General features: G+C 48.2%; 1 protein-coding gene across 9 annotated transcripts; it reads left to right on the top strand.

The window, feature by feature from the left end:
* Positions 1 to 16,284: 16,284 nt before the first annotated feature.
* Positions 16,285 to 56,846, top strand: FAM167A (family with sequence similarity 167 member A). 9 transcript variants are annotated; one of them, XM_029938642.1, is made up of 4 exons: positions 16,285 to 16,606; positions 22,548 to 22,639; positions 34,967 to 35,748; positions 53,621 to 54,861. In XM_029938642.1, exons 3-4 carry the CDS (start codon positions 35,383 to 35,385, stop codon positions 53,882 to 53,884), a joined length of 630 nt encoding a protein of 209 aa, XP_029794502.1. In that variant the 5' UTR covers positions 16,285 to 16,606; positions 22,548 to 22,639; positions 34,967 to 35,382; the 3' UTR covers positions 53,885 to 54,861. The 9 variants fall into 9 exon arrangements, with proteins under 9 accessions (XP_029794502.1, XP_029794499.1, XP_029794506.1 ...); XM_029938646.1 differs by lacking the exons at positions 16,285 to 16,606; positions 22,548 to 22,639 and adding exons at positions 30,220 to 30,349; positions 56,588 to 56,846 and having other exon boundaries at positions 53,621 to 53,930; XM_029938645.1 differs by lacking the exons at positions 16,285 to 16,606; positions 22,548 to 22,639 and adding exons at positions 30,220 to 30,349; positions 56,550 to 56,846 and having other exon boundaries at positions 53,621 to 53,930.
* The last annotated feature ends 14,415 nt before the right edge of the window (positions 56,847 to 71,261 follow it).

Below are 71,261 nucleotides of genomic sequence, written 5' to 3'. Positions count from 1 at the left end.
ACTCCTGGCTTTCAGTAACTGGTCCTCTAAGACCTCTGGTGACTTGTGTTTCTTGTTTCAGAAGTCATCGTGTCTCAGAAAATGCACAAAGACAAAGAGAACATTTAATCCACAACAGGAGTAAATCCTGTCAGTATTTCTGTACAGACTCATCCAGTGTTTTATACGCATAGTTTTACATTTTTTTTTTTATCAGCAGTGAAGCCCTCCTCTACCCCAGCTTGTAACCGGCTTGTTTCATAACATGTGATTTTCCTGGGTCATTAAACAATTCCATCAGTTTTGTATTCCCTTTAAAAAAAAAATTTCCCATCCTACTTCTGGTAGGAGACATGCTCCCTAGTCACAAGGGAGGGCAATAACCCAGGGCCTGACCAGCCATAATACCTTACCTCTCTGACAACACACATTGGTTTTAGACCCCAGCATGGCCAACAAGAGCCCCTTGATTACTGTATAGATGACTATAATGACAGCTGACTTTGATTGCACCTTACTATGTCCACCTTTTTTATGCCTTTTAGTTTTCAAATAATTCTAAAAGATGGTTTCTTTTACTATTCCCTGAGAGAGTAAGTGACTTACCCAAAGTCACCAGGTTAGTAAGAGGCTGAGCTGAATAAATACTCAGAGAGTCTGTCTCTAGTACTCATCTCTCTGCTGAGGACACTAAGCCAGAGCTACTGGGTGGGTGTTTTCCCCACCAGGCAGAAAACAAAGAAGCTAGGTCATTCAGAGTGATAGTGCCCAAAGGATGAGGTGGCAGATGCACCATATTTGAAAAACACCTTCCATGGAATAACACTGACATCCTCTACTCTCCATTGGCCTCCTTTGGCAGCCCTGAAAAGGGGCTGCCCCTGAGTCCCATCTAGGTCCCTGAGCATGAACTATTCTCTGTTGGACCGTTGGGTAAGTCAGAGCTCACCTGTCCTCTTGCCAAGATCCCAGACCTTGTCCTAGGGATGAGGGAAAGATCCCAACTTGGCTGACAGTCCAAGGTCCCTCCTTAATCAACCATCCTGACCCTCAATTGCAAATGGAGATGCCAGTATCTATTGGATAGATTGATTGTGGAGTTTAAAAAGAACTAACAGGGGAAAAAAATCTCATACTGGGCAAGAAACAGATGCTCATTAGGGATCCCAGCACTTTAGTATCAACCTGGGGACAACAGAGCTTATCTGTACAGTTTCTAAGATGTTTTTTTATCCCAGAGTTCACTGACCTTAGCTGTGTCACCAGAACCCAAACCTATAATTTCTATGCCTGATGCAAGGATGAGAGCTGCCACGTGGGATCTTTGGGGCACCCTTTTACCAGAAGCCAGCATCCTCTTTGTCTACTAAAATTCCCTCAGGATCAAAGGCTTTCCTGTGCCCAAGAAAGCTCCTCACATTGAGATCCTAAGGCCTCAGAGGGTTCTGAACTGCTCAAAGCCATGCCCCAACCTAACACACCCCAATAACTTCATCAATAATAATACCTTTGGATTGGGACATTGGTCCTTTGCCCCAACATGAGCCCTCCTCCTACCCCCCAAAAAGAGAAGAAAAAAATACCCTACCAGAGAAAAAGAGGACCAGTGTCACTGATACCTCAGTGAAAGGTAGTCTGTGGCTGCTTTCCTACTTGTCAGATAACTGGGAACTGTGCCCAGGGGCCCAAAATGTAATGGGTGTGGATTTTGTGCTGAGAAGTGCAAACTGTCCCAGAGCCACCCACAGAGGAAGTTTGGAGCCAGCATTGGGATGCTTGAGGCACTGGGAGAGGGGGCCAGTGAGAGGACATTTGAAAGGCGATGGAATGGTTGGAACATGTGTAAAGAGTCCTGGAAAGCTGCAACCACACTTCTGCTAGCTCTTCATGTGTGAGCCCTTCAAGTCTGCTCTACAGTTTTAGATCACATTTCGAAACAGGGTGCCCAACTGTCTTCATCTTATCCCCACTTAGGTGTCAACCTAGAATCTCAAACTTGACATGTCCATGACCAATCTCTTAATTTACCCTCCTGACTTACTTCTTCCCTGATTTAATGAATCAACACCACCATTGATTCTGACTCAGTCTAAAATGCCCACTAGTCATCCTCTTGATCCAAATCAGCAAATATTTTGGACTCTATTCCAATGTGATCTAGAATCACATTTATCTCCACCTCCATGGCTGTCACTTCAATACAAGACATCTGTGGCCTTCTCTGGCACTCTTAACTCCCCTCTCCCCACTATTTTCCTTTGAGTCCCCATTTTATTTTGTTTTCTTTATGGTATTTATCAAAAGCTCAGGTTACCTTGTTCATTGGTTTGCTACTGCTGGTCTTTCCCCACACTAGAGTACAGTGTTTCGAATTGTGGCCTAAAACTGTAGAGCAGACTTGAAGGGCTCACACATGAAGAGCTAGCAGAAGTGTGGATGCAGCTTTCCAGGACTCTTTACACATGTTCCAACCATTCCATCGCCTTTCAAATGTCCTCTCACTGGCCCCCTCTCCCAGTGCCTCAAGCATCCCAATGCTGGCTCCAAACTTCCTCTGTGGGTGGCTCTGGTCATTAGGTTGCTACTGCTGGTCTTTGCCCACACTAGAGTACAGATAAGCCTTGCAAGAAGGGAGCTTACCTTTCCATCCATCACTGTATCCACAGCCCCATGAACAGTCTTTAGCAGATTGAAGGTGCTACATCATTTTTACTGAATAATTGAAGGAATCCTCATCTGGGTCTTATCCCCATTTTGTAGGGTTCAGAGAAGGAAAGAGATCTGCTCAAGGCTTCAGGCTGGCAAAAAGCAACACCAGAACTGGATTCCAGGTCTCCTGACCCACAGTCCAGTCCTCTTTTCTCTCCAATACTTCACTGCTTAGAAAACACTTCCCAGATTTCCATTCCACAATCCCACTAATGACTGGTTTCAGTTGAGAGCAGATGTTCCAGGAGCTTCAAGCCCTGAAGGCTGAGCTACCACAAATCAGACTTTCTCAATAGTTTAGAGAGGGGTCAGCAATGTCTCCAGCTTGGCAACTCTAGACCTTCTCCAGACCACCCCTCAGAGGCTCCTAGTCCTGCCGGGGACCCATTGCTAGTGAGTCATGGCTGAGTCAGTGGAAGTTCTTTCAGGGCTGAGTGCCCAGAAGGTCTTGGTCTCTCGCAGGGCAGTAGCAGAAGCCGAGACTGAGACAGGCAACTCAGTGGAACACAGACCAAGCCCCAGCAGCATGGAGAAACAGTGGGGAGACACAGTGGCTGTGCGGGATGGAATATGGGGTATTCTTCCCACTGAGGTGGGAGAGGCCCCCACACAACTTTGGAACCTTCTAACTCACTGGGATCAGGCTACAAATAGATCCCACCACTATCTGAAATACTTTAACTTTTCATTTATACCACCTTACCAAAAAAAAAAAAAAAAAAAGGTCTGAAGTCTAACTAAAAAGATATTCATCAACAATACACTAAAATAAAACACTTAAAAAGTAGATGAGGAAAGAATGAGTCAAAGGAGAGAATGAGTAGGAAAGTAAGACAGAGCCAAGAATGAGGACAGTAGGCCCAAAGCCTGCTATCCAGTCCTTGCTACTCTTAGAGAGGGCTCTTTAGAGAGGGCCACACACTTGGCTCTGAGTTTTCTAGAACCCAGAGTGAAGAGTACCCAGAGTAAAGATTACCACGGCTCAAGAATCAAAATGTCCAAAAGAGAAAACCAAACCAGTTGCTCAACGCAGCTCAGTTCTTCTGAGGCTGAGGTCACAAATAGTTCATTCAGTGCTCCAGAGTTATCTGGTGGGTCCTCTTGCAAGGGACACTATGTCATGTAAGACATAACTCCTCAGTGCTCCTCACAAAAGCTCAGGGATGAGGCTATTTTTTGTAGTGCACCATGCACAGTTCAGGTCAGATCAAAGAGTGGCAAGGCTGAGGAAAACCAAACAAGCAGAGGAATCAACAGAAGGCCATTTAAAGCCCATCTCGGCCCTGGGTACTGGGTGAGAAAGGCCATGGACAAATCATTTTAACTTTTTGGGCTTCAATTTCCTCATCTTTAAAAAGGAAATAGTAATTACCCTTACAGAATTTCTATTAAGATTAGCAAACTAATATTGGCCCTAAAATAGACTAAATGTTTGTGTCCCCCCACCCCAAATTCATATGTTGAAATCCTAACCTCCAAAGAGATGGTTTTAGGAGATGGAACCTTTGGGAGATGATTAGTCATGAGGGTGGAGCTCTCATGAATGGGATTAGTGTTCTTATAATAAGAAACGTGAAAGAGATCATTTCCCTCTCCACCAAATGAGGACACAAGAAGAAGGTGGTCACCTGCAAACCAGGAAGGTGGCTCTCAATAGACACAAGATCTACCCCACTTTGTCCTTGGACTTCCCAGTATCTAGAACTATGAGAAGTAAATGTTTGTTGTCAAGCCATCAAATCTAAGATACTCTGTTATAGCAGTCCAGAATGACCGAGAGAGATACTGATATATAATAAAATCTATAATAATTGAAACACTGTGGCATTGACTGATTCAGGAACAGACAACTTGATGATTAGAACTGAGTAGAAGATCTGTGTATATGTGAACATGAAATATATTAAAATGTAGGCATTTTAAACCAGTAGGAAGAGGATAAATGGTTCAGTAAATGATGGAGTGTTTGGGCATCCATATAGGGAAAATATACTCAACCCAGAGGTAACCAGAGAAACAAAAAGTAAAAGCAAGATACCATTTTTCTACATCATATGTGAAAACATCAGACAATATCAGGATTTGGGTTGGTTAATGGGTAAATGGGTCCTACCAGTTAGGATGGAAAAGACTATATCTCTATATGGACGGGAATCTGTTAGTGTCTAACAAAAAGGAAAAAGGCTTCGTCTCCCACAATTTTACCCACAGGAACCTACATTGGAGAAGCACAGGCAGATGAAGATGACACCGCCCTCCTGTGACTGGGAACGATGGAAGTATCCATCAGAAGGGAGCGGATCCAAATGGCTCAAATCTATGTGTATTAACATCAAACCCTATTAGGGAGGTAAAAGGCAAATTGCCAAGCATTACATACAGGGATATGTCATTGGGGAAAAAATACAAACAAATGAAACTGTGTTTGTGGGGTTTGTATACTTATGTATATAAAAGGAAAACCATGAATAAAGAAAATATACCTCAAAATTCATAGCAGTGATTATTTCTGGGAGGAGAGGAGTTGGTACAGGGGAGGGGCAAGTGACAGATGCTGGTCAAAAGAGACTTAGCCTGGGGGCACCTGGGGGGCTCTGGCAGTTGGTGGTTAAGCCTCTGACTCTTGGTTTCAGCTCAACTCATGATCCATTGGTTTGTGAGACTGAGCCCTGCATCGGAATCAGTGCTGACAGCACTGAGCCTGCTTGGGATTCTTTCTCTCCCTTTCTCTCTGTCCCTTCCCCCACTCAGGTGGACACACACACACACTTTCTTTCTTTCAAAATAAATAAATAAACATTAAAAAAAAAAAAAAAAAAAGAACAGGGGCACCTAGGTGGCCCAGTCGGTTAAGTGTATCAGGTCATGATCTCATGATTCATGAGTCCCAGTCCCACATCCGGCTCTGCACTGACAGCCTGCTCGGAATTCTCTCTCTCTTTCCCCCTCTCTCCCTGCCCCTCCTTCACTTGCACATTCTCTCTCTCTCAAAATAAAGAAATAAACTTTAAAAAATTAAAAACAAATTTTTGAAGGCAAAAGAGATTTAGCCTTACCTATAATGTCCTAATTTTTTTTCTTTTTTGAGAAATAGAGGGATAGCACGAGCAGGTGTGGGGCAGAGAGAGAGAGGGAGAAAGAGAGAATCTCAAGCAGGCTCTGCACTTTTAGCGCAGAACCCAATGTGGGGCTCAAACTCACAAAACTGTGAGATCATGAACTGAGCCAAAATCAAGAGTCAGACAAGTTTAACCAACTAACTGAGCCACTCAGGCTCCGCTATACTCTTCTAATTGTTTAAAAAAGCATCAAACTACTTACAACCAGTATGCATGTTAATATATACTGAGGAAAAATATAGAGCAAAGATGCTGTAATATGAATAATAATCACCAGTGGTGAAACTATGTATGATTGTTTCTTTCTTTTTGAGCCTTTGATTTCCTTATTTCTAAAATTTTCCACATCTGCAAAAGAAAAGAGGCCCAAACCAAAACCAAAGGCCCCAAAACTTCTGTTCACGGATTCACCCAGGAACCGGCCTCTGTGGCAAGCAGCAAGCCGGGGTCTGGGCAGGCTGGGCCCAGAGTCAGCAGAGAGAAGACCCAGGCTGCCTGACCCCTGGCCTCACTTCTCCCCTCTGGCCTCTCAAGAGGTGAGTCCCCACTGTTTTGCCTTCACTGCGTCCTCCGACCTAGCCTGTTTCTTTCCCACTGACTCCGGCCTTGCCTCAGCCCTGGCCCCCACACTCAAGCCCAAAACAGCGTCCCAAACACACAGGAGCATTTCCAGCCTACAAAGGGCCGAGAGCCTGAGGGGCCCCAATCCCCAGTCCCTGGCCCAAGCCATCAGGAGGGACAGCCACCGCAGCAGTAAATTCGAGGCCTGGAACACGCTGGGGACACCTTCGCTGCAGGCTGCGAAGGCACTTTGGGAAGTGACCTCTCTAGCCTCAGCCTCTCCATTTGCAGAAAAGACACAGCAGAGCTCGCCTCTTGCTGATTTCCTGGAAAAAGAAAGGAAATAATATACTACCCGTCTTAGCTCCATAGGAAAGAGAAGCAACCACACTTAAGGTAGGTCACACAAGTATAAATAGCCCAGAACCCTGTATTTTGCAGGTACAGGATATATTTGCCTACGCATGTTTGTATGCGAGTGGGTTTTTAAAATCTAATGGTTCTGGGGCACCTAGGTGGCTCAGTTGGTTGAGTATTCGACGTCTGTTAGGTCACAATCTCACAGTTGGTGGGTTCAAGCCCCACATTGGGCTCACTGCTGTCAGTGTATCAACGCAGAGCCTGGGGTCTGCTTCGGATTCTGTGTCTCCCTCTTACACTCTGCCCCTCCCCTACTTGCACTCTGTCTCTCAAAAATAAATAAACATTAAAAAAAATAAAAACTCTAATCTTGCCATATTCTTCTCATGGCAAGAAGTCTTTTGTAAAGACATAGTTCAGAGCGACTATGATGTTTAAAATTTGGATCTTATTTTAAACTTGGCATCTGATTAATTCCTCCTGGGCGCCATCAGGTTGCTTTCAGGCTCTGAGACTGCACAGGCCTGAGTCCTTTGCACAGCTGAACTTCAGCGTAAGAAAGGCCGGTGGGGGGTGGGATGGGGTTGAGAGGATTCTGTACAGTCACTCCAAGCTGTTCTTCTCTCCCTACTGCCAAACAGGTCATTTTCCCCACTTGGTAATATTCAAAGAGAATCCAACTCTTCAGCACCATAAGCCCTGACTTGCAAGGATGCAGAAATGCCCATGTGGGGAGCTGACTCTGGAAATGGAGGTCAAGTTCAAGGGGAACAGAGTGAGTCCTATAGAGAGAAGGTATGGTGAGGCTGTCTTGAGGTGGGGGTACACCCTGGGTAAAGCTTAGCTGCACAACTCTTAGCCCCAGGCTGACCTGGCCCTTCCTACAACAGTTAGACTCCCTGGGCCTGCATGGACCACTACCTTCATCAGAGGGGCAGGGGGAAGAATCAAAAGAAAGGCTCAGGTTATTCATTCCGGCTGTGTCGTCTTCACTTACGGAGGCTCTTGACTCCAGGAGACCAGGCCACTGATGAAGAATGTGTCCCACTGTTTTAACCTTTTGGGTTGCTCTAACAAAGTACCAGACTGGGTGGCTAATAAACAACAGAAATTTATTTCTCACAGTTCTGGAGGCTGGAAGTCCAAGATCAAGGCAGTAGCAGATTGGGTATCTGATGAGAGCCCACTTCCTCGCTCATAGTTGGCCATCTTCTCACTCTGACTCTACATGGCAGGTGCAAAGAGAGGGCTCTCTGAGGTCTCTTTATAAGGACACAAATCCCATTCATGAGGGCCCCACCCTCATGACCTAATTACCTTCCAAGGCTCCTAGTACCATCACAGCTTTAACCTGATGAATTTTGGGGAGACACATGCAGACCATAACACTATTCTGAACATCTTCCTTTACTTTTCCTCCTCTCTCTTCTCCTTCTCTCCCTCCCCCTCCCTTTCTCTCTCATCCCCCTCCCTCTCTCCCTCTCCTTCCCTGCATTCTCCCTCCTCCTATTTCTCTGTCTCTCTATTATTCCCTCTTTCCTTCTTACAACTTATGACATCATCACAACCAACCATACTCAAGGAGGGCTGATTCTGTTTGCTAAACATTTTGAGCCAATCATCAAACATTCACCTGAAAGTGACTTATCAGGGGATCCTGCAGAAGTGATTTCTCTGTGTTCATCATCTGTCAGTTGTACCTTGGTCCTCTCCCATCCCTGAGTGCAACATAAGCCCATCTCTGCGTGCCTGCATCTATCCTCTCTCTGCTGCCAGTTCTCTCTGTGAACCAGAAACCGTTCTAGTCATGAGATGTTAGTCAGCAGAATGGCAGCCGACCATGCCGAGCTGGCTTGCTATGTTCCCTACCAGAATGTGCTCTGAGTCTGTGCCTAAAACCTGTGGCTCACCCAACCACGGGGCATGTTTGTCTGCCCCATGTTCTGTCCTATTTTCCTGGTGTCAGATTCCAAACAGAGCTACCTCATGTGCAAAGAAGACAAACAAGACAGCTAAGATATTCGGGAGTACTGCCAGCCTGATTGTTTAACATTCGCTCACGCCATGTGTTAGACTAGAAAGAGCAACAGGCACACCTTATTTCAGATGGTACACAATCGAAGATTCAGTTGACGCACAGACAACAGAAGAAACATTATTTATTGGGTGCCTACTCTGTGCCAAATGTTATGTCAGGCATTTTATAGGCATTAATTCTAATCTTCACAATTACCCACTGTGGAAGATACTGTTACCCCCATTGTGTAAAGGAGAAACTGAGGCTCAGAAGCCCAACAGCAAAGGACAAAGTCAGAACTGGACCCGAGGTCCCTGAAGCCTGAACTGTGCACTACAATGTACTTCCTGCCAACCTCACTGATCAGGATGGTGTGTGAGAGAAAGTGTGTATCCCACTTGCCTTAGCATCTATGGGGACAGTCGGTTTGAGCTGATGTTGGGAAAGCAGTTAAGTATAAGGAAGATTCTGTCCCCAGGTAGGGAGTTCTGTCCTCCAGCTAGGATTCCTGGAAAAGGGGCTGAATATGAAGATCCATGGACAGGCTTCCCCCAAGATCCCTCCCCAGTGCTTTGTGACCAATGACCAGGACTCTGTTATCTTTTGTGAGCTGGTGTTGGTCTGCCTGTAAAGCCCATGTATATGGTCTAGGTTTTCTTAGTGAAAGAATGATTAAGTTGGACTTCATGCCTGTGTGTGACAACGTCTCCTCCTGACACCACCCCTGGCTCCTGGTATCATCAGATGTTGGCTGGTGGAAACAAAAAGAATAAACTCATTAGCAGTAGCTGTTGTCTTGGCCTCTAGGAAGGAGCACTGTTCAGTTTGTAAAGCAACTGAGCATCTCTGTGCTCTCTCAGGCCCTTAGGGGCAGAGTTCCCTGGCAGGCTCTAGGGCTTCCTCATCCTGCCCGTGGCTCTGTAACTACCTCATTACCCAACCCACCCCCAACCGGATTGAAGCAGGCTCTCCTCCAGGATATGGGGGGACGGCTGTTCCTGACCGTCTCACCTGCTAGCTCTCATCCCAGCCTCTGTCTAGCTGGCTTTGACCTCTTACTGGCCCAGTATCTGCCAGATCCTCCCATTTTGCAGTTTCTGGTCCTGCCCCTTGCCAATGCCCAGCAGTACAGATGGGTAGGAAATATCATGGAATCATGGGCCAGAAGATGCCAGAGCGTGAACCCCTCATTTTGGTGAGAAGGAAACCATCCGAGGGGAGAAAGTGATTTGACACAGGTCTAACTTGTCAGAGCCAGGATTAGAATCTGGATCTCCTGATTCTTTTCCAGGGCTCTTTCAATCATTCAAAGGAATCAGGCTCCTCGGGTGAGGTAATTCTTCGAAGAATCTAGAAAGCTCTCCCCCGCCCCACAGGGCTGCTTCACTGCCATCATTAGTGGAATGATTTCTGGTTTCCATCAAATGCTGCCCTTGCCCAGGGAGGCCTCCTTCTAGTTGTCACTAGAATGTGCTGGTTCTGGGCCTGGAAATACTCTCTGCAGCATCTTCGAGATGATGATTCTTACAAGTGTCCACAGGATAAAAGGGACAAACTCTGCAGGAGATACTATGAATCCACGATGGGGGAGAGAGTGCTCCAGAAAGCAGTAGCTCCTATTTGAGTGCAGGATGCAGTGTGCTTTGCTTCTTAAACAAACAATCAAGGCAGGCCTGTAATCAAGCCCACCACTAACATCTGAGAGGTCCAAAGCAAATGTATAAATGGAGGCCCACATGCCATGTGTCTAAATATTTGAGAGTTATAAACCAGACTAATTAAACTGTTGGACAATATTTGTTCGTTCCTCTTGCCTTGAAAAATATATCTTTATAACAACCTCAAAAACAGGTTCTAATTCTACACCCTTGGATTCCGAGAACAAGGTGGGACAGGGCCTGGGCAGTGAGGCCTCAGCCCTACCCCAGGCTCTCCCTCTTTCTTTTCCTACATGAGGGCCCTTATGCTTAAGCAGGTGACACCCCAACCCTCTCCCACATTCCATAGACCAGGAAAGAGGCCTGGACAGGCCCAAATTTGGGCAGGAAATTCCTGGGTCCGGGATAGAGCTCTGAGTAGAAGGGAAGGTGTGGACCTTAAGAGGGCATGTCCCCAGCCCCATGGCCACCATACTTGGAGGAGGCCCAGAGCAGGGTTCTCTAAAGCACAGGATCCAAAGCAGGCCCTTTTGCCCATTATAAGGACAGTACTATTAAAATTATTTTCATTTTAGGGGCACCTGGGTGGCTCAGTCAGTGAAGTGTCCGACTCTTGGTTTCGACTCAGGTCATGATCTCGTGGTTCATGAGCTCGAGCCCCGCATCAGGCTCTGTACTGACAACACAGGGCCTGCTTGGACTTCTCTGTCTCCTTCTTTCTGTCCTTCCCCTGTTCACACTCTCTCTGTCTCTAAAAAATAAATAAATAAACATTAAAACAATTATTTCCATTTTGTAGAGGAAGTACATGTAGCTCAGAAAACTTGAGTGACTTTTTTACAGGCACACATCAGCAACCAGAATATCCAGGACTTGAACCTGACTCTGCCTGCATCCAGACATCTGCTGTTCCCCTTCACCATGTTCCTTTCCCATCACCCATCCCCACCTGGGAAAGGCAGTGAGCCACTCCCTGCCCTGGGTCTAGACTTTTATGGCCTCTCACCACCAGTAAAATGGAAACAATCTCTTTATTAGTCTCCTTGCCCCCTGTCTTGTGCCCACATCCATCCAGCCTCTCTGAGATACAGAAGCTACCATATGCTCCCTTCTTCACCTTTGCCTTCAGGATCATATCCAAAGGTCTTATCTCACCCATCATGCCCCTTTGTAGTCTGCTCAGGTGCATTTCTGTCCGGTACATGCTATTCTCTTTCCTGCCACACTCCACCTCAGGCCTCCCCCAAACCTCTCCTACCCGCTCCCACTCGTCTTCCTCATCACCTCCCTGACTCCAGTTCTCAGGTGGATGCCTTGCTAATTATCGGCCTACACGAATATGCTGCAGGTGCTGTGCCCCAGTGCCTAGCACAAGGTGACACAGCGAGCTGTCCACAAATGCTCATTGAACTAATGAGTTCCCTACATGAGTGGAAGCTGGCCTCCATCTCCCTTCAGTGCTTCAGCCTGAACTAATCCCTTCCGAGAGATAAGGGCAGGAAGGAGCCATTACTGTTGCTAGCATCAATGCCAAATGACCAGTAATTCCTGGATCCTCTTGCAACAATGGGCCCTGGGTGGAAAAGTCTCTCCTAAATGCCAATGATGGAGGCTAGTGGACTCTGGCCCACCACCATGAGTCCTGATTGCTCCCTGGAGCCAGAGAGGGTATCACCCACCTCCATGTCCTCCACACAACACGGCCAAACGAATTTCTTCCTTCCTTCTCTCATTCAATGAATGGGGACCAAATTTCAATCACCAAGAGGGATACACAGAAGGTTAGACAATGGAGTTTGCCCTTGAGTAGCTTAGAAACTCCAGTGGGAACCAGTGAGACTAATGTAGATAAAGCTTTGTGATGTGGGCGGGCCGAGAAGGCAGAGACCAAGTTCCACCATGCAATCTGTGCAGTCCCTCGGGGGGAAAGGCGAGGCCTTGCAATGGTCTGCTAGGTCCATAGGATCCACCCCAGTGCCTCCACCCTGTCACCTCCCTGGTGTCATCTCCCTCTGCCAGTTCCCCAGATAACTCATGACCAACTCCCTATTCTCCTTCAAATCTTTGTTCTAAAGTTACCTTATTGGGGTGCCTGGGTGGCTAGGTCAGTTAAGCGTCCAACTCTTGATTTCAGCTCAGGTCATGATCTTGTGAGTTCCTGAGTTCAGGCCCCGCATTGGGCTCTGCGCTGGTAGTGTGGAGCCTGCTTGAGATTCTCTCTCTCCTTTGCCCTCTATGCCCCTCCCCAGTTTGTGCTTTCTCTTTCTCAAAACAAATGAGTAAACATTAAAAAAAATAAAGTTATCATATTAATGAGGTCGTCCCTGCACACTGTGCCTGGACTGAGCAGGCTGTGGTCCTTGAGGCTGCCTCCCGGTTTCATGCAGGGACTGGAGGGTCAGCGTGCAGTGACAGGAAGTGCCCTAGGCATGGGTCAGACTGCTCTGGGAGCCCTACCACTACCAGCTGTGTGACTTTGAGTAAGTCTCTGAACCTTTCCAAGTTTGGTGTCCTCGCAGGTAAGAGGGAGACTATTTCTTGACTCCCTTATTTCACAGGTTTTCTGTAAAAGCAAGAGAGACATTGTCTCACCCATCCTGGAACAGCTGGAAGGGAAACTGCCCCATAACCTGTAAAGTGCTGTGCTAATGTCAGCATGGTTGCTGTTGGCCAACGTACACACTACAGCAGTGCAGACACCTGGGCCAGCCACCTCACACATCATTACGCCTTGCTCCTTGAATGTCAAACTGGATAACCGACCGGATTGACCCACAAGGCAGCCCTAGAACCAGCGTGCTGTCTCAGAGTCCTGCTTGTTCTCCCAGGCTTGGCCCAGTGTTCCCTGGTCTGCATGGTCAGCTGGAGGGGAAGAGCCCCCAGATGACCTTGCTGCTCTGGGCCATGGGGATCCCCTGCCCATCACTGGGCTCCAGACCAGCCTCACAAGTCCCCACATAAAAGGCATGAAAGGCCATGCAGAGCAGGAGACGTCAGGTATCCCAAACATAGGGCCATTTTTAATTTGTAGTAGTATTTCCTGATGTGGCCAATCACAAAAACTATGCATTGCAGGAAGCACTGAAAATTAATGCAAGTCTATAGAAGACTTTTGAAAGCCTGTTTCTCTACCACCCAGAGATAACCACAGCCAGTATATGCATATACACTCCCAGTCCTTTTTTTCTATACATATAAAAAAATTAGACATTAGATATTAGTATTAAAGCTTTCATAATGTCTCATTTACTCTTAAAAATTTTTTTTAATGTTTATTTATTTTTGAGACAGAGAGAGACAGAGCATGAGTGGGGGAGGGGCAGAGAGAGAGAGGGAGACACAGAATCCGAAGCAGGCCCCAGGCTCTGAGCTGTCAGCACAGAGCCCGATGCGGGGCTCAAACCCACAAAACATGAGATCATGACCTGAGCCGAAGTTGGAAGCTCAACCAACAGAGCCACCTAGGCACCCCATAACATCTCATTTATTTAGACATTTGGTATTCCTGTTTTGTTTACTTAGCATGAAATCAGTAGCATTTTCCTACATCATCACACATTTTTTGAAAATATTTGTATGCCTACTTACTATCCTATGCTAGAGCTCTACACATAACCCATCTGACCACTGCATATGGTTAGACATTAGAGTTAAGGCTGTTCCAAGAGCAACCTGGTTCCTTTTCCTTCTCCTCCTCTACCCACTCACTGACTGTCCTGGTCTTCATCACTGACTGACCACCCTCCTGCCCAGGCATCTGCCAGGCAGAGTGGGAGGCACAGGGTAAGACTCCATCCCTGCCCTGGACAGGCTGCCTGTCTATGTGAAGACAGAAGACAGTGCACTCCCAAGAGAGAAGAACAGGAACCTCAGGCCAAATGAGGGGTTAGGAGGGTCCAGATGGGATGAGACAGTTCCACCAAGAAGACACTGGAGCACTTTCCGCACGCTGGGGCCAGAATACACTGGAGGGCAGTAGGGAAAATGCTCAGTATTCAGCACAGGGCTGTGTGGCCAGGTACGGCCAGCCCAAGAGAATGTGGAGTCTGGACCACACTGACTCCCTGCAAACATGGTTCCTGCCCCTTAGAGCCTAGAGCCTCAGAAAGAGAGAAATATTAATCAAATAACTTCACAAATAAAGATAAAATCACACCTAGTCCACGAAGGAGAGGTAGTAGGTAAGCCTATGAGGACCTGTAACATGGGGCTCCCTCAGGAGGCAGAAGTGTGGCCAGCCCCACGTGGAAAGAGCAGGTGTGGAGAGAGACCCAGGAGCTTGTCCGTCTGGAGAGCAGAGCAGCAATGCAAGATGGACCCCAAGAGGGAGCAGAGCCAGAACACGCAAGCTGGGTGGGCCCTGCTGGGCTTTAACCTTGGGAGGAATGGGGGCTGTTGGAGGGCTTTAAGCAAGGAAGGGCCAGGTTTGGATTTCCCTTTTGAAGAGTTTCATCTGGCTGTGGATGTGTGACTGGCTCAGGGGTGGGGGCAGAGTGGACACAGCACAGCCAGTAAGAGGCTGCTGCTGGAGCTGGGGCAAGCTGATGGTGCCCTGGGCCAGGGTAATGGCCAAGTAGATGGGAAGAAGTGAACGGATTGATATTTCTAGAATCAAGAGGTTGGGTTGATGAAGCGACTGTCCAAAAAAAGTCCCCACTCAAGTATACTTGCTAGCTTAGAAGCATTAACCTGTTAGCATGAAGGGGTGCTCCCATTAGTAGTTTGTCTCTGTAGACAAAGTCTGTCAGCAGAGGTCCTAGAAAAGGCAGAAAAGAAGCGGGATGGAGCCTAGATGGGGAACTGCAGTGAAGGACTGGGCACCAGGAGGCAGCATGAGGGGCTCGGCGGCATCTGCGGGGACTGAGTTGTCCCAACCAGCCAGCCCATGGGACCTGGAGCAAGTCACTGTGCAGCCCCACACCTGCACATCTGTCCATGGAGAAAACAGCCCCTGCCCTGCACTCCCAGTGTGGGTGTGAGGATGGCAGATTAGATCATGCTGAAGGATCCTGCCAACCTCAAGTGTCTTAGGAAAGGGACTTGGCCATGTCCCAGGCTGCCCCAAGATGAAGCCAACTTCCAGTAATCAGCCCTGAGGTCAGGAGTTCTAGGAGGAAGTGAAGCCCTTAGGCTCTAGACTGGAGCCCTGTGTCTCCAGTAAGGATTAACCCCAAAGGCCAGGATGGGGCAGCCAAGCAGCTGTCCTGTATGCAGTTGTAGGTGTCTGGACCTGTAGCCTCTGGTGGAGCATGGACTGGCTCTTAGACTCTAACTAACTCCAGTGGTTGACAGGGCACATAGTAGTAGTGTCATAAGGCACCCTGTGGTTTGTGGGGAAAACACGTGCTCTGGGGCAGGTCTGGGAGACAGACGTGGAAAACATCTGTTTCTACTTAACCCCTGCTGTGTACTTAGCCTCTCTGAGCCTCAGTTTCCTCGTCCGTAAGCTGGAAATGCCCACATCTGCCTTGCAGAGTCGCTGTGATGGTGTGGCATATGTTAGGTCCTCAATAACGGGATTTGCTGCTGGTAGTCTGAACTCAAGCCTCCTGTGGATGGAATGAAGGCTCTAGGCTTGCTTGCTCACACCCGCTGGAAGGTCTTTCTCTTGCCCCCTCCACGCAGGCAAACTGCTGACAGTGGCAAATCCACGTTGCCATGATTAGGGGAAAAACTGCTTTGGTTTCGGGTTTAATAATAATTTAAAAAATGGATATTTGGGTTTGGTTTCGTCTAGGCTTTGGCAAACGCTTGTGGTTTGCTCCCACTTGCGGCTGGGCGGCGGCTTTGGTTCAGGTCCCGGCGGGGAACTGGCAACTAGAAGGGCTTTAGGACCCGGCTGCGCGTCTGCCGGGACCCCGCGCATCCCGGGTCCCGGGAGCTGCGCGCGGAGAGGCTTGAATGAGAGGCTGGAGGGGACCGGACTGAAACCGCTCGCGGTGGAATAGCTCCGCCGTCGCCAGGCAACCGCCCTGACGCAACGCAAAAAAAAAAAAAAAAAAAAAAAAAAAAAAAAAAAAAAAAAAAAAAGTCCCTCAAAAAAAGAATAGTGCTGAGAATTCAAGAGAGCAGAGAGAAAGGGAGGCAGAAGCCGGCTCAGCCCCGGAGGCTGGAGCCGGAGGCTGGGGCGCGTGTAGCCCGCGTCTGGAGGAGGCGGAGATCTCGGTTACACCCTTGGAAAGGGCCTCGGAGAGCCTAGCAAGGTAGGTTCGCGTCAGGGGCGGGAATGTTCCCAGGGCAAGGGTCTGGGCTGGGGTTGGGGCTGCGCGTCGGACTGGGGATGGTGTGGCTGTGACCGGGCGCTCGGAGCGCAGGTCCCTAGAGTAGGCATTGGCAGAGAGCAGCCTGGCCCGGCCCTGGACCGATCCTACCCGCCCCTGGGACCTCACTCAGTTCCCTCATAGGGAGTGGGATAGCTGTCGGATTCCATCTCCCATCTCCTTGCTGGCCCGGTGCACGGTTAAGATCTAGATGGAGATTTGGGGTACAGGGTCTGAGAGGGAGGAGCCCCACTCAGTCTTTCCAGGTCTACTCCCAGATAGCTCCCAGATGTCGTCTCTGAGCCCACCCAGTCCCCTCTGTCCTACTTCAGGCTCAGTGACCGTGAAGTTCCTGCCCTCCCTAACTCAGAAGAAGTGATCCAGGGCACTTGGGTCCTGGGTGTTCTGGAGGGCTGAGGCCAGTGTGATCAGAGGGGACTGCACAGCCCAAAGGGCCCCAGGGGAATGAGCAGCTCAGCCTTGAGACTGCAGCACCACCCCACCGATTCCCCCTCTCCCCCCGCCCCCACACCGAGAGAAGGCAAGAAGGTCTTTGGTCCTTGGCTAGTAGACAGGTGTCTCCTTCCACCAAGTCAGGTTGGATGTTCTGCTTTTAAAATAACCCCTTATTACCTGTATCTGGTCTTCATTCTCTGTGGTGTATGGTTCCTCCTGAGAGGGTCTGGAAGGCAGGTTGGTTCTAGGTTGGTGGACCATGACCTCATCTTAAACCCGTAGGCATGCTCTCCCAGATTAAGTTTCCATCCACTCCCAGCCATTCCTGGTGAATCCCAGGTGGGGTGAGCCCAGGTCCCCGTCAACAGGGAAATCCCCAAAGTGCCCAAGGGAGACATGGCTCAAAAGCAGCTTCCCTTCTGATGCCCCAGAGATGGTCCTGCCACCACCAGGCAAGGGATGGAGAGTGCTGGGCAAAGTCCTGGGAGAGCAGAGGTGACCGTGGCGCCTCTAGCCTGACCACGTCCGCTAGTTTCTGCTAGCATGTTTTTAAGAGGTTTGGCAAAGCAGCCATGAGCTGTACTTAGAGTGGATAAAGATGACAGCTCTTTCCTGAGTGCATTTACCAATCAGGCACTGCTTGAGAACGCTTCACTTCCATTGGGCATTCTATCCTCAGAATCACCCTTGGAGAGAACATCATATCCCCATTTTGCTGATGGGACCCCAAGAGATTCAGGAACTCTATGGAGCTCACGTGCCTAGTGAAAGAGTAGGGAGGGTCAGCCTCACGTGCCTGACTCCAGCTGCACCCAGAGAAATGAGAACTGGTTGGCGGGGCACATCCTGTGTCCTGGGAATGTCCCTTGCCATCCTGTGGGGCCAGGAAACCCATTTCTTGCATCAGGAGCCTGAAAGTCTCTGCAATGAGGCTGGCTCGCTTCAATCCCACTTGCCTTGAGTGGAGAGAAGGGACCTCCCTCACCCCCTTTGCCCAACGGAAGCCCTCCAACTTTTCATGCACTTGTTCCTCTCTCGTCCTCCCAAGTACATGCATGGATTTCCACAAAATTAGCAGTCACGCCTCTGTGTCTACCAGCTTGGCCTTCCTCCAAAAAGGGACTCTGGTGGGGAAGTAAATTACGGCAGTGCCTATCTGTTTGCTGAGAGAGACCCACAGAGCCTCAGGCCGAAGCGGGAAAAACTGTCAGGCTCCTCACACACTCGGGTGGTTTTCTCTAGGTAAATTTTGCTAGTGGAAAACTCCCGTGGCCCCACAAGAGCATCTGGAATTTTCGGACTCCTCCGGGAGCTGTGCTTTAACTGGCAATGGCTCTTTGCTTGTCTGGGATGTTGAGCGACTCGTAAAGCTGAAAGATGAATGATAATCTGAATGAACGCTTTGCTCCCCGGTTTACAGAGTAGGAGTGAGGGAGTTCTTCCTGATTGGAAAAAGCTGAGGACTAACCAGGATGGCTCTCAATACGCAAATGTACTCTGGGATTTGTATTGGGCGGAGAAGAGAGGAAGGCTTCAAAGGCAAATTCTGAAGCAGTCCTCAGACACACCTGGAAGGTGTGGGGAGGGGCTAAGGAGAAGGGTGTGAGCAGGGAGTGCGAGCCGAGCCTTGGGGTGGGAAAGGGCATTAGCAAGCACTTGGCAATCAGCCTGTGGAGTTTGGGTCGCCGTAGAGGGTCCAGTTGCCAACAGGAGTTTGGAAGGCTGCAAATGTCAGCTTTTCCATGGTTAGGACAGTTGCCCTGGTGCCTGAAAGCCCAGAGCTTTCCTCCCCCTCCCCCCATGTCTATCCAGAGAAGCAAGGGAGAGAAATGAAAGAAAAGGAGAAAGAAGGTGGGCAACAGGAGAAGGTAGAGGCTTGCACTCCCCACACTATCTGCTTCCCTCCTGAATGCTACCCAACCCCTACTCTGACCCTGCAACAGTGCTTACCCAAGAAAACCCCTCTCTTAAAGAAGAGATTGCACGTGGCAGCAGCCTGGCTCCCTGTGGGCACTGCCCTTCAAGGAAAGGCTGTCATCCCTAGGGGTAGAGGAGTAGTGAGCACTCCAGCATCAGGGGCCTCCTCACCCCAGGGCCCCTATCCAGCAGCCTTTGCAGAGCCCCAGGAAGGGGAAGGGGTCCGGCTTATCCAGAGGTATAGACTGAGCCTCATTTCTTCAAGCAATCTCTCCAGTATGGCCAGAAATCCCCCTCCCCAGTAACTGATCCAACTATGGGACCTGGTAGTGGGTCCCAAAGATTTCCTCATAGGGCTTGTCCCGTGAGTCCTCCAAGGGATGACCCAGCTCAAAGCTGGTTTTCCGGGTTCATAAGTGGCCTAGACAGGGACCTCCATTGTGGCCACAGTTTCAGGGCTTGTTGAAGGCTGAGCAGCATTTCCTCATTCCAAGAGGCCAACAGAGCCTCTGCGTATGAGCTGGGCACTTCAGCCCCAGAAGGCCTGCTGAAGAACTCTCAGGGCGATAAGGACCCAGGAAGTTGCTAGATTAGGATCCTTGACTGGGAGGCCACTTGTAGCCCTCACTTTCCCCCTACCCTCACTGGCCCCCCTCATAGTGACAGTACCGCCTTAGTCCTGTGAGCATTTACATGTGCTGTGCCTCGGGGACACTGAGTTACTATGAACTGACTTAAGCCCTTTTGGTCATAACTCTCAGGTTTTGCTCTATGGTATGTTTACATGTTTGACAGAAGCCACTAAAAACTTTGAAGAAGGTGAAGGCAAACCTCATGAACAGGTTGGATGAAAGCAAGCCTCAGGCCAAACTCTGCCATACATGTAGACATCTTTTGAACAACTATTTATTTGCAGACAAGTCCAACAGAATTCATAAAGCTTGTTCTGTGGACTCAGGGAGCTCACAGCCATCTGTCTCACTAGGTGCCCTGACCACACCTTCCCTGAGAGCTCATGAGATTCTTTCACCCTGCCTTTCAAGGTCAAGAGTGCCTCAAATAATTTTGACCAGCCCACATATCTTGAATACCTCTGTTTTCACCAAGGAGAATGCATTTCTAACATTTCCTGTTAATTATCAAATGCCCAGTGTTGAGCAGAGCGAAAGAAAGACAGCCAAAGCGCCTTTCCCTGTGGGGTGTCCATCCTGCGCTTGGGGCTGCTGGCCGGGAGTGGGGAGTCCTGATTTGAAGGCACCCTTGTTAAATGCACCTTTGTTGCAGCTAGCCTCATGAAACCACACAGAACGTCTCATTCCATCTACGGAGGGTTTTAAGATCAATAATAGACATTGGATCACAGATAAGACAATGATCTTGCCCTCGAGGAGTGTGGCTTCTGATCAGGGCTGCAGGTTAGAAAAGACGCTTTGTGCAGCCTCAAGTACTGAGCTGACAGTAAAGTGATGTTCTGAACATTCTGGAGCACACAGGTGTACATGAGCTAACGTTAATGGTTTGGTAGCCATTTGTTGCTCTGATGGGCCAAGGAGAGGCCCAGGCAAGTGTTGTCATGGACAGGAGGGGACAATCCGAATAGACAGAGGCATAACTAAGAATTCACATATACCCTATCTCGTGGATCCTTCCAAAGCTTTGAGGTAGGTTCCATTAGGAGTCCCATCTCATGGATGAGGAACTTGAGGCCTAGAGGGCTACCCAAGGTCATAGAATTAGTGAGTGTGAGGGCTGGGCTATCAACCCCTGTCCATCCACACCCAGACCTGCCCCATCCCTAACCTGCTTTATCTCTTTCTCTAGCTACCAAGTCCTACCTTCTGTGAGGTATGAACTCAGGCAGCTCCGCAGCCCGGCTACGCTTAGCTCAATCTGACCCAAGTGGGGAGCAAAGTCACACCTCCCACTTCCTGTTCTGCCTGTGTGCTGCCTGAGCCAAGTGTTCCCTACAAATCCTGGTGTGGGTGCAGTGCTGCACCCTGAGTTAACCATGGACGGTGTGGATGTCCCTCTCAGGCAAGCTGAGTCCATGCTGGACATGCCCCTGCCCCACCCCCAACCCCCAGCCCCTTAGGACAGGCCCTGCCCAAACACAGGGAAACTCCAAGGACCCTCGATCCCTGGAGAGGTAAGCATGCCCAGACAGAGCATGAAAGTGAAGCGACTTGCATAAATGCAGAGCATACCATGACATTTCTTAGGAAGTCCTTGCTAATCATTAGGCTTTGGAACTTGTAACGCAGAGTGAAATAGAAAGCCCATCATCCAAACAAATTCCCATTCGAGCTGGAGTTTGTTGATTCTACTTATTTGAAGTTGAAGCCAATTGTCCTGTGGATTTGGAGAATCCTAAATCTGCCTTGTTTAGAGGCTGAGACAAATGCCAGTTGGGGGACACTTTGGTGGGCCACACCCCATGTGGGGACGGCGCACACCCCAGGGCCCTTAGCTGTGAAATGGCACCCTGAGTTTCAGTCGGCTGTGAAATGTTCCCTACTTTTATAGCCAGAACACCCGCTTGAACTGTGTTCTTTGATCTCTGCAAATTGCTTTAAAGGCCACTCTTTGTCTGCTTTCTGCCCCCTAATCCCCAATGCCATGGCCTTTGGCCAGCAAAGTGCTGTGGTCACATGTGGCCATCCGGCGGGGGCCACAACACGCTGCCTTGGCCCCCTCCTGGGCATATCTGCCTTGTCAGGCGTTTTCATGGAGGAGGACCTTTGCTTCAGACTCCCGAGTTTCCCATGGCTAATTCTGTCCCCCTCTTTCCTGCTCTGCCCCCTTCCCCCACCTCCCCATGGGATGTGAAGATTCTCAGGCACCTTTCTCCCTGCCTGTCAGAGCAGAGCAGCCCTTTCCCAGGGCCCCACAGCCTTGGAAAGGACACTGTGGCGTCAACTCTGGGTGGCCCGGCAGCCCCCTCCCTGCAGCAGCCCTCTGCTTTCAGTGAGGCAATAAATTAGATCTGCAGGTCCCAGGAGCCAGGGCCTCTCCCCACAGCAACAGGAAAGCAAAACTCTTTCTTGGTGATTTTCTCGGCAACTTCTTTCACCAGGCAGAATGATAGGCAAGGGTTCCATGTTCCAACCTTATGTGCAGCAGGAGGCCTGTGCGTCTGCTCTGAGCAGCCAGGAGCAGAGCCCATCAATTATTCAGCATGGGCTGAGCACTTCGAATGTGCAAAGGTCTTAACAAGAGTTTTTTTTATAGCTTCTTGCCTCACAATATCCCAACAAGATGAAACAAGGTTTCTCCGTCTTCTAGAGAATAGCAGCTTAACTTGGAGTCAGAGGAGGAATCCAAGCCCAGCCAACCCCCTTCACGAAGCTGTGTGACCCCAGACAAGTTTCGTAACATCTCTGGTTTGTGGTTTGTCTGTGGTGGAACTCTCAGGAGGGCCTCTCCAGCCCAGACTGTAATGGGTGGGGGAAATATTATAAACTTCTTTTTTAGAGAGTGCCTTCAAAAATGTTTGTGATTGTTCTTGCTTCAGGTATGGGAAACAGAAACTTTGAATGATAAATTGAGGTGCAGCCGTTAGCACTGGACCGAGTTTCACTGGGAAACATCCCCCGGGGAGCGTGGGTAAGTGGGTGGCTCTGCCCCCTACCCTCAGGGGTGCAGCTTGATGACTTGATAACAACCCACCAGCTGCTGTGGTCTAGACTCTGCTCATGTGAAGGTAGAAGGAAGCATAGAGGCTGCTGCACCCTAACTGCACATTTTGCAGGGGAGAAGCAGAAGCCCTGAGGGGGAAGTGAGTTGCCACAGTCGCTCTCGAATGGCACAGCATCCCTACAGCTGACTCTCAGGCCAGGAGCTCTTTTCTCTCCCACCCTGGGCTGGGTTTGTCCACAATGGTGTCTCATTCCCATCTGCCAGCAGCAGTGCTGTGACCCTGGATGGGAGGGGGCCTGGGGCTGCCAGGAGCAGGAAAGTTGAAGGGCGTGAGGAACACAGCCCACAGAACACTCCCTGCACCTCCTGGGGTCCCAGACTAGGCCCCACACCCACGGCCCGCCCCCTTCCTTGCCCACAGCCTTGGGTCCAGGCATCCCAGCTGCCCCTGGAACAGGCCTAGGAGCCACCATGCCCTCAACAGAAATACCAAGGATGGAAGAAAGGAATTCTGTCTGCCATGCTCCCATGCCAGCCACTTCACTCAGTTCCAAGAAGTCAAGTACCTTGTCCAGGAGGGAAAGCAGAACTTTCCTTAGGCCCAGGTCCCCTCACTGCCAGGCTCTGCCCTCAGAAGGGAGCTCTAGCCCAGGAGAGAGCCCTTCATGCTGTAGTGTCATCAGAGAGGGACTGCATTCTAGGTGCTGGGGTCTCATTCTCTTCAAATGTCCCGGTCAATTTTCTAGGCAAATAAAGCATTCCCATAAGAATATCCATTTTATTATTTTAATGCTTATTTATTTATTTTTGAGAAAGTGAGAGAGAGCATGATCAGGGGAAGAGCAGAGTGAGGGTAACAGAGGGTCCGAAGCAGGCTCTACATTGAGCGTGGAGAGCCTGATACGAGGCTTGAACTCATGAACCGTGAGATCATGACCTAGGCCGAAGTCGGATGCTTACCTGATTGGGCCACCCAGACACCCCCATAGAAATATTTAAGTGTTATTATTTGCCCCTGGGATTCCTAAGAACCCGGACTTTCAAACTTCAAACATTGAAACAATATAAAGTGTGTGTTCCTATTACTTTTCTACATATGAAGCTACTCTGGGGACACGGTCGCAATGGTGGGGTTGGAAAAACTTGGTCTGAAATGGTGGTTTCTTCACTTACCTGTGTATGACCTGTCCAGTGGGGATAACACTAACCCTCTCTCAGGGCCATTTCAAGGCTTCCACTAGATGTGTGCACAGCGCCGGGTACATAGTAGTCACTGGAAGATGGTTCTCTTCCCCTCTTCCTCTTGGTTCTAGAGATTTGGTTCTAGAGATTTTTAGTCTGTTCAGAGAGAGAGAGAATGGCCATTTATATATTTCTTTTATTTATATAGACAATATGCAATAAAATTGAACTGATGATATCTAGCAAGTAGCTATAAGAAGTAAGGGGAAGAATTGGAATCAGATTGTGCCTAGACAGATCCCAGTTAGTGTAGGGAGGTGACTTAGGCCCCTTTTGATATCAAGGCACAGAAGTCCACCTTAAATTCACTCAAGTAAGAGAGAGAGTTTATTAGTGCATAGAATTGGGGAGTTTATGTCTTTGGGCACTGTTGGGTCAATGGCTCTGAAGATGTCATATCTCTGTCTGTCCTCTCGTTCTCCTTCCTTAAAGGCTTATGCCTTCTTAATGCAAATGAGTTTTCTCCACTAGGCTGAGAAAGATGCACCCTGGAAACTCCAGGCTGAAAAGCTACCCTATTTCTTCCAATGCCTATATTTAAATCCCACAAAAATATCCAGACTAGCCCTGCTTGGCCATGCATACATCCACTGGACCAGTCATTCTTGCCAGAGTAAGGACTAACATGAATGTCTATGTCTGGGTCACACGGGCACCCCTGGGGGTGAGGTTGATGGGCAGGGATCTATGACTCACTGTCCCTTTCAAACACTGAAATGACAGAGGGATAGTCCCCACAGAAGAGACACTAAAGACATCTTTGTCCATCTAATGGGTACATCACAAATGTAACAAAGTAATGTGATCCAAGGAGACAAATGGCCATTACCTAAACCTAGTTGATGCAGAAAAGTTCAAACAAATGTTGTTAGGGGAAGTAGTGAACGATTCCATTCAGAAAGAACATGTAGAATGAGGTGGTGTTTGAACAAGGCGTGAAGACTTAGTCAGATTCACCCATGAGGTCATGGAAGAAGGTTAAAGCATAAAGTTGAGGCCAGCCCCCCCAAGCCACCTACTCACTAATTCAGACACATTCTGACCTTGAAAGTCTTACCAATGATCTTGTAGGAGGTCTTCTACTGGACAGGTGTGGAGGAAGAACTAACTACTCCAGCTAGAGTGTGTTCCCCAATTCACAGTGTCGCCATCCTCAGAATTTATTGAGCACCTACTGTTTGCAGAGCCTTGTGTTCAGAACACAAAGGAGAAAGCAAAACCCTTCCTACTGAGGAGCTAGACATCTGGTCAGGAAAACAGCACATTCCCACAGTTCGAGGTCAAACACACCACCATGCAGAGAGCATGATGGAAACCAGTGCCTGGAGAATTCGGAGAAGGAATGGCCAGGCAAGTGAGGTGTCCTAGAGAACTGTTGAGAAAGCAACCTCTCAGCTGAGCTTTAAAGCGGAGCTTCAGTCTTTGTGAGGCGCAGGGAGGGCCCAGGCAGACCATCCATTCATTCAACAAGTTTATTGAGCAGCTACTGTGTTTGGAGCACTAGAGACACAGTAGTGAACAAGAGAACATCACTGCCCTCAAGGAGCTTACATTCTAGTGGGTGAAACACATACTGAACAAGTAAACACATCAACATATAACACCACAGTTATATGGAGAGTGCCAGCGCTATGAATTAAAATGAAGGAAGGTGCGGAGGTAGCACCAGAACGGACATGAGTGAAGTGGGTGCAAGAGATCAGGCGGAAGTCGATGGAGCTGAGGCTGTAGGGCAGGGAGACAGCCCCAGACTCTTAGAAGACATGGCTGGGTTGTCACAGTGGCTGGCTGCCAGGAGGAGTCATCCGGGCAGCAGACAGATGACTTCCAGGAAGTGGAAAATGAAGGGTTCTCCTGGGAGGGCAGCACACAGGCCCTGCAGGTGAGCTGTCTGAGGTCATGGGGGCAAGTGAGGAAGGCCCCACTGATCTGCACAACCCTGATGCCATCCCCCTTCCCTACTGTCACCCCTGATCACATTCCTAGGACAGGCATGCGACAATGTAACCCGTCACACACACACGCACACATGCACACACCACACACACAATGTCCCAGCACATTTCACCTCTACCCGCAGTCCAGTCTCTGCAAGATGTCATTCCCCCTCCTCAGGCGCTCCCTTCCAGACGCCGGCTCAGACCAAGACATGGAATAAAGATGAGCTATGTAGGGCCAGACCAGCGGGTGTCCCCTCCTGCTTCGGTCACCATGGCAACTTCTGACAGGAGCAAAAACACGGGCTTTCTGCAGCTCCTCGGAGCTCCCTGGCTCCTTTGGGCAGTTCTGTAGGGCGCAGGGCTGTGTACCCCCCCCAACCCCCTCCGGGCGTCTCAGGGTCATTAGCACTCCTGCAAGTCTGCAGAACATGGACTAGAATTCCACAGCCTGTCTGAGCCACCACCACCAGGGAGGTCAGGCCTGAGTCAGGGCCCTGAGCTGTCCGATTAAGATAAGCATCGGGGTTTTATGATTAAACCTAGCCGGAAAAGCCTGCCTTGTCAAAGCTCCGCCTCCACATCCCAGACCCCTTGACCCATCACCCACCTGGAGGGAAAAAATAATTAGCTGCTTTAGAAAAGGAAAGAAAAAATTTCAGGTGTAGTTGTGGCCTGAGCCTCCCTTAATTTAAGTTTATAGAACACATTATCACCTACCAAGCCCTTTCCCTCACTCTCATCTCAGCCTCGCCACCACAGTCCAGACACTGCAAAAGCCTTACTTTCCAAACAGGGGCCCTGTGACTCTCAACTGGAGGTGGGGCCACCCAGCTCTAAGCGACACATGCAGATGAGGGGAGAGGAGACTTTTTTGGTTGTCTTGCTGTTTTAGGACATTGCTTAGCCCTCAGTTAGGTACTTCATCTCCCCAAACGAATTCTTCCTTCCCCCTCATTGCAGGCAGGGCTCTTGGTAGCAAGCAACAGAAAACAGTGTCACCTCTGGCCCTCACAGAACTGGCAGGAGGCAAAAGGCCCAAGAGAAAAAACAGGCAGAGCCAGGGCAGCTCCAAAAACCAAAGAGTGGCAGGCACATCCCTGTGAATTAAAGTATGTGCCTGAAACCCACTCACAGCAGGCGCTAGGTTTTTCCTCACACGATATCCCCCAAACACTTCTGACACCAGATGGGTGATTTTTCCACACCTAACAACCCTCCAGCTCTCTGCAGGCACCAACTGGGTGTCCTCTGATTTAACTCAATGTTGACACCATCTAGCTAAAGTCCGTGTCAGCTCCCACAAGGTGAGGGCTCAGTCCTGCCGACTGTAGCCACTTCACATGCCAACTGCAAGTCCAGGTTGTTGCAGGCACTTCTTTTTTTTTTCTTTTATAGTTTATTGTCAAGTTGGTTTCCATATAACACCCAGTGCTCATCCCCACAAGTGCCTTCCTCCATGTCCATCACCCATTTCCTCCTTTCCCCCACCCCCATCAGCCCTCAGTTTGTTCTCAGTATTTAAGTCGTTTATGGTTTGCCTCCCTCCCTCTCCTTAACTATTTTTCCTCTCCCCCATGGTCCTCTGTTAAGTTTCTCCTGTTCCACATAAGAGTGAAAACATATGGTACCTGTCCTTCTCTGCCTGACTTATTCCACTTAGCATAATACCCTTAAGTTCCATCCACGTTGCTACAAATGGCCGATTGCATTCTTTCTCATTGCCATGTAATACTCCATTGTATAGATAAACCACATCTTCTTGATCCGTTCATCAGTTGATGGACATTGAGGCTCTTTCCATGATTTGGCTATTGTTGACAGTGCTGCTATGAACATTGGGGTACATGTGCCCCTATGCATCAGCACTCCTGTATCCTTTGGGTAAACTTCTAGCAGTGCTATTGCTGGGTCATAGGGGAGTTCTACTGATAGTTTTTTGAGGAACTTCCACACTGTTTTCCAGAATGTCGCCTGTACTGGCTCTAAAGTGGGAATGGCCACCTCCTGCGAGTCACCAGTTTGCTAGAAAAGATGAGCAAAACTCAGGGAAGCATTTGCTTGCATTTACCCGCCAAAGAAAGCCATGCATAGGGCAAGGTGTGAGGAGGGGGTGCGGAGCCCACATGCCCCTACGGGTGTGCCCCACCTCCAGAATTTCCATCTGCGCACCAACCCAGAAGCTCTTTGAACCCCTTCAGTTAGGGTTTTGATGGGGGCTCATGAGGTAGCATGAGTGATTAAATCATTAGCTGCTTGTGACTGGCTCAATCTCCAGCCCCTCCCCTCTCCCCCCAGGACAGGGGTGGGGCTAAAATTCCAACCCTCTCACCACTGAAAGGCAAGCAGCCTGTCCTGAGGGGGGCTTTCTAAGAGTGGCCTCATTAACATAAACTCAGTCAATGTTGAAAGTGGGCTTGCTCCTGTCACGTCTGTGGTTCTAGAGCTGCTTCAAGAACTAAGAACAAAAACCAGATATTACAACAAGAAATATTCTTATTGCTCCTATCACTTAGGAAATGGCCAGGGCTTTTAGGAGCTCTGTATCAGAAACTGGGGATGGGAACCAAACATTGTATGTATTCTTATTATATGTCACATCCTCCCGTAGTCCATTAGCAGGGATGGCCTGGCTAAGATGATGTTACCTCCCCGGCACTTCACAGCGTCTCCAAGGCTCATGGGCCAAAAATGAACCCTCACCATTTCTCCATCTGGACCTCACACCCACCGGATCCTGAGCCCTGGGTCTGAGCATCTGACTGGCCAAGCTCTAGTCATGTGCTCACACCTGGCTGTCAGGGCACGGGACAGGAAGGAGGGAGGGTCTGATCCCCTCCTTCCAGTGAAGCAGAGGTGCCCAACCTGCGTGTTGTCCAGCACAAAAGGAGCCCCCTGAAAACAGAATAAGGCAAACAAACCAGACCAATGCCATCAAATCTCCACTGTGTTGTTTTATATTTTGTCCAGCACATGCTTATTATGTTGGTTATAAATGTCAGAAACACGGTTTCTCCCTGTGTTGAGCAAGATGGCCCCCGGCAACCAAGGGTCAGCATGGAACACAGCTGGTTTCTGGATAATTCTGGTACAGAAACCTAGGAGACCTCTGATTGGCCTGGCTTGAGTCAGGTAGCTTGACCACCTACTCAGGACAGAGGGCATGCCCATCATATAAGAAGCACACACAGAAATGCTCTTTCCAGAAGAGGGAAAGGACTCTGGGTAAAAATGACCTCATGATGGTGGACATGGGGAGGTCCTCCAGTTACACCTGTGACTGCCCAGTTACACCCAGATCACCCTACATGCCAGCTCCCAGTCCTGGCACTTGATGCAAGACAAGGCTATTCTTGTTTTCCTAGGGCCTGGCTGCCTGCATCTGAGATGCTAAGGGCAGGACAGGTCTCATGAGGACAGGTGGAGAGGGTACCAGGACCGGGTCCCCTCTGCTTCTCTGAGCCTGTCCAGACTGGCTCAGACGTGAGCAAGTATAGGTCACAGTGCACAGGATGGGGGCTGGGGAATCTTTGAGCTGGTTCATTCCACAAGCGTCTAGAGAGAGCTGCATGGTGTGAAGTGCTCATGTTCCAGGATACAAAGCCTGGTTCTCACCCTCCTGAAGCTCGGGGTCCAGTAGAGGAACCATCAGGAAAGTGCTATGGCTTGGTGTGAGCCAGTCTGGAGCTGTACCGCAGAGGTTAAATCCCCTTCCTTAGTCTTGTGACTAGGGGCAAGCTACTCAACCTTGCAGTGCCTCAGTCTCCTCCTCTGTGGAATGGAGCCCAGGCTAATCCTTGCCTCACAGGGTTGCCATGAGGATTAAATGTGTTAGTACACGTCCAGCTCCTAGAACAATGTCCACTCTTAGTAAGTGTCAGCTCATATTGTTGTGATGATGTAATTGTTTCTCTGATAAGCTCTCCTTGCATCCCAGGCACACACTCTGGCAAGTGAAGGAAAAGTTCCAGAAAAAGAAAACCCCTGAGAAATAAGGGGTAGAAGGGAGGGAAGGGTGTTCCAGGCTGCATACGGTGGAAAAGCAGTAAAACAGTTCTAGCGAAGCAGCCCAGAACAGACGGGGCAGGCAGGAGCCGGGGAATCCAGACAGGGAGAGGGTGGCTTCTGGGTTTCTTAGAACGGAGAGCAGTAAGGAGTGACAGCCGCCACACTACCAGGCTCATACTGCCTTCACCCTGGAGAGAGCCAGAGACAGAGGGGGTGGGTTAGCAGCCCCTGCAGCCTTCCCTGCCCTCGGAGTCCATCTAGGAAGTGGGTTTGAAAGCTGTCCAAGTAAACAGATTAGGTCATAATGTGACCAGGTCATAATTGGCTGAATGACTGAGCTGCACCCACCCACCTGGCTCCTCCAGCCGCCGGGGAATTAGCTCACGGTTGGCATGGCCTCCTTTGCGGCAGCCGCTGTGGGCCCGAGTGAGCCAGGAGCGTGTTTGAGCAGCAGACCTCCTGTGCCGTGTAGGTACCCACCCATGCGCTGGTATGTCACCACTACAAAAAGCCCGATGTGCCCCTGAGGCCTGTCCTCTGCTACAGGGCACGCATGGGCCTGGTGGGGTTAGGGTCTGGCCTTGGTTTTCTGGGTGCATCCTCTGGCTTTCCTCCTCCTCGGGCTGTCTGCCTTTGCAAAGCTCAGAGTGAGAGAAAATGTGTTCCTTGGAGCAGGAAAGACTCAGGTTAGATGTGAAGAAAGCTTATTTGCCCAGGTGTCAGAGGACTCTTCTTCCCAGGGCCTGTGCTCCAGAGTGCCTGGTTTGTCCCTACTGCCTGGTCAGACCAGGCAGCTGTCCAGTGCTGGCCTCTGCTCCCCGGCACCCAGCTGGCCCCTCTCCACCAGCTCGGTGTCCACCAAGTGCCCACTAAGTGGATGACCTTCCATACTCAGCTCCCGGCTGGCGGGGAGGGAACAGCTCCATTGGAGCTCTCAAGGCACGGGCATCCGGAGGGTGCGCTCGCTGGGACACTGATGACCAGAGAACAGAGAACAGATTCTTTTTCAGCGAATCCTCACCACCTGGATGTGCTGGGGGCCATGGGAAGCAGTTTAGCGCTCCGTCCCTGCCTGCGACGTGCGACAGGGATATAGTGATCCCAGGATGAGTCCCTGACTCAGACCTCTCCACACCCCACACATGCCTCAATGATAATAATAATCTCAGGTGGGTGCAGCTCTTCAAAGGTTGTAGAGAGCTTTCATGTAAGATACAGCCCATCCTCACAGCATCTTCATAAGGCTGGTGAGGAGAGAGCTGAGCCCCAGCCCTGGGTTTATGGGTAGCAGATCTGGGACCAGAGCTGAGGCATTCAGCCACCTGCCCTGGCTCTTACCAAGTGGATAACACACTATCAAGGCTGGATCACCCTCGGCATCCTGGACTGAGGACAGGGGTGTTTAAAATATGAGCACGGAGTGGTGTTTTCCCAAGTCGGGCTGTTTCTCTTCTTCTGGTGGCAGACCTGCTGGTCACATCTGCATGATGAGGATCTGAGCGGGAGATCTGAGCATCTGGCGGAAGGTGGGGTCAACTGACTTCATCTCAGTCAGCTTCCAAGAAAGGATGTACGGTGCGGGGAGTGGCTCAGGCCACCTGGCAGGTGACTGCTCAGTGCAGCACTGAATGGCTTATCTGGTGATCTGACTGATGTAGCAGTGATAGCTTTCATCATTTTAAGAATAATATTTGGGGCGGAGGACACCTGGATGGCTCAGTCAGTTAGATGTTCAACTGCAGCTCAGGTCACGATATCAAGGTTCCTGGGTTTGAGCCCAGCATCAGGCTCTGTGCTGACAGCTCAGAGCCTGGAGCCTGCTTAAGATTCTGAGTCCTGCTCTCTCTGCCCCTCCCCTACTTCCACTCTGTCTCTCTAGGTCTCTCTCTCTCTCTCTCTCTCTCAAAAATGAATAAACATTAAAAAAAGAAGAAGAATATTTTTTAAAGTATAACTTTGTCTAAGGCTTACTATATAGCAGGTGCTGTGAAGGGCTCGGTGTTACTTTAGTCCTTGAAATGACCCAGGAAGTGGATATTATTCCCTCCAGGGCCGGCTTCATGAGCAAGGAACCCAGGCAGCCCTACTGAGCCCAGGGTTGCGTTAATGCTCTCCTGTTGCCATCTTGAAATTCTTAGTACTTTTTAACAAGGAGCTCTGCATTTTCATTTTGCACCAAGCCCAGCAAATTACGTAGACGGTCCTGGTTACCCCCAACTCTTAGAAGAGGACACAGAAGCACAGAGTGGTTGTGAAGCGACAGTCGGTCCATGATCACAGAACTGGGCCCCTCGGGAGTCTAACCCCAAGGCGCACACCCTCTGGAGTGGAGAGGCCAACCAGAGTCAGACTGCCCAAGTCCCATTGCTAGGACTGTCTCCAGTGACTCACTCCATCCTTCTCGGCCTCAATTTTCTCACTCGTGAAATAGGGTGATCCCACCTAATCCTCAGGGCCACTGTGAGGCTTGAGGGAGAGGATGCACACGCACGAGTGCTTTCACACACTCCCTAAGCTCAGAGGATCAAAGCATCATCCTTAGCTGACTCAGTGCATTGGCGCTCCTGTTGATGCCTCCAAGTCATTCTGACACTGTCTTCACAGGCCTTCTCTGGAGTGCTTTAGAAACCACCGATTCAAATAAACTCCCCCTGCCTTTAGAGACAGCCCCATAAAGTCATCAAGTCCTGGCTGTTCCCCACCCCAAAGGGAAGACCCTTTCCTTACAGGTTCTCCCTCCTGCCACAGATGCCCCTGTCCTCTGCGGTGAGCGTGCAGCTGAAGGAGAGAAAAGGGGGACTTGGAATCCACGTCATCTGCTCTCACAGCTGCGGTATGGGGAGTGCTGCTCGCGGTTTGTCTGCAATTAGATCCTCTCCAAAAGTTGTCACTGGAAATGATCAGAGCTCTCCTGTCAGTGGAGAGAAGTCCTGTGAGGTAGAGCCGCCCGGAGGCACACTCAGAACAGATCCTGGCACCTTGGCAAAGAGGCAGAGGCGCCTGGGAGGGGCTGCTAATGGGTCATTAGATTTGGAGAGATTCTAAAGAAGTCTTTGTGACCTTGAGGCTGCCCAGACACACCCTTAGGGAACGCCCCACATTTGCAGGGCATGCTAAACCTGCAGAAAGTTCGACCAGACATTAGTTCTGCCAATCCCCCACACCTAGGAGATGGCTATTATCACCCCCATTTTATAGGTGAGAAAACTGAGGTTCAGGAAGCCTGACAGCACCTACAGCTAGGCCATCTGATCCTTAGCCTAGTGTTTCTATTTCAAGACCTGGCCACTCACTCACATCACCTGGGGAGCTTTGAAAATATGCTAATGCCTGAGTCCCACCCCAGAACCCCCAGGAGCGGGGCCTGGGAATATTTTTTGTGGAAGTTTCTCAGAGGATTCCCAACAGTGTGCCTAAAGGTGAGAACTGAGTTTCTCTGCCATTAGTTGGGGTAGAATATTTCTCCTCATTCCTCAGGGATGTCCCAAAACGGGGACCAGGCTTGGAGTGGGGAGGGCCACCAGTCTGCCTTAGGTCACATCACGCTGCAGGTGGAGATTGTAGAAACAGTCCAGAAAGAAGGCAAGCTCTCTTCTTCTCCTTACAATGTTGATTTATTTTTGAGAGAGAGAGAGAGACGGAGAGGGACAGGGAGAATGAGCGGGGTAGGAGTTGGGGGGGGGGGCGGACAGAGGATCCAAAGTAGGCTCTGTGCAGAGAGTGGAGGGCCTGATGCAGGGCTCAGACTCACGAACCATGAGACCATGACCTGAGCCGAAGTGGGACACTTACCTGACTGAGCCACGCAGGCACCCCAAACGCCTTGAACATCTCCATTGCTAGGTGGGAAAGAAGCCCCATGGCCTCCCCGGGGGACCAAGCCTGTGCTTTATTTCCCTCTCCTCAATTTCTGCTCCTCCGGTGCTTGCCCACACATATTCCTGTGCCCAGTTCCCATCGTCCAGACAAGTAATCAGAACTCTGTTTTAGTTTTTCTCCTTGCAGAGATCTTTTCGGGCACACACAAGTCAATAAAAAATCTGTCCCTTCCCTTCCTTGTCCACCCAACAGTGTACTCTCCAGATTATGGATGTCTCATTTTTTTCATGTAAGCTTTGTCTTGGACTTCGTTCCATGCCAGTTCATTCTTTCTCTGCATGCCCTCTACATGTGTTTTTAAAACTCCTCCTGAGAACCAAGGATTTCTCTCTCCAGTCTGAATCAAGTGTCCTGCTCTGATGAACCCATCTGCACTGCTGGGACCCTGTGGGCAGGAGACTGGGGCCTCACGCTGACGCCTGGTGACTTCCTTACCCTGAGACGTTCTGACAGGAGGCAAGAGCCTCGACTCAGACCACCTCTCCAGAGTTGGGAAGGCCAAAGCGGATCTGAGAGCCACTGCCCTTTGTTCACAAGGCTCTGCAGTATGGGCATTTTAGGTGATTAAGAGACCCATCTTTCTAGAATGGTGAGTCACAAGCCTTGCTCTGTTTAATAATCCTCCTAGAGTGAGGTCGGCTCTTCCCTTAGCTACAGGTTTATTTGCTTCCTCCTCTGAAGAGGTGAGGTAAGGTGTTGTTCTTGGAGGACGGAGCTGAGAGTGTGCGGGAAGACCGGCAGGAACCCAAGGATGCGGGATGTGGTGGGCGGGGCCGGGGGCGGGGTCTGCGTCCCGGGAGGCGGCACAGCTGTGTCTGCCTCGAGACCCACAAGGGAGCATCCGACCACCCAGCCTTGTCCTATCTAACTCCCAAGAGCTCTCTGTTGAGTCATACAACCTCTCAGAGACTCAGCTTCCTGGCGTGTAACATGGGGACACAAAGAAGTAACCACAGACTTGCCATGAGGATTACAGGAGATAATAGAGGTGGAATCAGGTCATAAATGGTGAAACACTGTACAGAGCATTGATTTATTACTAACTTCTCTACAATGAGTTAAGGCGTTGAAGTTACCTTGCTTCTAGTCCCGAGCAAGTAATCAGCAGCCCTGTCCCCTAACCTCCCCTGCTCTGCGCCTCAGTTTCCCCTCGCGAGCAGCTCAGGAATGTGGCAGGCCTCCTGCCAGGGGAGGGACTAGCACTGACATCATTTCGTCCTTCCTGCAGGGCCTCCCACCAGCAGCAGCTGCTCGCCGCCTGCCCTTCCCCGTGAGGAGGTAGCTCAGTCCCACTTCCCTGCCAGTCTCTGATCCGCCTGTGCCTCCAGGACTGACAGATCTTCTTGGCAAATCTGCCCCCCAAAGATTCCTGCTCCCGCTTGTCTATTCCTGCCTTTTGTCAAGCATGGCAGCCACAGGACTCCGGGAAGAATCTTAAATCCTGAACCCCCACAGCTCCGTGGGGCCCATCCACGGTCCCTCTGGCTTCGGCAGCTGCTCACTTCCTAGCGATGCCCTCAGGAGCCTTGACCCCAGCTGGATGAGATCATTCCAGAGTGGGACCCAGCCTTGCCACCTACCAAGATTTCCACAGCACCCTCTCCCCACCACCACACATGTCTGGCTCCCCCAGCAGACTCTAGAATGGCTGTGCCCCAGATCCAAGTAGAAGAGGTGGTAGGTGGTGAAGAAGAGCCTGGAGCCACCCTGCCTCCCGACGACCATCTCAGGAGCCTGAAGGCCCTCACGGAGAAACTGAGGCTGGAGACCCGAAGGCCCTCCTACTTGGAATGGCAAGCCAGGCTGGAGGAGCAGACGTGGCCCTTTCCGAGGCCAGCGGCTGAGCAGGGGGAGTGTGGGGAGAAGGAGCCCTCATCCCCCAGGAATGAGCCCAGGCAGCAAGCCCCACCTAACGGGAGTGCCAGCCGGGCCCCTGGGCCCCAGCCCACTGGCAAGCTGGAAGGCTTTGAAAGTATTGACGAAGCGATAGCCTGGCTCAGGAAGGAACTGGTAAGTGGCTGCCCCTCCAGGAATCCCTGGAAAAGATGCCTCTCTGTCTCTCTGTCTCTGTCTCTGTCTCTGTCTCTGTGTCTCTCTCTCTTCTCTGTCTGTGTCTCTCTTTACCTCTCTCTCTCTCTCCCCCCATCTCCATCCCTCCAAATTGCATATCTGCCCGTTTTCCTATCATCAAGGGTAGACCTCATTACTGTGTGGTTATGTGAGGTCCACGGGCCAATCAGCCCCTCATCACAGGTACTTATGGACGAAGCAAGTGTGCCCTGCCCCCTCCTTCTCCAGTGCCCTCCTGGAGCATAGTCTCATACGGCCATCCCTTGACTGATAAGGGTGTTCCTGGAGTGTGATGCCCCTCCTCTCTGAAACCCTCCCAGCCTCCATCTAACCTGCTGCTGGTGGCTCCAGAGGGCCCTCCTCAGCAAGCAGCGGTCTGCCTGGGTGCTGTGCTGGAGTGCAGGGCGGTGCGGGCATGCTGCGTGGCTGGGGGGCTGCTGTGAGGAGCTCAGGTTCAGCCCAAGATGTTCTGTTCATACTGAGCCATGCCCAGCTGGTGGTGTGGCTGATCAGACCTGCCGTGAAAACCTTTGGCTGCCCACCCCCAGAGGCTGAGTGGGAATCTGCCCAGAAGTCAGGATGGCGATGGGGCTGGGGAAATGAGCATGAGCAACAGGTGTGTTTGGGGGGTTCACGGCCTGACCTTCTCTCTGCCCACGGGCACAGCAGGCTCCCATCAGGGGCATCTCTCGGCAGTGAGAAAGGAGATGGGTGTTCAGAGCTTTGTGCCCATAGCCCAGGGGAGAATCACTGGTCTAGGCATGATGCTAGGCATAATCTCAACTCCTGTGCCTCCTCATCACCTGTGGCCCTGGTCACCCCTGTCCAGTCAAGCCCCTCTGGCCACAGGTGAGCCAGCACCCAAGGGCCAAGTGCCTTCCAGAGCCACTCGTAACTCTTGTGTCAACAGGGTCGACGCAGGCCTCCCTGGTTTGTTCTGCAAAGTCCTGAAAAATAAATTGCCACTGGGGCCTAGAATTCCTCACGGGTTGTAGTAAACAATCGGGGCACGGGGAAGGGAGGATCAGGGATTCAGCTGTCTGATTAATTGGAAATCTTTTTTTGTTTTAATCTTTAATGATGAAACTGCTTCACAAACACACCATTCCACTGTGTGTGTCTTTAGTAACTGGAGTATAAGTTGGCTTGTGTAGAAGACAGGGCATCTGTGGGTTCAGGCTGTGTCTCTGGACACTCTACTGCCACTGGGCACTCACAGGGCGGGGTTGGGGCGTTAAGAGGTGAGGAAAGAGGACAGGCAGCGGCCAAAATGGCCCGTGGAAGCTGTTCGTTAAATTCCTGAGGGTGAACTGCTTTAATTTGTTTTCATAAATAGAATAAAAATATCCCCATCAATCAAGGATTCAATTACTTGGCTTTGGGTCCATTTGAGGTTTTATTGCTCTTGGGAGTGGAGGCTTTTGCTTTCTAAATAAATTTAGCATTCCTTGTGGGCCCCCCATTGAGGTAGAGATTAGAGAAGGAATTCCCTGTGTATAAACCGGGAGGGAGATCTCTAGAACTTGTCCTCCTCATCCTCTAGATGACAGAGGTGTCTCTCAACCCCAGCTGTGTATTAGAGTCACCTGGGAAGGCTTGAAATGTCCCAGAGCCTAGACACACCTCATCTCAATCAAATGAATGTCGGGGGGAGGAGGGAGACCCAGGCACTGGTAGATTTTAAAGCTCTCCAGTTGCTTCCAAACTGCAGCCTTGATTGAAAAGCATTGCTCTAGACCAGCAGCTCTGCTCATCTCTCTCGCCCAGCCATTGCAGATCCAGTAGCATGAGTGCCCTAGCCAGACCGTGCTGAGAGAAGGCAGGTCAAGGACAACCATGGGTGATGTAGACAGCAACGCCCTGTAGGCAGAGACAGAAGCGCTAATTGTCAGAACTAATTTAGCTGCCAAAGGCTGTCTTAAATAAGTACAGAGGATATCACCATTAAATACTGCTTGATATTTGCAGTATTTTCTTTTTCCTTTTTTTTTTAATGTTTACTTATTTTTGAGAGAGAGAGACAGAGTGCAAGTAGGGAAGGGGTAGAGAGACAAAGAAATGCAGAATCTGAAGCAGGCTCCAGGCTCTGTGCCGACACAGGGCTCGAACCCACGAACTGTGAGATCATGACCTGAGCTGAAGTTGGATGCTTAGCCAACTGAGCTACCCAGGTGCCCCCCCCTTTTTTTTAATACACAGTGTAGTAGGATTTTTTTTAGTTTTTATTTAAATTCCAGTTAATTAGCATACAGTGTAATATTAGTTTCAGCGTAAAATCTAGTGATTCAACACTTCCATACAACACCCAGTGCTCATCACAGCAAGTGCCCTCCTGGATCCCCATCACCTGGTAACCATCAGTTTGTTCTCCACAGTTAAGAGTCTGTTTCTTGGTTTGCCTTTCTTCCCCGACCCCCTTTACTTGTTTGTTTTTTTTATTAAGTTCCACATATGAGTGAAATCCTATGGTTATTTGTCTTTCTCTGATTGACTTATTTCACTTAGCATTATGCTCTCTAACTCCATTCACATCATTGCAAATGACAAAATTTCATTCTTTTTTATGGCTTGGTAACATTCCATTGTATATATGCACCATCTCTTCTTTATCCATTCATTAGTCAGTGGACACTTGGGCTGTTTCCATAATTTGGCTATTGATGATGCTGCTATAAACATCAGGGTACATGTACCCCTTCAAATCTGTATGTTTGTATCCTTTGGGTAAATAACTAGTACTGCAATCCTAGGTCATATGGAGTCCTATTTTTAACTCTTTGAGGACACTCCATACTGCTTTTGAAAGTGGCTGCACAGTTTATTTGATGGTATTTTACACCCTTCCACCACTTCTCTGTGCTAATGGGGGTGGGTAATAATAGTAATAATTATACTGAGATCTGTCACTAATTGAGTGTTTATTGTGTGCCAGACACTTCACATGCATTACTTACCTCTTTGGATTGTCACATCACTTTCCTGCTAACCCCATGTTACAGAGGAGAAAACTGAGGCTCAGAGAGAAATGCGGCAATAAACTAGAGAGTAGAAATTTGAACAATGACCCAGCTGGTTGCATTGTCCATGCTCTTCTTAGCCACCATACTACATAGTATCTTGCAAAGGCAATTGATTTTGCTCTGTGATTCCTAAAAATGTGCGTTCACAAAGATGCCAGCAGTCAGCAGAATGCATAGGAATGGGGGCAGGGGGAGAAACCAGATTGAAAGAGAGTCTTGTCCTCTCTCCATTATTACATAGGAGTTGTGTGACCTGTGTGATTGCTGATACTGTTCCATTTCACAGATGAGAACAGTGAGACTCATGGAAGCCAGATACCCTGCCTAGGATGATATGACTAGTAAGTGGCAGAGCCAGAGCTTGAACTCAGCCTTTACTATTGAGAGTAGAGGGCTATGGGGAGAGAAGCAGATGAGGCAGGAGAGGCAGCCCTCCCGCAAAGGGGCCAGTTGGGCATGCTGAATAAGCAATGACAGAGGCTTGTGCTCCAGAAATCACCCCGGAGCACCTCTTAGAGCAGTGACTCCCAAACTAATGTGCACGCGGGTCGCCTGGCTCTCTTGTCAAACTAAAGATTCTGATCCCATTGGTCCAGGATGGGGGTCCATGTTTTCAAATTTCCAACAAGTTCCAAGGTAATGCTACACTGTTGGCCAATGGACCAGACTTGGAGAACCAACGACTGAAAAGCACGCAAGGCTGAGGCTAGAGCACCAAGTCGCGACCTCACAGGGAAGTCCCAGAGATCCCCAGGCCTGCATCCAGGGCCTCGCCACAGCCATAACCACCTTTTCAGCTTGGAGCTCAGCCAGTAAAAGGGCCTTTGAGAAGGAAGTCCCAGCATCCCACACTGAGCTGTCAAGAGCCAGATTCCATCAGATTGTATGTCTGAGGTCAAAAGCACCTCAAATGCAGACTGGCAGGCCACCTTGAACGTGCACTTCTGCCTGCATTTAGGGGATTAAATAGTAACAAAGGCAACTTGTAAAATCCTCACATTGTTGAACAGAGTTCAATGTCTGAACAACAAACCTGTTCTCACATTTTTAAAATTTCAGTCAAAACTTTAAACTCGATGCCATTTGTTTTCCTCATTCGTCATCTGTCAGATAAGATGTCATTAAAAATTAACCTGTTTTCTGAACCCAGTGAAAGTGGTTTCAAATAACCTCTGTGTTATTTTAAGCCCAGAATTAAGTTTTCTCTAACCGTGGTTAGGCTCCCTCTGCCAGTTTATCAGGCTCACCTGCAAATTTGTCTTTTCGCCCTATATGGCCAAGGTAACAGACTAAAAATCTGCAATTCAGTCAATCAGGTGGCTGTTTTCCCTACATGATGCCAGACCCTCGATTTGATGGAAGTTTTGGCTCGGTAGTGGGTTTGCGCCCAGCAGAGGGCAGGCCCGGACAGCCTTATGATCAGCCCAGGGCTGTCCCGGGAACATTTAACAAACCCAGGGAGGATCTGCTGTCAGTGGGGACTCTTAGAGGCAGGAAGTGCTGGGTCTGGATGGACGGGCTGGTCCAGCCGCCGCCTCCTATGAAGCCAGCTCAAAGGCAGAGAGTGACTGCCTGAATCTTATTTCCAAGGCAAGAAAGGTTCCTAAGAGCTCCCTTGGGGGTTCACTCTTCCTCTCCAATTTCACCTCAGGGAAAATAACCCCAGGAAAAGTCACTCCTGACATGCTCCGGGGACCTGGAGGTAGGGCAGATGTTTTGTTCAGGCTCCTGTGTTGGATGATACAAGGAAAGTGGAGATCCTCAAACCCCATTGGCATTACTCCTTCTAGGTAGGAAGGCCTGGCCCTTGGCTCTCCAAGTATGCAGGGATCCTGTGGCTGGCTGGCTATGGAGAGCGGTGTTTGCAGGAGACTGACTCAGAGGCCCGTCAAATGGCCGTGGTGCATCTTTGCTGGTTCCAGACTGTTCGTGTTGTCAGAAAGTCCCAGCCTGCAGCTTCTCACCTCTGGGGAGGCCTCGCTAGGTGGCCAAGTGGCCTAGTATGGGGGCAATCCTTCAGGAAAGAGTGAGCTAGCCCAAGTCTGAGCCTGATGCTGTGGGACCCAGCTCTCTGGCTGAGTCTGAAATTCAGAACATTTCACAAACCTCTTACAGTGCTTGGTCCAAGAGCTTGTAGCACAAGGAGAGAGGAGGTGTTCCCTTCTGCCTCCTCTCTTCAACCCTGCTAAAATGTTCCCCTTGCCAACCTGGAAGAGAAAGAAAAGGGAGAAATCTTCTTTTGGCCTGTGTGGTGCCAAAACTAAAAATAAGACAAAACATTCCAGCTTCCTAAGGGGTTGTTTTTGTGGCGAGAATCCTTGGGCGGTGACAGATATTTTTTTGCAGCTTCATGCAGGTGTTTGGTCCCTGCCGAAAGCCCCCAGAAAGGTGTTTATGGTTGTTAGAAAAAGGGAAGAGGAACCTGACAAGTTTTAATAATTCTAGGGCCTGCCGTGGCAGGTGGCAGGAGCTCATGGACCTGAACTCAGCTGGCCCCTCTGTGGCCACAGCTTGATTTCAGCCTCTCTTGATTAACCCTTTCTTGCCTGTGCTGCCTGCTTAGCAAGCATATGCCTGGTGTGTCCCAGGCACAGCCGACAAGGCCCGGGTTATCCATTTCTGCTGAGCTATACAGTCGAACGGCAGTCCAAACTCACTGAGCAACTTCTGGTGACACGGAAGTGAAGGTGGAGCCACAATGATGCTTCTAGGGAACATCCGGGGAGCATGTCATGGTCCCCAAAGCACTTTTACATATAATAGCCTGTGGGAAAGCTTAGAGGTATTTGCTATCCCCATTTTACAGAGAAGACTCAGGCTCAGAAAAATGATAAGCCTGAGATCAGAGAAGTTAAGAGACTTAGCCCCAAGGTTATATGCAAGGGCATGGCCAAATGAAGACATACACCCACGTCCTAGATCTGGATCCAGATCGCTTACCTTGTACTACAAGATGTACTACAAGATCTATGTACTACATAGATCCTCACATTCAGTGCTCTAATCAGTGGGACCAGGAGTTGTCAGAGAGCCTGTATTTCAAACCCTGCTAATTACATGTGTAAACAGGACACGTGTGAAGGGCTTCAGAGTTCCTTTGCCTGATTCTAAGTCTTCTCCATGTAGCTTGGGGCTTCCAGCCTATCTGGCATGAACAACCTACAAGAGAAGATTCTGTTCTGTTAATCTAGCCACATACTGGTTCTTCGATGGTTATTAAAGTATTTATAAACTAAGGCACCAGCAAAGGAAATAGGATGAAACATCAATGATCTTTACTTCTGGGTACCAGTATTATTCTCTGGACTTTTCTGTAGCTTCTGGAGTTTCCAAAAAAGGAATAGATTACATTTAATTGGGAAGAAAAAGATTTAAACGTAAAAGGCTAAAGAAAGAGAAATCCCAGGCTCCTGTCTGTTTTGCCAGTGTAATTGGTACACATTCCTCACTTTGTAATCTACGGACTTTTTTTTAAAAAGACACAGAATCTCCTAGACTGAGATGAGAAACATAAGGCCTGGATCTGCAGAAATTCTCCAGTCCAAGAATCAAGTCTTGCCTCTGTCCTTCCCTTGCGTCTCTTGCAGTGGAAAGGAAGGGTAGACTGAAGCCAGAGCAGAGGCTTGCTGCTGGTACCCATCCAGAATAGCAGTAGACAAAAGACCCGGGCTGTAAAAGACAGGCAGGGTCTGTCTATCATCCAGTCCTCTGTTCATCTAGGGTAGCCAGAATCCACTGAGGGCCTGAGCTTAGGAGCTGTGTGCAGGTGGGGGCCTGTGTGAATAGGACAAGGTGCTCTATGAGGTGCTCCCGTTTATGGAGGAGACAGACCCAAAACACAGTTACGTGGAGTGGCAGGAGCTATACTAGAGGTATAGTAAATTTTGTTTCAAAATGCTTTAGGGAGCTACATTGCACGAAATTAACCAAAGGGACATAGATCCCTAGCTTCTTCAGCAACTGAATGCATGGCTTTAAGCATAATTGACTTTAGGCTTCTCCTGAGTTCCCATTTACATTCTTCCTGTAATAATTATTTTTTTAAATATTTTTTATTTATTTTTGAGAAACAGAGACAGCGTGAGCAGGGGAGGGTCAGAGAAAGAGGGAGACAGAGAATCCCAAGCAGGCTCCAGGCTCTGAGCTGTCAGCACAGAGCCTGACATGGGGCTCGAACCCACGGACCGTGAGATCATGACCTGAGCCCAAGCCGGATGCTTAACTGACTGAGCCACCCAGGCACCCCTCTTCCTATAATAATTAAAACCCAATTCCTCTGATAGGCACCCTCCCAGTTACAATATGTTAGTGTGTAGTAACTGTTGGAAGAAAAGATCCCCCAGGATATTTGTAAAAATACAGATCCTTCCCAACCCTGGGTGGAAATTCAGATTCCATAAATCTGGGGCAGTGTCAGGAGCTTGACAAGTTCCTGTGGGTGGTTCTAATGCAAGTGGGTCCCTAACCAGTCACGGGTGGAGTGGGAAAAGCATAAAATGTGTAGCTGAATTAGACTTCCAGTCAGGTCCTACTATATCCTAGCTGTGTGACTTTAGGAAAGCCAGTTAGCATAGCCCTAGGTTTTGTCATTGTGAAATAGAGACAATACATACCCGCTTGGCCGAGTGTTGTAAAGGGAACATGAGGAGGACAGGGTGGAAGGGTGTGAACACTTACTGAGTTCCTGAAGTGGTCAGGCACTATGTACTAAATGTGCACATTTATATCCATCACACTATTTCGTATACACAGTGCTCTTTTAAGGTAGGCATCATCCCCATTTTGCAGATGGGAAAATTGAGGTAAAGTAATTTGGTAAAGATCAACCGGCAGGGCAGGGGCTTTGACCCAGATCTGCCCTACCTCAGAGCTCCTGCCTTGAATGGCTGCTAGGTAATACAGATTTCCTCCTATGATCAAATGAACATGAATGCACTTTGTATTTCATGAAATTTTATGCTCCTTCAACATATTTCAACTCCCGGAAAGAAAGTTTCCTTGATTTTGCACTCTTTCCAAGAACTCCACAGCCCCCCTCCCCAGAAGTCTTCATTATTTTAATACAAAGACCAGGTCTGGTGGCACATAGGATCAGAAGAGACTGTTCAAGCCCAGGCTGAACAGCCCTGTTCTGAGGGATGTATTAGTTTATAAGCTTCTGGAACCACCCCTGTCCCCAAGCTGCCACCAGGGCCAAAAACCCCTGAGCACTGCCCAAAGGCTGTTGTTGGTCATGTCCCTGGGCACACTCAGTGAGCAGGCAAATGCCAGGAAAAGGTGATAGAGAGGCTCACTCAAGGCGGCTGAGCCTTTGGCAGTAGAAACAGTTTCTAGGTCTACACCAGGGGCCTGGCACTCAGGAGCCATGGCCCACAGCTGCTGGGCCACTCAGGGGCTGAGGGAGAAGGAGAGTCCTAATCCAGTCAGAAGTTCTGGCTTCTCTGCCTCCCGAACCGCCCCCCCCATCCAGGGCAGGCATGCCTTCTAGCATGAGTGCCTAAGGAGGACCAAACTCCTCCAATAGTACTAGTTCTAATAGTGCTAGCTAGAAGTAGGAACAGAACCACAGAATGCTAAAGCAGGAGGGAGCCAAAGGGCGAATCACACCTGTTTTTCAGTGGAGGGAAATAATGCAGAGATCCCATGAGTATGCCCATCAGTCAGCTCTCACGGGCTCCTGCCCAACCTTGTCCATCCTACCCGCTCCTTGGCTTACACTCTGCTGGCAGCCCCCATGGTTGCTGCTGGCCGTAGTCCACTGTACTCACCAGTTTGTGACCTTCCTAAGCCCCTAGGACATGTGGGGGAGGGGCAACCCTCATGCCCTAACTCTGGGCTGTGATAGGGGTAGCTGGGTCCCAGATGCTCCAAGGCACAGCAAGTACCCTGGTGAAGTGGGTTCTGAGTTCACCCCAGTGCCACAGGCTGCCATGAGGTCCCCAGGCAGATGAGGCCCAAACCATCTGTTCTTCTAAAGGAGGCAGGCTCCAGGGTAATGGAGTGTGAAATGACTTTGGAGAGCAAAGTGGCCTCAATCATACCTGGAAGTTGGGGCAGAGAATAGATTGACTTCACTTCCTCTTGGAGGTACAGTGAGAATCCATAGATAGAAACTACAGGGGCATAGGAGCCTTGGTTACTCACACAAGCCCCAGTTCTACAGGGCTCTTGTCCCCACAGCAGGTCTCGTGGTCAGCCAGTGCTTCTGGTTAGTTCATGGGCTTGCTCAGCATTAGACATGAAACTTCTGTTCCATGAGTCGTATCAGGGCTCTCTAAGGATGCCAGGACGCCTTAACACCCTTCATTCAGTTGACAACTGCCCTGACCAAAGCTGATCTCTAGCACTCTCTTCAGGAAGTGCTATCCCTGCCTGGAATGGTTGGTGTTTCCTATAGGTGCAACTTCTGAAGGCAATGCAAGGAGCCCATGGAAGTGCAGGAACATAGTCCCCACAGAGAGTGTCTCCTCTCTGTCAGCTCCCTCACCCAGAGATACCCCAGCAGAGCATCTTGGTTTCAAGAGGCAAGAAAGACAGCCCTCCTGGGGTCTGGCTGGAAGACCCACTGCAGCCCAGAGTGAGTGAAACAGTTCTAGGACTGGCTGTTGGCTCAGCGAGGCCCCTGCTGACTGTCTAGGGCAGTGGCTGGGAAGATGGAGAAGGCCCCACACTTGCCAAGCTAAGGACACCCTGCCTGGGAGGGTCTCTGACATCCATTTCAAACCCTGAAGTGCTTTGGCATTACCAGCTCCATGAACTCAGATAAGCGATGTGATGCAGGAGATGCTAACACTCCCCTACCAGTCCCACCGGGCTGTGCTTACGTGTGAAGAGCAACACAGGTGTCAGGTGTAAGTAATCATCGGCAATGTGTGTGGGAGGCATGATTTGGTGACTAGCTCTGCTCCAGACCCTGTTGGAGAGCAAAGATGAATGATACAGGGCCTCGGCACCCAAGGATTCCTATTAACAGTAGGAGAGATGAGTGTCATACAGGAAACAACAAAAGGCTGAGCCCTGCATGAGTTCTGACCATGAAGAAGGGATTAAGTGGAACTAAAACTTCTGGAACCTCACGTCCTATACAAAGGGTCTCTATATGTGCTATTCATTGAATTCTCAGAGCAGATATTATGATTATGCCCATTTCACAGACAAGGAAATTGGAGCTCAGAGAGCTTGAGCAACTTGGCCAGAGTTGCACCACTAGTGAGTAGTAGTGAAGGACTTGAAGGCCATGAGCCAATGCTCTATTCATTCTACTCACTTCCTCTCCAAGGTCTGGAGGGCAGTGTGGGTGAGAAAGTCAAGAATTGTTGTCCTAGGATTGTGTCAGCTGTAGAAAATCAAAGTCTGGCTGTGGGGAGGTATCACCCATTGAGGGAGGGAGGAAGGGAGGGAGGAAGGAAGGGAGGGAGTGATTTCATTCATTCATTCAACAAACGGCTTTTGGGCACCAGAGCTATGCACCAGGCACTGGGATGGACCTAGTGAACACAGTCTTAATTTCTCCTTGGTATTTTACCACCTAGTGGTGAGACAGATGAGTAAATGAACACAATGGGTGCCTTGTGTAGGTGCTGTGGTAGGAGGCACCCATGGGTGAGGAATATCATATAGCCTGCAGGGTTTGGGGGCAAGGGCTCTAGCTGAAGGATGGTGGGATGGGAAAGAGTGGTTCTAGGGGAAGGAATAAGGACCCAGCATGGCTTCTGAGGAGGAAAAGAGACTCAGAATGGGAGAACTGAAGCTGGAGAAAGCAAGGGAGCCAGGAAGGCTGGTTGTACCTTTGAAAGATTTGAAGAAGGGGAAAGACTTGTCCATCAGCCTCTTGAGTGTAGGGCCCAGCTCAGACAGTGGGAGGGGAGGCAGAGAGGAGCCCAAGGTATAGAGTGTGGGGTGACTGTGGGCACGCGAGTCTGGGCCTGTCCTTCCCAGCCTGGCAACATTCCTTTCTTGGGTGTACAGTTTCTAGGCTTACCTCATGTCCTTGATGCAGTCTTAATCAGGTAGGGGAAGGTGATCGCATCCCCTTTCCATATAGCGGTCACATCACCTGCCCAGAGCCACTTATCCTCTTAAGGGCTGATCTAGGGCTATGTCTTAGTCCCTTGGTGCTACAGCAACAAAATACCACAGGCCTGGTAACTTAGAAACAACAGACATCTAATTCTTACAGTCTGGAGGGTGCAAGTCCAGGATCGGGGGACCAACATGGTCAGAAGAGGGCCCTCTTCTGGCGTATAGAGTTCTCACCAATTCCTCATGTGGTGGAAAAGGTGAGGGATCTCTCTGGACTCTCTCATAAGAGCATTAATCCCATTCATGAGGGCTCACCCCTCATGACTTAAGTGCATGCCAAAGGTCCCACCTCCAAATACTATCACATTGGGCATTAGGATTTCAACATGGGGATTTTGGCATCATGCAAACATTGAGACCCAAGCCAACTAGAACCCAGAGCCTCTGGGGACAGATCTGGGGATTCTTCAGAATGTATCACCCTATCTTTCCCTAAGGCCAGCCTCATGAGTGAAAATGAGGTTTGGTCTAGGACCTTCCAAGTTTGGAAATCAATGACGTTATCATATACGAAGAACTTAACTCTTGCCACAGAGGATGGACAGTCCCTGGCAGGGCCTGAAGCACCCCCTGCTCTCTTCCCTGACTCTGAGGCTCTGCTCAAACTTTCCTTTCCAGTAGACAGAGGCTCCAAGGAGACCACAAGAGCCCCTCGGAGGAGCCCAGATAGACAGAAAAGTCATATTCTGCCCCAGGGGATGGGAGCCATAGTGCCCTCTTGGCCACTCACACCCCAGGCCAGCAACATCCAAGAGAACCCAGGATCAGCTAGCTTGGCATATGCCCAAAGGCAGCGGCCACGGTGTGTGTGTGGCACCCGTGAATGTAGCCTGCACTTGCTGGAAACAGTGGCTCGCTGCCGCCAGAGTAGGGACCTTTAAGAAATACTTGAGTCAACAGCTCTGCCTGAAAACCAGTCCATGAACAGTTTGGTTTCTAGGGGTGTTCGGAAAAAAAAATTTTTTTCCCAGACCCTGAAGTTGCCTACAGCAGCACATTTCAATGACACTGCTTGCTTTCTTTTCCTAACAGCGTTATTCTGGCTCTTTCTCAGAGGCCAAACCCAAGATCAAATAATGAATAATATTTTCTCCAGGCTTCTAAGTGTGTTCCTACACAGTGCTGATTAAAACAATAAGCTGGACCTTTCGGTTAAGTTATATAAAAATCATCAGACAGCTTACAAAAACTATTTCAAAGGTTCAAGAACAAAGTCTCATGGAGAATAGAGCGCATTCTGTCCTTTCATGCACGGCTGAGAAAATGGCCAGGATTTTATACTCTGTCTCTCTCCAACATCAGTCAGAGACTAAGTGTAACTGTCGGGCTAGGGTGGTTTAGATACGAACCTTAGAAATAGGGATTAAACAAAATACCCTTGATCACCTTGGGATGCTTTCAGTCTTCCTGGATCCGTGATAATCCCGCTGGTCCTCAATCCAGCTCAGTCATATCTGGATTGGATATGCTGGTTTGTCCAGGCACTGGTTTACCCTGGGCGCTGGAGTTTCTCTGGGGTAAGTTTTAAAAATAGATTTGCAAACCTCTGCCCCAAATGTGCTTGCAAGGGTACACAGGGCCTTGTCTCAAGCCACTGTCCCTGTCCTGTTGTTTTCTCCAAACTAAGAGAAAGGCAAAGGTGCAGGGTCCTCCGGAAAACGAAGGACTAGAGAATAGAAATGAAACAGATCACAAATAGGGCTGCTGGGATGGCTTGTGTGGACCGAGGAGGTGTTGTCTGACCCGCCAGGCATGAGCACTCATGTTAGGAAGCAGGGGCTGCTCTGGGACAGGGTGCACATTCAGAAGAATTGCTTCCTGTGCTCCCAGGAGTCTGAGAGTCTCTGTTATAGCTGAATAATATGCCATCCTATGGACGATGGATACACGGGTTGCTTCTCCTATTGTGAATAATACTGCTATACACACGAGTGTACATGAATCTCTGCTCAAGTCCCTGCTTTCAATTCGTAGGGATATACCCACAAGAGGCATTGCTGGATCGTGTGATAACTCTGTGCTTAACTTTTTGAGGAACTGCCATACTGTTCTCCACGTCAGTTTACTGCAGCCTTCCTTTTTATTCCACCCCTCCCAGAGGCAGGAGTCAGCCCCTCTTCCAGCTCCCCTGAGACTTGGCTGCAGAGACCTCACAGCAGAGCCCTGTCACGTTAGGCACTTCTGTGAATTTCCTCGACTGGCCATCCTATATGCATGGGCTCTTGAGCAAGGCCACCGATCATCCACCAGCCCCTTTGTGAGCTTCCTCACCCGGTAGGAACACACCCTTTTACCACAATGTGCTGACAGCCACAAAGTACTGACATTTCTCCCCTTTCACCAAGTACTATGCCCTAATTACAGGATTACTGGAATTGTAGGCGCTCCCCTGAGAATCCAGCAAGCGCCTTTATTCTGCAAGAACAACAGGCCACCCTGGGGAGGGGGATTGGAAATCCGCACGTCCTACAGTTGAGTCTTTGCCAAGGAGAGCATTAAACCCACACTGATAGTTGAGTCACTGGGACCAGATTTTAGGGCCAGTGTCTCAGTCTCTTTAATAAAGTCTTAAAAGTGGGAGGTTCTGGCCAGTTTCCACATTCTACACCTTGGCCTGGAGAGAAAGAGCTTGAACAGTGAACCTCGTACCTTTGTTTGATGGGCATTGTTCAGCTTACTTGGCGTATTCCTTATTATCTAATATGCTTCTCATAGTCCTTGAAATAGGCATTATCCCTTTCCTCTAGATGAAGAGACAGAAGTTCAAGGAGAGTTAGTGGCTCACCCAAACCCATACAGCTAGTGAGGAGGGGCTCCACTAGAACCCAGATTCTAACCCCAGAGCAATGGATTTCCCACTTCTACTGCCTCTGGGACCCAGACCACCTCTAGGTAAGCGGGAACCATGTGAAGGGCACCAGCTCTGGGCTCTGATGGGCCCCAGGGTGATCCGGGTGCACCTTGCCCAGGCTGGCTGATCCTGGACAGTCCCTTAACTTCTTCGAGTTGAGTTTCCTCATCCATGAAACAGATAGAAATATCTATCATCTAGAGCTGTGAGCAGATACAGTGAAATAATACATATAAACTGCCTGACAGAATGTGGCAGAAGATGGGGGATGATGTCATTTCTGCCCAAGTGCCTCCTTGGCAGAGGAGAAAGAAAAAGGAAGGAGGCCCTCCGTCCCCAGCCCAGACCCTGATCTCTGTAACCATGCCACAGCTCTCGTTTGGCACCCTCCTCAGGGGCTGCCATTCTCCTGGTGTTCCCTAAACATTTCTGAGGTTTAATTTATTAAAAAGCCTCTTAGTTGTGTGAACCTTGAGGACATTATGCTAAGTGAAATAAGCCAGTCACAAAAGGACAAATTCTGTATGATTCCACTCATATAAGGTACATCAAGTGGTCAAATTCATGGAGACGGAATATGGAATGGTGCTGGGGGTAAGGAGTTAATGTTTAATGGGGACAGTGTTTCAGTTTTACAAGATGAAGAGGTCACGAGATGATGGTGATGGCACAGATCAATGGCAACGTGTTTAATGTCACTGAACTGCATGCTTCAAAGTGATTAAGATGATAAAAATTTTGTTATGTGTGTTTTATTACAATGAAAAAAATTTAGGGGGGCAAAAATCCTTTTAGCCCTGCACATTTTGCTAGGTTTTTTTTTTCAGCCATGGGAGCTCATTTCTGTATGGATTTGGTCTGATTCCAGTAGAGGTCCCTCTTAAGTGGGGCCTCAAATTGATGTTTAAGGCACAGAGTTACCCTTGGAAAATACCTTAGTGAGAGTGGGGCCAACACCACCAGTTTTCCCTGTAGTGGTTTAACACACACTGTTTCTCTGTGCATCGGATGCAGTAGCTGATTTATATTCTAGGGTCATAACAAAATATAGACTCTGAGCGACTCCTAAGGCAGGTACTCAGGCGCCTTCAGAACCAGGGCCCGCTGGGGAAACAGCAGCTTCCCAGTCTCCCCCGTGTTCCTTTGGGGCACAAACAAGGAGACTGTCTAGAATCCTCAGCCCTTTTGAAAAAATAGTTTTATTTCTCTTCTTTTCCTTATGCAGAGTTGAATGAATTCAAGCTAAATGGGTGTGTGAAGTGACTACACCAAGGTGGCCTTTATCCAGTCAAAGGGAACAGGACTTGTGCCTTCCTATCACCCCATCTTTTCCAGCTGACTCTGAAGGGACTTCAGTCCTGAATTTTTCTCTGACCTTTGACTGGATCTTTGACCCTAGAAAAATAGACCGTTTCCTCCACCAAGCACCCCTGCAGGCCGCATCTCACAGATACTCCCAGACACCTGCTCAAGCCTGAAATTCTCCAACTTTAAAGGATCTTTTCAGACCTAAGATCCAATTCCTGGTGCCAAAGTTCAAACCTAAACCATGAGGTTCCTATCTTTCCAAAGAACTCTATCTCCAAATTATAGAATACCCCCACGGAGAAATGGTTTAATCAAGACTCCCAGAAGCGATGAGTGTGAGCTGGCACCATCTTGCAGACAAATTTGACCACTGTCCCCTTCAGAAGGGTTTTAGACAGCACCTAGCCCCGTTCCAGGCATGACTAAGGGCTCCAAAGCAAATGAATGAATGGCCAACTGCTCTGTGATGAGCCCACCATCATTAATTTGGTGCTCTTCTAAATCAATAGAATTTCTGATTGGCAATCAATTTGGGTTCTTATGCCCAAGGATTGAGAAGTAAACTGAGAAGTAAACTAATAGACTGGGGGCTATGAACTTTAATCCCAATTTGGCCATTAAATACTTTGCTGATCCGCAGGCAAGACTTTTTATTTTGATTTTTCTCATCTACAAAATGAGAGAAAGAGGATCTGTAAAAGTACATTAAAAAAGAAAGAGCGAGAAAAAAAAAAAGAACAATAAAATACTTACTGGTGAAGTCACTTACTTTTCTACCAGGTGGTATACTGGATTCTAAACCTTAACAAGGGACAAGTGAAAACAGTTATGTTCACCTGCATAACAATGGGAAGGTTACCTCTGGGATCTCATGGTTGATTTCTCCAAATCAGTTTGGTTCCAAGCACCAGGGGAAAGGCATAGCTGAGCTTGAAGGCACAAAAATGCTAAAACAAGAACCATTTGCAATTACAGACAGAGTAAACAGCGAGAAAGAATCAAATATCATGTCAAGTAGGAGCAGCTGATGACCTGTCTCAGTGTTGTTAATGGATAAAGTGCTCTGTGCTGAGATCCTGTGAGCTCCAACCCCATCTCTGCCATGGCTCAACTGTGAAACTGAGCAACTCATGGACACTCTTCCAGACTTGTAAACTACTCAGCCAAACCGCCAGGCTGATCCCTTGGGGCAGGCTGTACTGTCCTGACAAAGTCAGCATGTGGATGAATTTGGGAAATACCAGATGAGGAGGTCATATCACATCCATTCCTCAATAGAAAAAACAAACACTGAGCCACCAAAAATATCATGAGGCTTTTATTAGTTCACTGAGCACAGAACTAGCTCCATACCAACAATACCTGAAGAAGCAGAACTTCCTTGTCAGTAGATTGCATTCTGGAATCTGATTGTCTGGGTTTCTGGTCTCAGCTCTATCATTTATAGCCTTTGTGATCACATAATAACTGACTTTGTGAGCTTCTACCTCTTCTTTTCTAAATTGTGGATGATGATGGTGATATTACATAACAGAGTTGTAGTGAAGATTAACTGTAGCGTGTTAATATGCTTTTTATAGACTGAATCTCTGTGCCCTCCCCCAATTCATATATTGAAGCCCTTACCCCCAGTGTGATGGTATTTGGAGGCGAATCTTTAGGAGGTGGTTAGATTTGAGGGCATAAGAATAGGGTCCCTATCATGAGATTAATCTCCTTATAAAAAGAGAGAGCAGAGCTTTCTCTCTCCATCATGTGAGTATATAGCAAGAAGGTAGCCATTTCCATGCTAGGAGGAAGGGCCTCAGTAAGAATGGAATCAGCCCATCCCTTGATCTTGGACTTCCTGACCTCCAGAACTATGAAAAATAAATGTCTAGTGGTTAAGCCTTCCAGACTATGGTAGTTTGTATAGCAGCCTGATCAGACTAATCCATACCTGCAGAGCTTAGAATAGTGCCTGGTTCCTAGTAAGACATTCAACAAATGTTAGCATATATTTGTGGGGTTTTTTTTAAAGCTTTGTTAAGAAATACTGCAGGCATTGTAAATTGTTTAAAGGTTTACAGAATAATAACAGTATACCCACCACCCAACATGAGGCATAGAACATTACCAATACAGCTGACGCCCGCATATGCCTTCCTCCATCACATTCCTTCCTTCCCACCCAGACATAACCATGTTCCTGACTTTGGTATTTATCACTCCTGTGCATTCTATTATACTCTTACTCCTTCTGCATGTATCTGTAAACAATGAGACTGTACCTTTAAGCCAGGACTGACATGCATCTATTTCAGGATTTAGACAGTGTATCTAGCCTAACACAAAGTATTGTTTGGGAAACCCATCTGTCCCCATTTGTCATCTTGCTATGTACATCTTTTCACTTCCCTGAGCAGGAAACATGCTAATATCTCCAGGTGGACCAACTGATGATGCAAGCTATTAATTAGGTCTCTTATGAGAGGGTCTGTGTTTGTCAGAGACTCTGGAGCTGTAACCCCCAGCCCAGCTCTTTGCTGATGGCTTCCCTGCTCCCTTCCAGATGGAGATGCGGCTGCAAGACCAGCAGCTGGCCAGACAGCTCATGCGCCTGCGCAGTGACATCAACAAGCTGAAGATCGAGCAGACCTGCGACCTGCACAGGAGGATGCTCAACGATGCCACCTATGAGCTGGAGGAACGGGACGAGCTGTCTGATCTCTTCTGTGACTCCCCACTCGCCTCCTCCTTCAGTCTCTCCACGCCACTCAAGCTCATTGGAGTCACCAAGATGAACATCAACTCCCGGAGGTTCTCTCTGTGCTGAGAAGCCCTAGAAGGGGGCAAAGGACCCAGAAGAGAGTGTTCAGGAGGTGGGGAGGGGACACGGGAAGGGAGTTGAGGCTAAGTCACCCTGAATGGGTCTCCCCAGAGGCAGGGCTCTGGTGAACCATGGACCCCCAGACTCCCAGAAGGTGCTCTCTCAGGGGCCCCAGCCATGGAACCCAACAACCCCTTGACTTTCCAGAACCCCAAGTGTTCTGCAGAAGAAAGTGTTCATCTCCATCCAGATGTTCAGTGAGACCTGGCTCCCAGCACAACACGTCTCCATCCTCCCCTCACTGACCCACATTCTTGTTTCCCAGAATCACTGGTGCTATGATCTGGGATCCCAGAGGGGGGCCCCAAAAACTGTGATTCTTGCCAAAAGCTTTGCCAAGAGCACTGAGCATCCAGGGAGGAGATGAGTAGGTATGTCAGATGAGCCCATCTTTTGTTACTGTCTTCTAACTACTGGCTCAAATTCACCCTAAATAGATGACTCAGCAGCTCTGACAGGGACCCACCAGGAAGGGAAAACCAGAAGGAATGATAAAGTGGAGCTGGGGAACCCAGGCCCCACAGCTGCAGCCAGTCCCTCTGGTGAGAGGCTGGTTCAGGCTGCTATCAGTCTTAGACCTTGGCACTACCAGTGCCATGTAAATTGTTTCCAGTGTGTGCCAGGACACACCAATGCAACTTGGGTGGAGCAAGAACAGATGCCCCCTGTTGCCTGCCCAGGCTGCACACACCAATCCCAGTCTCCAAAGAGCCCTATTGCCTCCATCCTCCACCTTCGGGGTAGTGGCTAAGTGAACTAGGCAAATCTGTCAGCAGTTTTTCCATAACCAAGTTATCCTGGTGGTGTCGCCTTTTTGCCCTTCTTGCCCTCCCCAGAAAGACTGGAGGGAGCTCAGAAACTTGCCCTGAGCCCCCTCTGAGATTCTGTGCCTGATTTAAATAACTAATTTTAATTGAATCAGACTGTTACTAATCTGTTGCTAACTTTGTTAATAACTATTTGATTTTTGTCCAAATGGTGATACCAATTGGGTAGGTCAAGTACAGAAGTTAAGGATCTGATTTTAAAAGGTTTCTCCCTAACAACAAGCATGGCGATCAGCAAGGTGAGGACTAAGACCTCAACAGGGTAGGAAAGTGAACCTGGTAGAATCCCACATGGCATGTGTTTTCCCACCAGTGTTGGGGGAGGGGTGGCTTTTGACATCATCTGGTCATGCCTTCTTGTTCATAAAGGAGTAGGGGTGAAGCCAGGGAGGGAGGATGACTTCCTCCAGGTCATGCAGCTCTTTAGTGGCTATAGAATATCGACAGGTTTAATCACCATTACTAATGCCTAGACAGATCATTTATTAATGAACTTAAACCCCAAAGATGGTCCTGATGCTTTGCCAAACCCACAAACTGCCAACCCCTCTACTCGCCACTTCCTTCAGCCTTCACACATAGCTCTCACTTTGCAATTCAGAATATTTGGGTCAAACTCAGAGCAATGGCTGAAAAGTGGACCCACAGAAAACATATTACCAATCACATTTCCATAGTCAAAGCAAAGTGTTCTTTCATGCCTCATCTTCCTGTATAGTCTCATTGGGGCCCATGCACATTTACACATATGTGTGCGTACGTGCGTGTATACACACATACACACCCTGACCCACATGAGGAAGGTTGTTTTCCTTTTGTGGACAGGCAGTGAGAGGATGTAAATGGTCCTTACTTGGGAAAAAACTTGGTCTCTTGTGATTTCAAAGGGCCAGAGGATTTACACTTCCTTCGAAGAAGGTATATCACCATAGCTAAGATTTCTTTTCAGCCTGACTCTCTGAGCAGTGACTGAAGTCTGAGGCCCAGAGGATTGGTCCACAGAAAAGACCTCAGTGGAATGCCAGACCCTTTAGACCAGCTCCCCTCAGGCAGGAAAGGAGGGAGATTTTCTCTACCCCTTGCTGTGTCTCCTCAGGGATTATGTACGTGCACTGCCAAGTCCTACAGTGGCATCCCTCCCAGGCTTCTCTGAAACAAGTCCTTGAGGCCGGGTAGTGGGCTGGCCCGCACACACTCACCACTGGGGAGAGGCACACAGGTACACATCCTCAAAACCATGCAGAAAGGCCCATTCCATATTCTGAAAATAATGCCAAATTGCTTTTTTCTTTCTAGAAGTCAGTCATGACAGTAATTGAAAAAATTGGATTTGACTAAAGCAGAGTGATTTTGTTGATTTTGTCAACCCAATTGGTTGGCATCAACTGGGCAATTTAGTGGTTAACCTAATGGTCCCTTCCTTTCTTTCTTCTCTGAGAGGAAACTGAGATCAAGGCACACTTTTCTGAATAGGTCTCAGCCCTTTTGTTTAGTTCACAGCAAGAGAATTTTATTTTGGGATAAGAACACAGGAGAAAGAGGAAGGAACCAGGGAGGAAAGTGGAGGGGGAGAGACCAGGTATGTCTCCTTACTCATCATCCAGTGTCTGTTAGCTCTCTTATTCTCACAGGGAACACAAATAACTAATCAAGTCAGTTCGGTTTTGTGAAGAGCCTGCCTTGTGGGGTAAGAGGTGTCTGTGAATCAGCTGCAGCCTCACCTGCGTCGCCAGCACCCTAAGGCATTGCTCTGGCTTACCCTGTGTGTACAATATTGTTTGCAGTTTAATTCATTATCTGCCCATCTCTCTGTCATCCCAAGAACCTGGGTGTAAATCGCGAGGTCCCCATTGACACTGCCGTGCACGGCACTGTGTGATGCCTTCATGGACTCAGCAGAGATCACCGAGGCCAGGAGAGCCTGCATAGGCTTGAGCCGGCCTGATCCAGCCCCAGGCCTCCGCCCTGTAGCAATACCAAGTGCTATTACATAATCAATGGACAATTTATAATCTTATTTTTTATGATTATTTGTTTCTATATTGCTGTTAGAAGAAGTGAAATAAAAATATTTCAAAAGAGGATACTATATAAGGAGAAGAAATTTGCTTTCTTTGCTTTCTTGTTCCTGTTATAGCAGACATACAAAGAAAGAGAAAGAGAGAAAGAGAAGGGACAGGGAGAGAAGGAAGAGGGTAGTAGGGTGGGAGGAGGGGGAGGGAGGAAGGGTAAGTGGATGGACTTGGGATTTACTTTGAGACACACTTTGGGATATACTTTGGAGATAAAGCCAACCAGACACACCGATAGCTTGGATATGGAGTATGAAGGAAGCAGGAATTAAGAACAGCTCTCCGGCTGGCAGCTGGACGGGGTGGGGGTGCCATTTACTGAGATGTAGACACTTCGAGGGGAGCATGATTGGGGCAGAGGGGTGGCCCAATGGTACATTTAAATGTCTATTAGACATCCAAGTGGGGAGTAGATAGGCGGTTGGATAAAGGAACCTGGATCAGGAAAAGGCCAATGTTGGAGACATAAGTCAGGGTCCTGGATCTGGGTGTTTGGATGATTTTTAAAGCACCAGAGCAGGATAAATCCTTCAAGGAAAAGAGAGAGGACATAAAGCAAAAGGGTTAAGTACAGCATCCTGGGACTCCAACATCTAGAGGTCTGGAGACTGAATGGAAGGTGATGGCCAGAGTACGGGGAGAGCAGAAATGACATTTCAGAGATGGTGCAGCTTCTCCATTCACATAGCCTGGTGCTACACTAGCTGCCTGGTGGCCCCAACTAGGTGTTAGGTCTCGTGGACTGGTAACATCAGTCAAAACAGAGCCTCCTGCAAACCTAAACTATCTTGTTTAGAAAGGGTCTTTTCAACTCTGTTGACAATATTTCCTTTGGCTTCTCAGCAGGAGCAGAAGCATCTCCCCGCTCCTGACTCTCTAGGTCAAAGCCATGCAGCCTGGGCTCTTGCCCGCTGGGGGAAGAAGGCTGAGGTGGGAACCTTGGAGGAGGAAGGCAGTGTAGCCAAAGGTGGCCCTGCCAGCCCAGGCAGTGTGACCACCACCTCAGGCCCTCTCTGATGGGAACCACTCAGGCACACTGATGCTTTCAGACTTAGCTATTTTTAAATACCCTGTTCACAGGCTCAAAGCAAACAGTGATGGAGACAGCGAGGCGGTCTCCTAAGGAAATTGATTCAGGAAAGGAAACCTCAAATGTTTGAGGGCTCTGGAAAACAGTCCTCCACCACTCGCTGCGAGGTGATAAGTTCACTGTGGACATGTGTCTGGCTGACAGGGACAGGCACTAGGAGCGTGTGGGATTTCCCTGGGAAATAATCCAGCAGGGTCCAGTTCGGCTTCACGTAGTATATTTCCTGAACCATTTCATCCATCGCTCTTCTTCCCACCCACTTCTCCACACAGGGAGGCTGAAGCACTAAAAGAAGAGGACTTGACTTCCGGAGTCCCACGAGAAACCTGAGTTCAGAGATGATAAGCCAGCCCCTCATCTCCCTCGGGGAGAGTCGCCTCACCAGACACCAAAGCGGGGAGTTTGACCCACTGCACTGTGAGCCTCCCCAAAGAGGGCGCCTGGGCTGGGTTTGGAGGGCACAGGTGGCACGGGGCTGGGGAGCAGAAGGAACGCTCTCTGCCCTGTCCCATCTGTACCAGTCAGTGTTTGGGCAGGAAAGTGCAAGTGTCAGCATTTTAGGAGGGGAAGGACCTGATTTGGGAATTGGGGGCTAAGGAACCAAGGCAGGCGGTCATGCAGCCATCTTGAAACTGCACCGGATTCTCCAAGCTCAGCAGGTGCCTTCCGGGGCTTCCTGCAGACTGCGAGGCACTTTCTCAAGAGCCTGTCTGTCTGCACCTCTGCCTGCACCTCCACTGGGAAATAACAGCTCACATATGGTCACAGTCACGGGCTGAGTTGTGTCCCCTCAAAATTCAAGTGTTGACATCCTTGTGCCCCATACCTCAGAATGTGACTGTATGTAGAGATCGGGCCTTTAAAGAGGTAATTAAGGTAAAATGAAGTCACTAGTATAGGCCCCAATCCCATAAGGCTGGTGTCCTTACTGGAAAGGGACGTCCGGACACACACACACACACAGAGATATGTCATCCCATGTGAGGACACAGGGAGACGGTGGCCATCTGCCTCAGGAGAAACCACCCCTGTGGATACCTTGATCCCAGACTTCCAGCCTGCAGCGCTCTAAGACCATACCTGCCTGCTTTTGAAACCACAAGTCTGTGGGCCTTTGTGTGGCTGGCATAGACCAAGACACTGTTCCCCCTTACCTCCCTCTTTCTCCATACCTGGTTCTTACAGCTTACACCTGGAAGTGATTCCTGTCACTTCTGCTCATATTTCTTTGGTCAGAACAAGTCATGTGATCAAGCCAAGCCCCCAGTAGAAGAGGAAGTGCAAGCTTATCATGTGCCCAATGCAGAGGGGAGGGGGGGATGCTCTTGAGCAGGACATTAGTGAGCACCCCACCTCACCCTGAGTCACCTGAAAACCCCAGACCCCTGGGCCAGTAGACTCCACTGTGTGAGACAGGCACCTGGAAGTTCCCATGATGGTACAGGAGGGGGTGAGAAGACAAGACAAGAACTTCTATCCATATTTTTAGTCTCTTTCTATTTTTAATATGCTTGAAATGTGCATAATGCATTGGTACAGTAATACGTTGTATGAAGTGTGAATCTGTCAGGAGGATACGCACAAAACTTTTTACCAAAGGGGTGCAATGTCAAACAAGTGTGAGACCTGGCCTCAGCCTGCAGAGACAGGTGCTGGAATTATTCTGCTGCCGGACCCTGTGCTGTGCCAGATGGGACTCAGGGATGGTTGCTTTCTCCTGAGAGGCCACAGATAGGTCCTATGACAAATATCTCTCTGTGGACACCAGCAACGTCAGTCCTTTGGTAAAAGAGACACCATTTCTTCCCGTCGGCTCTGGGCTCTGCTCCCCTTGACCACAGAGCAGAAACCAAATGGTGGGGAGGACGGAAGAGAGGAAAGGGTGAGGAGGCCAAGAAAGAAAGAAGACACAGGAAAAAGCAAAAGAGGGAGGATTTTCTAAAGCACAGAGTTGACACCAAGTCAGAGAACATGAAATAACCTTCCCTTCCTGCACTGAATCCCCCACCTTTTTTTCCTTTAAAATGTATTTATTTTGAGAGAGCGAGTGAACGAGCAGGGAAGGTGCAAAGAGAGGGGAAAGAGAGAGAGAATCCCAGGCAGCCCTGCACTGTCAGTTCAGAGCCCCAAGCAGACGCAGGGCTTGAACTCACAAACTCAGGAATCTGTGAGATCATGACCTGAGCCAAAACCAAGATGCTTAACCCACTGAACTACCCAGGGGGGAGCCACCCTCCCCCCCCCTTTAATAAGATCCTTAGAACAGGGCCCAGAAATCACAGTTCTCAAGTTTGACCCTCAGGGAGCAGGCGTGGATCCAAGGCCCAGCAGCCAGAGGGAATGTCAGGCACCCCACAGCCTTTTTTAGTCCACAACCCAGGTTGAGAAAAACCGCTGATCTCAGTGCCTGCTCTCACTGTCTGCCCCACCTTTGACAGGCCACTTCCTGTGCAGTTCCTGAGGGGCCCTGCTGAGGTGACCAGAGCTCAGCCCACAGAGGGCGGGGCACCTGAAACCCTGGGCAGCCTGGGGGCCAGACGCAGGGAGGGAGGGGATCCCTACTGCTGTTTCCTGCAGGAGACAAAGGATGACAAAATGTCATCTGCTGAATCCTCCACCCCCTTTCCCTCACCCCAGGCTGAAGTTGGGATGAGGGCTGCTCTCTGAGCTCTGCTAACTCTAAAGAAAGACAAGACTGAATGAACCATCATAAAAATGTCCCAGGGTGTCCCAGGAGACGGGACTAGATTTTCTAAGAGCAAGTTTCTAAGTTTCCAGCCACTTCTATTTCTAGCAGAGGAGACAGTGAGTCTCCTTTAGAAAACCCTCCTGAGTGGTCCCTTTCAGGAAGTGGATGAAAGGCAAGTCAGCAACTACTCCTCTCTGGGAGGGTGAGCCAAGACTCTTGGCTCTGACAAAGACCGTCCTCCCCAACTCCCACTGCGACTGCTAGGAAGGAGCAGACAAATTGGGTCGGGGCCTAGAAGCCTTCCAAAGAATGGGATCTTGACTCCTTTATGGATTCGAAAGCACTGAAGCATCTCTGAGGCCCCCCCAACAGCGAGCGCCCGGCCCCTTCAGTGGGGAGGGCGGACGCCATCAATCACAGATGCGCTGACTGCAGGACACCCCTGAGCCTCATCACTGGGGCTGTGACGCTGGGATCCTGGACCTTAGAGGCGATGACAGCCTCCCCTTAAGGGGCAAAGCAGAGAGCGAGGAGGGGCCTTGGGGAGTGATGAGTCTCAGGGGAGGAGGGAGAGGAGAGACACAGACTTGCCATGTTTTAAATCATGACTAAATCATAACCAGAATTAAATCATACAGAATATAAAAGAAGCCATGTCCTTATACCGACGCCACACCGCTGAGGTGGATATGATGAGGGAAACAAAGGCAAGAGAAATGCAGCTTAAATTAAATCTCCTTACAGCTTGCAGCCCACTGATGGACGCCTTCCTTAAGCAACTCAGGGCTGCCTTTCTTAATGTTTCTGTTTTATTATTAAAGACCAAAAGTAACCTCATCTTAAGAGTAGCTAGCCCTTCAAAGTCCCAAAAGCTGTGCTTTCACACTCCTCAGAGACTTATGCTATCCCTACCCCCCTCTACCTTAAGAGTATATAATCAGTTACTCCTCACAACCCCAGGGCAGCTCCCTCTGCCCTCGGGTCCTGTCCCCATGCTTAAATAAAATCACCTTTTTGCACAAAAGACATCTCAAGAATTCTTTCTTAGCCATTTGCTCACAAACCCCATCAGGGTGTATCACATGCTGTCAGGACAGAGAGCTCTAGCTTTCAGAGTGTGATCTTTTCCTCCTACAAAGAAGCAAGTCCAGGGGCGCCCGGGTGGCTCTGTCGGTTGAGCGTCCAACTTCGGCTCAGGTCATGATCTTGTGGTTTGTGGGTTCAAGCCCTGCTTTGGGCTCTGTGCTGACAGCTCAGAGCCTGGAGTCTGCTTTGGATTCTGTGTTTGTGGGTCTCTCTCTGTCCCTCCCCCACTCACACTCTGTCTCTCTCTCTCTCCTTCCATAAACGTTAAATATATATTTTAAAAAAAAGACGACGACGACGACGACGAAGAAGAAGAAGCAGCAGCAGCAGCAGCAGCAGCTTCAAAAGCTAAAATGACTATTGGCTAAGGTTGCTGCCCAGCTGGTGCCGAGCTGGGAACGCGTCCTCCTCCGGGACTCCCCAAAACCTTCTCTTCCCTGCAGCCCCTCCGCCTCCACATCCCCTTGCCAGAATCTCCCAGAGGTCTGAGAAAACAAATCTGTGAAGTTCTTCTTCTGTAAACAGAGGATTTTTTCAGACCTTTGTCATCCAGACTCAGCTGTGTTAAAGAAATCCTAAAGTGCCCTCTGCTGGAGAAACTAAGGAATCGATTCACACGTGGGTTTTCCCCCCCGCAGAGCATTTGAGATTGCCATCACTTTCCATGTTTGCTAAAAAAGTCAAAGTACAGATGTTATTTGCACCCCTCAAAAATAAAAATCTCTAGTTGGAGCACTCTGTCACCATTCAATTAACTTGCTAATATTGTTTAATATCAAGTTGGTGCCAAGCAATGCACCAGCCCCAGGGAAGCAAGATGATAGAAACTGACACTTTGGTTTCCTTCCTGCTGACTAGGCTGAAATTCATGTTTTATCTCCATTCTGGAATGCAATCCTTTATAAAGAAAATAAAATAGCCATTAACCTGAAAACAGTAAAGTTTTGAAATCTCTTGTTTCCTGCGGTGCATTCCTTCTCACTTTTCTGAGCTCCAGTTCCTAATTGATATGGCCATTTTCCTAGTTATAATGGAGAAGCGATGAAGTTTTGCATCTTTCCGTTAGTTGTTCTCTCAAAACACCTGGACTACTCCAGCGTTTCCCCCTCACATGCTTCGCTCCATTCCAAACCTCCCTCAATCTTCCTCAACCTGCAGCTAAAATCTGGGCTTTCTCTCCAGGAGAGAGAACTTTCTAAGACAGTGACTCAAGTAATTCAATTTGCCTGTCCAATCTTTTTGCTTGCCTCCTCTCTCTTTCTTCCCAGGAGTTAGAAACAAAATGATTATACTTACAAGCCCTTGCCATTCGTTACAGTGTTTCCTCACGACGAATTGTTCTCAGTTGGATGTGTCTCTATTCATTTTGATTTTATGGTCTTGCTTGCTTTTTTTGTTTTTTTTTTAAACCTTCAGGGAAGATGCCTCTCTGATTTACACCCCCTCTCCAGATGGCCACCTTCCTCTCCAGTAAACAGCATATTTCCACCTTCATTGCCTCTGGCAGCATGCCAAGATGTAAATTAGCACCAAAGCAAAGTCCTTTTTACTAACAGAGTTTGAAAAGAGAGGAGGGAATGGGGAAGGGGCTTTCTAGAACTTAATATTAACCTAAGTTCAAGAAATAATGCAATTTATACCTATAATTTTTTTTCAAAACCTGAATGGAAAAATGACCAGAAGGAAGGAATGAACAACCTAACCTATATAAACATCCTCTATAACCTCAGGAATTTGGGTGTGTGATTCTCTTTCTGGACCAGCTCAAATTCCAACCAGAAATTTGTCACCAAATGTCATATTGCTAACTGTGAACATCTTGACTTTACACAAATAAACTGTACAATAACTCTTAACATCAGAATATTTCTGATCTACTATCTAGATCAGTGATTGATATATATTAATATGTGTGTGATTTTATCTGGGCTCCTTTACCCATTTGATCTTTTCCTATTCTTACTCTGACTCCACATTGAGACTATAAGTTTCCTCTTCAAACTCCTAGGACCTAACTCAGAACCCAGAATAATCGGGACCCTCAATAAATGTGAGGGAAATTAATAGCCCCAGAATTATTTTATGTCTCACATACCTCAAGTATTTACACAAAGTGGCTGCCTGGACCCTGAGAAGGAATAGCATTGCCCCACGGTTATGATTGAGCTGACCCAGTGGGCATCCTAGGGAGGGATGGTCACTTCCCTTGGTCTGGGTCTCTGGCTCCCTCTGCTGGTCCTCCTTCCAATTGTCCATGAATAAGGCAAATCAAGAGTTGTCCGTCTAGGCATGGCCAACCTCAAAGCATCCTTGGTATGCATACTTCACGCCTGAACCTCAGAAAATATCAGGCCTAGAAAACAGACAGAAAACATTATTTTAGAACATGTTAGAGATAGCTGTTGAAGAGTCTTGAACATACCACATCCTAGAGGAGCCAGAGGCATGAGCGGTAAATCAGATGAGCCTGAAAATCTGTCCTTCCCTAGACCTGTTTATTTGAAAAATCTCCAAATAAGGGAAAATAAAGCAACATTTTACTGAGTAGTTTGTGAGTCAAAAAGGAAATCAAGGTGAAATTAGATAATATTTCAAGCCAAGTGAAATGGATGATATATCAAAATTTGTGATATTCCAATTAATGCAATAATTAGAGGGACATTTGCTTTAAATATTTATATTGGAAAGGAATACAATTCCAAAATAAATTTTATAATCTTTCATATTAAGAACTTAGAAAACATAGGGGCACCTGGATGGTTCAGTTGTTAAGTGTCTGAATGTTGATTTCAGCTCAGGTCATGATTTCACAGTTCGTGGGATTGAGCTCCACATGGGGCTCTGTGCTGACAGCGTGGAGACTGCTTGAGATTCTCTCCCCCCCACCCCTTTAACTCTCCCCTGCTCACACACTCTCTCTCAAGATAAATAAACTTTAAAAGAAAAAGAAAAAGAGCAAAATACCTGATATAAGCAGAAGGAGGGAAATAATACATGTTAACACAAAAATCAACTGAACAGAAACAAAAGCCATAGAGAAAATCAAGGCTACTGAAAGTAAGTTAATTGGAAGGATCAATAAAATTGATAAACCTCTAGCTAAAATGATCAGTTAAGGAGAAAGAGGGAGATTACACACAAATTACCAGTAACAAGAACGAACAGGAAGGCACCTGGCTGGCTGAGTCAGCAGAGCATGAGACTCTTGATCCCTGGATTGTGATTTTGAGCCCCACGTTGGGGTAAGGATTACTTAAATAAATAAAATCTTTAAAAAAAAAATAAAATAAGGGACGCATGGATGGCTGAGTTGGTTGAGCATCTTTGCTTTGACTTCGGCTCAGGTCATGACCTCACAATCCGTGGGTTTGAGCCCCTCATCGGGCTCCGTGCTGACAGCTCGGAGTCTTGGAGCCTGCTTCGGGTTCTGTTTCCCCTCTCTCTACCCTCCCTTGCTTCCACTCTGTCCTTCTCTGTCTCTTAAAAAAATAAAATAAACATTAAAAAAATTTTAAATAAAAGTAAAGGGATGGAATGGGAATAGCACTACAGATTTTTATGGAAGTGATAATAAGGGAACATTATGAAAAAACTGATACCTAAATTTGACAACGTAGATGAAGTGGAAAAACTCCTTGAAACACACAGACTATTGAAAGTGACTAAAGCAAGAACAAAATCTAAGTAACTATAGCTACTATAAAAATTGAATTCTTAAGTAAAAGCCTTCCCACAAAGAAAAATCCAGACTTAATTGGTCTCATCAGTGAATGTTATCAAATGTTTAGAAAGAAAAAGAAGACTGTCCTATGCAAAGTCTTTCAGAAGATAAAGGAGAAGATACTTTCCCACTCATTTTATGAGAACTTCATTAGTCTGGTATCAAAATTAAACAAAGACTTACTCAAAAAAAGTATAGATTAATATCTCTCATTAAAAAATACTAGCAAATTCAATATAGCAATATACAGAAAATAAGATTTATACCAGCTATTCAAGGTTGACCAAGATTAAAAATCAGGAGCACCTGGGTGGCTTAGTCAGCTGAGCACCTGAGTCTTGATTTCAGCTCAGGTCACGGTCCCAGAGTTGTGGGATCAAGCCCTGCACTGGGCTCTATGCTGAGCATGACGCCTGCTTAAAATTCTCTCTGTCTCCCCCCTCTCCCTTTGCTCTCCCCAACTCACGCACTCTCTAAAATAAAGTTTTAAAAAATTAATTCATATAGTTCACCATAACAGGATAATTTTTTCAAAAAAAGATCTTCTTTGGGGCACCTGGGTGGGTCAGTCAGCTAAGCCTCCCACTCTTGATTTTGGCTCAGATCATGATCTCATGGTTCATGGGTTCAAGCCCCATGTTAGGCTGTCCTGCTTGGGATTCTCTGTCTCCTCTCTCTACCTCTCTGCTGCTCACCCTCTCTCTCTCTCTCTCTCTCTCTCAAAATAAGTAAACATTTTTTTTAAAAGATCATCTTCATAGATGTAGAAGAAAAATTGAGAAGATTCTATTTTCTGTCTTTTTAACGTTTATTTTTGAGAGCTGAGAAAGCTTGTGCACACGTATGCTGTGGAGAGAGGGGGACGGGGCCGAGTGGGAGGAGAGAGAGAGAATCTCAAGCATGCTTCATGCTGTCAGCATGGAGCCCAAAAGGGGGTTCCATCTCATGAATTGTGAGATCAAAACCTGAGCTGTTAATCAAGACTTGGACACTTAACCGACTGAGCCACCTAGGCACCCAAAAAAATCTATTTTCATCAATGTTAAAAATTCTTAGCAAATTAAGAATAGAAGACTTCTCAAACAAATGAAGAAGTATGAAAAACCTAGAGCTGACCCATACTTAATGGCAAAACACTGAATGCTTTCATCCTCAGTTTAGAAACAGGCAAAAAAAAATTCTCACTGTCATAGCTTCTTTTCATCAGTGAACTGGAAACTCAAGCCTCTGTAATCAGGAGAGAAAAAAAAATAACAGGCAGAAAAAGTGTTGAGTAAAAAGTAAAATTCTTTAGTGCAAAGTACATGACCATGTATACAAAAAACCAGAGAACAGAAAACCCCAACAAACCTACCAAAAAGCTACTAAGACTAATAAATGAGATTAACAGTTCTCGATTACAAAGTCAATATCCAAAATCAATTGTCTTTCTATATATTGGAAATCAGGACATTTTTAATGGGCAAAATCATTAAACATATCCTTCACAGAAAGAGATATAAGAATGGCCGATACGCACATAAAAAGATGTTCAACATCATCAGTCATCAGGGAAACGAAAAGGAAAACCACAACAGGATACCACTCACACTCATGAAAACGACTGACATTAAAAAGGCCAATACCAAGGTGACGTGAAGTGCTAATGACGTGGAGCGCACTCTCCCTCACTGCAGGTGGACCGGCCACTTTAGAAAATATTTTTGGGAGGGGCGCCTGGGTGGCTCAGTCGCTTAAGTGTTTGACATTGGCTCAGGTCATGATCTCATGGTTCATGAGTTTGAGCCCCACATCCGGCTCACTGCTGTCAGCACAGAGCCCACTTTGGAACCTCTGTCCCCCCACATCCCTCTCTCTCTCTCCTTCACTCTCTCTCTCTCTCTCTCTCTCTCTCCCAAAAATGAATAAATAGGGGCGCCTGGGTGGCTAAGTCGGTTAAGCATCCAACTTCAGCTAAGGTCATGATCTAGTTGATCGTGGGTTCCAGCCCTGCATCAGGCTCTGGGATGACAGCTCAGAGCCTGGAGCCTGCTTCAGATTCTGTTTCTCCCTCTCTCTCTCTGCCCCTCCCCTACTCGTGCTCTGTTTCTCTCGGTCTCAAAAATAAATAAACATTGGGGCTCCTGGGTGGCTCAGTCGGTTAAGCCTCCGGCTTCGGCTCAGGTCAGATCTCACATTTGTGGGTTCAAGCCCAGAGCCTGGAGCCTGCTTTCTGTTCTGTGTCTCCTTCTCTCTCTGCCCCTCTGTCTCTCTCTGTATCAAAAATAAATAAATCATTAAAAATAAATAAATGACTTGTACATGACACTCATAGCATCATTATTCATTATAGTAAAAACACAAAAACAAAACCAAAAAACTAGAAGAAAAAACTACAATTTCCTTTAATAAATGAATGGATAGAAAATCATGCCACATTTATATAATAGAACACTATTCAGAAGTAAAAAGAGTGAATTACTGAGAGTAGCATAGATGAATCTCAAAAATGTGATGCTGGGGGAAAGACATGAAACACGAGTGCATGCCGTATAATTTCATTTACAAAAGACAAAGTCAATTTATGGTGACAGAAAGCAGATCAGCAGCTATCTGCGGTGGGGGCCAGGGCTGAGTGGTAATGAGACACAGGGGATTTGGGAGGTAATGGGAATATCCTGCATCTTGGATGTGGTTGTATGAATGTATCAGTTTGTTTGAGCTCATCAAGATGGGGGTTGGGGGCATAACAAATTATGCCTCAGTAAATTATAACTCAATGAAGTTAATTTTTTAAAAAACAAACAAACCCTAAGTGGTCTGGGGAACAAAAAGTAGGTTTCAGAAACACTAACAAATAACATGAGAAGGAAAAGCACTACTTTCTGGAGTCCTCGAGACAGAGGCTAGAAGAAGGGAGACATACAGCAAGTGAGCTTCTGTGGAACACCTTTCCCCTCTCTTGGCCTCAAGTTATACCCGTGGCACAGGGGACAGGATCCTGTGTGTGGTCACCCGTGGGTTCTGCTGACGTTTTCTCCGGATCAGTTGCCGGCCATCCCTACGCACAGTTACAATCACCATCACCGTGAGCCTTTCACAGCTGCACGGATCGGATGATTCGTGGCCAGATGTCTTCACCTATGCTTCTTATTTAACCCTCACATTCTCTCTTGAGTAAGAGGCTGAGTCATCTCCGTTACTGCAGGAAAGGAGACTGAAGCTCGGAGAAATTAATGACTTTCCCTAGATCACACAGAATACGACAGACCCCAGATTCAAGTACAATGCCAAGGAACTTTGTTTACCATATTTTGTCACGCTTTGCCTCCCATCCTTTTGTCCCTGGGAAAAGTAAGTCAGTTGTTACGTGATTAGCTAGAATCACCAGGAGCAAAAATGTATCATTAAGAGAACAGAGTGATAACAGATCTAAGAAGTAATGCTGTGATGTAAGGCTCTTTTTTTTTTTTTTTGCTCAGCTTATTATTTCTCAAAGAATGGAGTGGCTATAATTCTGCTTGTTGTGTTTAACTATGCTCTACTTAGTATTTCAATTCAACAAATATTCTGCGAGTGAGGCATTATTAGAAAGAAGCTGGGCAGTCAGTAATGAATAAGACCCGGTCTTTGCCTTCTGGGGGCTCAAAAGTCAGTGCTAGACCCTCCTGATCAGCTCAGGGCTGTTTTCTCCTGGGTGTGGTCCTAACACCAACTATTATTTCCTTCTGAAATCCCATGAGATCATTCGCAGTGACTCACAGAATGGGGAAGATAAGGGTCCACATCCAGATTTTCTGTTTTCCAAGATGTACAATGCAGGCAGGACCTGACAAGTGCCAGAGCACCAGAGACCACAGTAGGAAAGAGTAAGTTAAATCAGAGCCAGCGTGCAGAATCTGGAACAGAATGCAGGACTGTAAGCCTCAAGCACATTATCCTCAAGCTACTTGAAAATTGCCAACCTTACTTTACAGTTCAGATTTTTGTTCTTAATGTTTATTTATTTTTGAGAGAAGAGAGTGTGAGCAGGGGAGGGGCAGAGAGAGAGAGAGAGAGAGAGAGAGGCTCTAAAGGGTCCCTGAGCCAAATGTGAGGCTCAAACTCATATATCGTGAGATCATGACCTGAGCCAAAGCCTGATGCACAATCTACTGAGTCACTCAGATGCCCTGGGGTTGTGGGTTTTTTTTTTTTTTACATAAATGCCAAATCAAGTAAATACAGTCCACAGGCCTCCTTACATCTTCCCCTACAAATTTTAAAACACCTGTTTTACGCTTCTCTGTGAGAGGAGGTGGTGTAGAGAGGCACCTTTGTGGTAAGCACCATTCCCTTTATGCTCAGGCTTTTGAAGGCACAGGGAGGAGAGCAGAGCTTGTTAGTCCTACTTTCCAGGGCAAGAAGCTCAGACACCAAGAGGTAGTAACATCAGGACAGAATGGACACCCCTTGCATTTGCAGTCCTTCATCCTCCTTAAAGTTTTTACATATTCATCTTTCATTCTCTGAATGAAATCATACACATTCATCTGAAAAATGAAAAAAGTGAACTCCACTTAACTTTCTTCCCATCATAACATGTAACATTAATAACCATCAGTACATTTTCTTTATATGAAACACAAATGGAGCAGAAAGTATGAACAGACCTGATTTTTTGTTTCCTCGGACACACATGGTCCCTACGTAAATGACCTCTTGCTCATGACACGCAAAATTATCTTTGCCTGTCTTCTCACAGCCAAGTTCAGCAAACACCAACGCATTATTAAATGCTTTCTCTGGTTTGGGTCTACCTGATCAACACTGGGGTGCCCCCTGGTGGCAGAGATGTGTATAACAGTCGAACACGAAAACTGTTCACTTTTTTAAGTCGCTCCGTATTTGATTATGTCTTCCGCCTTGATGTAAGGTCCATAAAAGATGTAATCTTTATCTTCTTAGCCTTTTGAAGTATCCCGTACAGTTAAAACAGTGTCTGGCACGCAGTAGATGTCCTATAATTATTCATTGAACGAATAACGAAAACAATGAGTAAGTTCTGCTACCCACGCTTGCCTGTCTAGTGAGCCTGCTGCTTCAGGCTCTTTCATGTGTTTTTGCTCGAATTTATGCGCAGTATGTAGCTGAAGCCCATCTCCTAACTTAGCGAGTGAAACTCAGCCCCAGCCTCTCCTCCGTGAAACCAGTTTCCCGTGCAGCTGCGGAAGAAAGGATTTAACAGCAAGAATGATCATGTAAACCATATGCAAATCAAATCAGCAAAAACACTTTTCTATTTCATATCTAAATAAACGGAATTATACGGATACCACAATGGCTTATGAAGAGATATAACTTATGAAAATAAGCCATCAAATCATCCCAGTAGTTTCCAAATCATGTCTTTATTTTTAGGAGTTTTTGCAGTAACTTCCAAGACCAGATGATACTCTTGTCTGAGCTGTAATTCAACTTAGGGAATCACATGAAACTCTTTCAAGAACTTCCGCATTAGGTTGATGTTTGGTGATGGGTTTTTGCCTTAATAAGGACATTTCTTGGGGCGTCTGGGTGGCTCAGTTAAGTCCCTGACTTTTGATTTCAGCTCAGGTCATGATCCCAAGGTCATGGGATCAAGGCCTACATGGCGTTTCACACTGTGCTTGGAGCCTGCTTAAAATTCTCTCTCCCCCCCCCCCAGCTTCTCTCCCTTGCTTCTGTGCTCGCGCTCTCTCTCTCTCTCTCTCTCTCTCTCTCTCTCTCTCTCTTTGTCAAAAAAAAAAGAAAAGAGCACATTTCTCTCTGCATCAACAATTTAGATTTTGGTGCTGCGTCTTCTCTTGGCTCCTACCAAACTACTGGGAATTTTGCTAA

Source organism: Suricata suricatta, chromosome 1 (assembly GCF_006229205.1).
Source record: "Suricata suricatta isolate VVHF042 chromosome 1, meerkat_22Aug2017_6uvM2_HiC, whole genome shotgun sequence".
In the NCBI taxonomy this organism is placed as follows: domain Eukaryota; kingdom Metazoa; phylum Chordata; class Mammalia; order Carnivora; family Herpestidae; genus Suricata; species Suricata suricatta.
The sequence above is the reverse complement of the archived record's forward strand: the minus strand, read 5'-3'. Positions and strand labels throughout refer to the sequence as shown.

Coding starts and splice junctions, on each gene's coding strand:
- FAM167A (XM_029938646.1), top strand. CDS start 35,383: ATGGCTGTGCCCCAGATCCAAGTAGAAGAGGTGGTAGGTGGTGAAGAA. Junction 35,749..53,620: donor CCTGGCTCAGGAAGGAACTG/GTAAGTGGCTGC, acceptor GCTCCCTTCCAG/ATGGAGATGCGGCTGCAAGA.